Genomic DNA, 70,180 nt, shown 5'->3' with positions numbered 1-70,180 from the left:
TTTGATGGCGATTTTCATCCCAAAGGGTGACACCCCGAATGGGCTTTAAACCGGTGCCATCCAATAGGTGTCATTCTGGTTTCTTTTCCCCTTGGGGCCAACGTCGGTTTTGTCTGTCTGTCTGTCATCCGTCGCTTACTTAGCGCCAGGAGCCTGTCGGAACAGTGCTGGTTTCCGTGAGCCTGGCCATCGCGTGGGAATCCCAGAACCGGTCAGGGCGGGTCACAGGCGTCTGTTTGGGTGGTTGGTCTCGCGAGGACAGCCGTGTGGCCCTGGCCCCTCTGGCGCAAGCTCACGGGGGCTCGGCTTCAGGGGGGCTCGGCTTCAGGGGGGCTCGGCTTCAGGGGGGCTCGGCTTCAGGGGGGGCTCCGCGGTGCTTTCAAAGCTCTTGGCGAAGGGAGCTCTGCAAACCCGTCTGGCCTGCGAGCAGCTTTTACGGTGTTTCCTGGAAACTCCCAGCCAGCGAGCGCCTTCCTCTGCCCTGCCGGCCCCGTGGGGTCCAGTCGGGACCTAGTGAGCTTTCTCCCTGCCTCAGTCTGTCTTCCTGGTGCTCGGACGTCCTTGGACGGCTGGCAGAGGTCACAGCGGGAGCAGTCCCTGTGCAGGGAGACGTGGGGGTTGAGTCCCGCACCATCTCCACCGCCTGCGGCTCCTTGAGAGCAGATGCCGTCTCTGCCCCGCCAGCACCCAGCCTGGCAGGCACACCGGAGGGCGCTGGCACCTCCAGACCACCCACGGCTGGAACCTGGAAGATGCAGAGAACAGTCGAGCTGCACGTGGGGGAGACAGACAGGCTCTGATAGAGCTGTGGGAACGGCTCTGGGGGGGTGCAGGGAACCCCTCTTTCATTGGGGGGCTTCCCCAGCTGGGGCATTTCCAGGGGGTTTCTGGAATGTTGGGAGGGAGAAAGCTAACCCACTGGGAATGGGGTCTGCAAAGGAACCGGGGAGGGGAACTGGGGTGGGGGGACTGGGGGAGGGGAGCAAGCAGGGCAGGCAGGAGAGGAAGAAAAAGCAAGAAAGTGAGGCCCATGGGGGGAGAGAGAGAGAGAGAGACAGACAGCATGCTTGCAGCCCAAGGGAAGCCGCCCTTCTGCCTGAGCGAGCCCAGCGGCGCCTGGTCTCGTCCCAGAGAACACGAGCGGCAGGAGCGCAGAACTCGGGCCGATTTGTGGACAGTGCGTGCAGTGCGTGGGTCAGGGTTTCCCACTGAGCTGCCTGAGCTGCTCCTGGTGTCTGCGAGGTGTCCTGAGCAGCATGTGGGGAGGGCACCCTCTGGGGACCACGGCACTGTGAGGCTGGACTCTAGGTGGAGAGCATTCTCGGCATGTGGGGAGGGCACCCTCTGGGGATCACGGCACTGTGAGGCTGGACTCTACCATGGAGAGCATTCTGGGCATGTGGGGAGGGCACCCTCTGGGGACCACGGCACTGTGAGGCTGGACTCTACCGTGGAGAGCATTCTCGGCATGTGGGGAGGGCACCCTCTGGGGATCACGGCACTGTGAGGCTGGACTCTACCGTGGAGAGCATTCTCGGCATGTGGGGAGGGCACCCTCTGGGGACCACGGCACTGTGAGGCTGGACTCTACCATGGAGAGCTTTCTGGGCATGTGGGGAGGGCACCCTCTGGGGACCACGGCAACTGTGAGGCTGGACTCTACCGTGGGAGAGCATTCTCGGCATGTGGGGAGGGCACCCTCTGGGGATCACGGCCACTGTGAGGCTGGCTCTACCGTGGAGAGCATTCTCGGCATGTGGGGAGGGCACCCTCTGGGGAATCACGGCACTGTGAGGCTGGACTCTACCGTGGGAGAGCATTCTCGGCATGTGGGGAGGGCACCCTCTGGGGATCACGGCACTGTGAGGCTGGACTCTACAGTGGAGAGCATTCTCGGCATGTGGGGAGGGCACCCTCTGGGATCACGGCACTGTGAGGCTGGACTCTACCATGGAGAGCATTCTCGGCATGTGGGGAGGGCAACCCTCTGGGACCCACGGCCACTGTGAGGCTGGACTCTACCGTGGAGAGCATTCTCGGGCATGTGGGGGAGGGCACCCTCTGGGGATCACGGCACTGTGAGGCTGGACTCTACCGTGGAGAGCATTTTCGGCATGTGGGGAGGGCACCCTCTGGGGATCACGGCACTGTGAGGCTGGACTCTACCATGGAGAGCATTCTCGGCATGTGGGGAGGGCACCCTCTGGGGATCACGGCACTGTGAGGCTGGACTCTACCGTGGAGAGCATTCTCGGCATGTGGGGGAGGGCACCCTCTGGGGATCACGGCACTGTGAGGCTGGACTCTACCGTGGAGAGCATTCTCGGCATGTGGGGAGGGCACCCTCTGGGGACCACGGCACTGTGAGGCTGGACTCTAGGTGGAGAGCATTCTGGGCATGTGGGGAGGGCACCCTCTGGGGACCACGGCACTGTGAGGCTGGACTCTAGGTGGAGAGCATTCTCGGCATGTGGGGAGGGCACCCTCTGGGGATCACGGCACTGTGAGGCTGGACTCTAGGTGGAGAGCATTCTCGGCATGTGGGGAGGGCACCCTCTGGGGACCACGGCACTGTGAGGCTGGACTCTAGGTGGAGAGCATTCTCGGCATGTGGGGAGGGCACCCTCTGGGGATCACGGCACTGTGAGGCTGGACTCTACCATGGAGAGCATTCTCGGCATGTGGGGAGGGCACCCTCTGGGGATCACGGCACTGTGAGGCTGGACTCTACCATGGAGAGCATTCTCGGCATGTGGGGGAGGGCACCCTCTGGGGATCACGGCACTGTGAGGCTGTACTCTACCGTGGAGAGCATTCTCTGCATGTGGGGGAGGGCACCCTCTGGGGATCACGGCACTGTGAGGCTGTACTCTACCGTGGAGAGCATTCTCAGCGCGGGTGACAGGTCAGGCTCCCGGAGTGACCGGTTAGAACAGAGAGGGTTGCGAGCTGGACAGCCACCGTAGACTGAGCCAGGTCCGAGTGCGAATTGAACCCTTGTCTCCGTGACACGGAGTCCCTTCAGCCACTGTCATGCTGCGCCCTCTGAGGCCGGTCTCCGGACTTGGGTCACCCAGACCAAGGTCCTGCTCTTACTGCTTCCCAGCTGCTTGACCTTCGAGGACCATTAGATCCCTGAACCATTAGGAGCTTCTGTGTCCCCACTTGTAAATGGGGACAGAAGTGCTCACACCACGAGACGTGGAGTAGGAATGCGTGGGATGACGTGGGGAGAGCGTTCGGTGAACGGCAAGGGGCTGGGTGGGTGCGGGGTTCCGTGGGTGCAGGGAGGGAAGTCCATGGTTTGTGAAAACAGGGAAACGAGGGTGCATCCTATAACACTGGGGTGATGGAGGCGGGGGAGGGGCACGCCCTGCAGAAGCCTCAGGAACCCCTCTGTCAAGCAGCCGGCACCTCATTAGCCCTCTCCCTACAACGTTCCCACATCGGCTGTGGGCACAGGGGCTCCGGAAAGCTCATGGGAATGCACACAGCCCAAGGGCAGGCAGCAGAGGGGCCTTGGGGACCCGGATGTGAGGTCGTGGCAGGAGCTGGGCGAAGGGAGCAACGGCACAGGGCCCCATTGCCCTGTGTGGGCTGTGCAGTGTGCTCTGCAGGGCTTCTGTGAGGCTCAGGTTACCTCTGTCCCCGTCACTGTCCTGGTCCCTGAGGACTGGCCTGTTCTCATCCTCGGCCGTGGATGCATTTGATGGAGAGTCGAGCGGACAAAACGCTGGAGCTGAAAACTGGGAAGAGAGACGGAGGGAGGATCATCTTCAAATAGGCTGACAGAAAGGGGGTGTGGGCACATGCGCTGGCATTTGGAGGGACACTGGGGCTCATGACCTCGCATCAGGCAGGCTTCCGTGCGCACAGGCCACAGGCCAGGTGAGCGGCCTCCTCGGAAACCCGCAGGTCTTCCTCCGTGAACCCGGGTCTCAGCCGCTCAGCCGGGCACCGAGGCTCAGGGCCTGAGCGTGGGCTGCATGCCAGGCCTGGCCGCCACTTCTCCCCGCCACTGGCTCTCCCGTGACTCCGACGTGTCTGGCAGGACCCCCGGGAAGCTGCCGTGGGGACTCGCGGTGTTCGGCTCCCGAGCGGGGTCTGGCGTCCGGGCTCCGGGAGCTGAAGCCTCGAGGCAGATGAGGGTCCCGAGGGTCCCGGGTGGAGAAGCAGGAGAGCTCCAGGCTTGGTGGGCGGCAGGCGGGCAGGGGCGTGGCGCCCGCCCGGGAGGTGCGCACAGCGTCGGTGCAGGTTCTTCCAGAAAGGTGAGCGCGGAACTGCCCAGGGGGTGGCCGGGGCTGTGGGCACGCCCGCTCTTTGCCCAGTGCCCTGTCCACCTGTCCAGTCTGTTCACCTGAGGTGCGGAGCTGTGCTTGGCCCCCGCGGGTCCGGGACTTCGGAGTCATCCCGCCCTCCGCCCTGCGCTGTGTGTGATCACTGGTTGGCGCAGAGGAGCCTGTGCCGCGGGTCCCTCCCCGTCCCAGCCTTCTGTCGGGAACGCTCTCGGGGTGACTACATCAATATTTACTTCTAAAGCCCTGGTTCACAGCACATTTTCCCATTTAAATGAAATTGAAACAGCAGTAAAAGGAGGTGGGGGGAGGTCCCAATTCACTCCAGAAAAACAAATCAGGCGCAGTGTATTAATAATTTCCACACAGAATAGCTCTCTAGCTTCTGGTGAATTCTGTCAGCCAAACGCCAAGTCCCTTCCCACCCGCACCTTTGTGTGGGCCCCCCCCCCCCAGAGGCGCCGTTGCCATTTCTCTCTCAGTAAAGCAGGACCCCTCCCCGCTCTCCCGGCCCGTCTTGCTCCCGGTGATGGTACAGTCTCGGGGCGGGAGTGAGACCCCTCCAAGCCAGTCGGGGTCTCCAGAGATGGCACAGAGTCATGGCGTGTCACCCAGGGCTGGGCAGGGAGGAGGAAGTCCCCGTGCCAGCTGGGACGGGCGTCAGAAGCTCAAGGATAGGAGCCTGGAAGCTGCCTGAGCAAGCCCCCGAGACTCCTGACTGCCCGCCTCCCTTCTGCCCTCCTGCCGTCGCTGACCCCGCCACCCTGCCCTCGCTGGTGGGAGCAGCCCAGCCCCGCGGCCATGGCTCTTCCGCGGCTGTGTCTTCCCCCCAGAGTCCCGTGTCCCACTGTCCCTGCCGTGGCATCTGGCAGCTGGTGGGTCATTATTCCGCCGACACGGAGTGTTTGCTTGTGCCAGGCGTCCAGCTGGGCCCTGGGGAAATGCTGTGCCGAGGCAGCCGGCTCCTGCCCTCGTCCAGCCTAGTCCAGGGGGACCCGGGGAAGCGAGAGAGGTCGGCGGAGTGAGTGAGTCGTGGACATTCCGCAGCCCGGTCCGGGGGTAGCAGCTGAAGGAAGGAGGGACGGCATCGGAAGGGCGGGGCTGGCATTGAGCACCCACTGTGCGCGGAGTCCCCCCGTTCTCCTGGCAGCCCCCCGAAGTGGGAGACAGGGCCGTGTGGGGCCGTGTGGCCCTGGCCTCAGCACCCTGGGAGCCTGTTTCAGGCAGGACAGAGCAGCCGCTGGTCCCTTTGCCGGCAGACCCGCCTCTGACACCCTCCGTACACCTGCGGACTCGCTCCAGTGCGGGGTCCCAGACCCTCTGCTCTCCTCCAGGGCCTGCTGGGAGCTGCGAGGAGCCAGCAGGCCCCCTCCCCACAGGGTTTGGGACGCCTGCGAAAACTGGTCCTGTAGGGCGTCTGCCCTTCCCGGTGTGAGACTGGTCTTCAGACTCGAGCTGAGGGCCCACAGTGTGTGGAAAGATGTTAATGCAGGATAAACCTCGTCCCCTTCTCAACAGCAAATGGACCAGCTCTGAATTCCCACGCCCCCACCCCCACAGAGCTGCAGTGAATGACTCCGCTGCCATGCCTTCTGATCTCTGCCCTGGGCAACCCCGCCCCCTGCGGGCGGCCTGGCATCGGGAGGAGGGCGCGGACTCCGCAGCACCGGCCTGCAGCTGTGACCAGGAGCCGGAGCCCGCCGCGCAGGGCCGAGCACGCGAGCTGGGGACCAGCCCCGGAGGACGAGACGCCCAGAGCAGTGGCGGTTCTGTCCTCACCGCCGCACTCAGGCAGGACCTGCGTGACCTTTCTCTCCCCTCCCGCAGGTCACCGACGAGGAGCCCAGCTCCAACCACACGGTCATGATTCAGGAGGCGCTGCAGCAGGCGTCCGTGCAGCTGGCCGAGCAGCATCAGCTGGTGGTGTCCTCCGACGGCGTGGAGGGCATCGAGACGGTGACCGTCTACACGCAGGGCGGCGAGCCCTCGGAGTTCATCGTCTACGTGCAGGAGGCCGTGCAGCCCGTGGAGGGGCCGGCCGTGGGGCCGCCGGCCCAGGAGCCCTAGAGGACACGCCCTGTTGGACGGAGCCACGGGCAGGGCCGGGCTCTGCAGGCACCGGGGGCCCTGGGCAGGGAGGCCGCAGACCGGTGCTCAGTGCTGCCCTTCTCTGCGCTCCCTGCCAGTCTGCTGGCCACCGCGGCGGGGGAGGGCTCTCCTGGTCCTACTTTGGGTGGGAAGGCGATTGGCATCACCAGCAATACAGGACACCCACCCCAGCACAGACACACACCCCCTTTCCCGGTATGACCTGCCCTGGAAGACTTCTGCACCCATTCTTCAAACAGGGCTCGCACCGCTGCCCCTTGCCTTCGAGTGTCAGAGCCCCCCAGCTGCCAGCAGCATCCTCCCCGCCCACGTCCCCAGCTCCTGACCCCTGAGTGCCGAGGCTCCGTTTGGGACTGCAGCCTGGTGGAAGGGAGACGGCCATCAGAGAAAGGGACCTCCCGGGGGAGAGGGAGGAGGGGTCCAGGCTCATCCACAAAGCTCTGTCCTCCTCATATCGAGGAGGAGGGTGGAACCGGGGTCACTTCCGATCCCGTGAAGTGACCACAGTTTGATGACTCTCTGACATCACAGGTGGGGCCTCAGCTTACAGGCTTGGCATTCTTTTGCTTTTTTTAAAAAATGCACTTTTTACTATTTACCTCCTATTCTAAGGAGGCAAGGTGGGTAGAATAAAATCAATCTCTGCCTGAGTGTTGAGGTTGGATGGTTTACATTTCTGTCCTGAATCACGGCCTTGGAATGGGCCCCCCCAGACCCACCCCATGGGAGACCCAGGGCCCCTGGAGTGGGGACCGCGGCTCGCTCTCTCCCTCCAGAGCACACAGATGTGCGCTGGGGCCCAGGGTTGGAGGGTGGTGATCTTGCCCGTCATGTTCTGTGCCAGCGTCTGACGGGCACCAGCCTGAATTGGCAGCGCCCCTCCGTCCCGCTGTGTACACTTTGTACCGACAGCCAGGTCTCCGCGGCACAGTGGGGCTCAGGTAAGGCCCACACCTGTGTGGGCCCCTGCTCTGTGCACTGGCGACAGCTAGGCCAGTCCTGCACCCCGCCCAGCCCAGGGTCACCTGACATCATCACCCCCATCCGGCTCACTGAGGTCAAGATTCCTCTCCTCTAAGGAGGACCCTTTATTTTAATGAAATCTCGTGCAGGTGTATCAGCGGATGGACGGAGGCAGTGGTCACTGGTCTCAGGGCGGAGTCCACAGTCCCGTGCACTTGGCCTTCACTGTCACTGCCTCTTGCCGGACCGCAAGCAGAGCCTGCAGGCTGCTCTGGTGCGGAAGGAAAGGAAGGTCTTGCCCTCAGCCTGGGAGGGAAGGAAGGACACCTCCCCCTTGGGAGGGGTTGGGGAGAGCTTCCTGCCAGGTGGCTTGTGAGCAGGGCTTTGTAGACAAATAGGCTTTGTCCTGGCAGGATTGGGGGGGGGGATTCTGAAGAAGAGTAATGGTGGAGCTGACCCCTGCGGGCGGGGCGGGGCAGCGCAGCATGGGGACAGACAGTGAGCCGTGAGCACTCCACGGGCTGGTGGGTGGATCTAAGGGGAGAGGCACAGAGATCAACCAGAAGCCAGAACCTCTAGAACAGCGGTTCTCAACCTGTGGGTCACGACACCTCTGGGGTCGAACGACCCTTTCACAGGGGTTGCCTAAGACCGTAGGAGAACACATGACTTCCGATGGCCCTAGGAACCAAGACACCGCTCCTCCGTCCATCTCCAGGCGGGTCCGCCCACGTGCAGATGCGCCCACAGACGACATGAGGACCTGCATGAAAGGGTCGCGGCGTCAGGAAGGTGGAGAACCGCGGCTCTAGACAGAGATGAGAGATGATGGATACTGATTTTATTCCATAAGCCGTGGGGAGTTGGTGCCCATGTGATAGGGCCAGGGTGCAAAGGGCAGAGCAATGTTCCAGAAAGGTGATCTGGTCCATGTATCAGGTGGGCTTTGCTGAGGTGATGGGGCACCCAGATTGGAGGCAGAGAACATAGGCTCGAACCCAGCTCTGCCACTTCTTACCTGAGCCTCACCTTGGCGTGTTCCTATGCCCGAGTTCCAGTCCACTCGTTTCTGAGATGGGTCTGATGATACAAAGCAAAACCCTGGAGCCATTAGCAGAGGACCTGACCCACACCGTTAATGTTATTTGTATTCCTAGGCATGGGGGACACAAACATGAATGTCCCCCCAACTCTACCCTCAAAGTGGCCACATCTAGTGGGAGAGACAGGATGTGAATGCACAATAGGAAAAAGCTCACTAATGCGCTCAGAGTTCTGCTTGAGGCTGGGGGGAGGAGCCTGCCCTTCCTAGGGCCCCTGACCAGGGGCCTGGGGCAGGACACTGGATGTAGATGCCCAGCTGCTTAGCAGGAGCTCCCCAGTGCACACCTGTCCACACGGCTCGGTTGTGCTGCATCAGTCCTCGTGTTGGTTGTCTCAAAAGCTGGACATGATTATTTCCGAGATGCACAGCCAACGTGTGCCACCTCTGTGTGTCCTCAGTGACCCCGACAGCATTACAGCTTATTGTTGTTTATAAATCCCCGTGGAGAATGGTCACTGCACAGGGCTGGCATTCAGCGTGGACGTGCCAGGCATCTGCCGAGTCCCTGACGTCCTCAGGTACTTCAGGTTGAATATAGATATGAGGGAACAGTGTCTTTAAAGCTCAAAGTTCAGGCCATGAGGGCCTTGTGCTTGGGAGGTGGGGCAGGTTTTGGTCTGAAGGCTAATTCCACATTGGGGAGTTGTGCTGTTGGTTAGTTAACCCGTGTGAATATCAGTTCCATTGTTACAATGTGTCAGCGAGATAACCAGAGAGCACAGCAAAATTGTAAAGGAGCGCTTTATTCTCCCCGTGGGCTGCGGAGGGCACAGTCTCCCCTCAGATCAGCAGCCCCGAGTCTTCTTGCTTGTCAGATTTTAAAGACAGAAGCTCCATCCTCCCCTGTCCCCCAGAGGACCCGTACAATAGTGGGCGTGACAGCGATTACAGAAGTCAAAATTAGCATTATTCACCGGGCTCAGGAGTACTGCAAATGTCTGCAAATACTGGTGCTGGAAACTGCAGATGCCTCCAACACGTGGGGCAACTATAATCTCAGGCAAAATTCCTTCACTTCTAGGGGTAATTAACCTATTATTGGAAAAACCTCGAGAAGGGTCCACTGATGATAAAAATGGAGATGTTTAGTGCCTTAGCCAAAAGGCCTGCATGAGAATGTAGTCTAGTCGCCTAGCCTCGGGCCCAGGTCACCATCTATAAAACGGGGTAAATAGTTTCACCCCACTTGTCTAGTCTGTTTTGAGCATGCACTCTGATAGCGCTGTCAAAGCACCCAGACGTCCTATTGCACACAGTGGGAACACAGTATCTACTTTCCCTCCTGTTGATGGTGACAAATGGCAGCTTGAACAGGGACGCGTCATTGCTCCCCGGTGAGCAGTGAGGGTCCGGTCCAGCTGCCTCACCCTGCCTCCGCCGTCCTCAGTCCTCAGCCGTCCTCCCTCTCCCGGCCCGTCAGTGCCTGCTGTGCCCCTTCACTCACGGATGCTGCAGAGACGGACCGACTGCCGCCAGCAGCTAGGCCCTGGGCCGTGAACAAGGACCACACCAAGGACACCTGGTCGCCCAGCGGTGAGCGGGCAGAGGAGGGAACAGGCCACGGGGAGGCGACCGGCTGCAGGGGCACAGCGCACCGCACCCTCTGGTCCGGGTAGAGAGGGGAGTATGACTGAGGCTTGAACCAACGACCTGCCCCGGAAATGGCAGTTGTTGGCCCCAAGAACATATACCTGCCAGAAAGGACCCCTTGTAGGTAACGGCCAAGGAAACAGCCAAATTCATAACCACAGGCCATCAGCCACTGTTTGCAGAGGCCTGTCCACGCGTCAGGGAAAAGCCTTCACTGCGTCCCGCTGAGACAGAACCTTATAAAGGAGTTCCTAGAATCATATTTTGACCAATGGGCTGAGACTTACCCCATCCCCATCCAACCAGAACTGCACAGCTATTCATTTGCATATTCACCAACCAGAGCAGCTCCATAGTGACCAATCAGGATGCATCATTCTGACCAATCAAGACAGTGCCAGTTGGACCATCACCAGGCAGGCACTTGATGTGAGCGGGCCTTGGGTTATCTCGGAGGGGAGGAACCTTCAGTGTCGGTTACCGGCTGCGCTCACTGTTTGCAAGTTGTCTACCTGAATAAACTTGCGTGTGTCGCTGCGCCCCAGACTGGTGCTCCTGTTAGCGTTAGATCGGGGCAGTGGCCTCTTTGTTGACAGAAGCAGTAAAGACCAAGAACGCGTGTGGGCCAGCCCAGCACTGTGCTAAGCACTCCCAGACGTCCATGCCATCGCTGGCTTGCACACGAAGCCTCGCGCAAGTTCTGGGTCCTCCTCCTCTAACCGAGGGGAGCAGGCGAGGCAGGGGGTCTGCTGCCCCTAAGAGGCGAAGCAGGTGAGAAGCGGGCCTCGGAACTCGCGCTCCTACCCGTGACTGTCGCAGCTGGAACCTTGGGGGCCTGGGGTCTGGTGGGGAGAGAAGGCCCCGAGGAGGGAGGCAGAGCACCTGAGGGTGAGAGCTAAGATGAGCTGGGCAGGGAGGGAGAGGTGGGAGGAGAGAACTTTGCACTGAACGCCATTCCCAGTGTTCTGTGCCTCTGCAGACGGCCTCCCTCAGCCAGGGAGTCACCGAGCCCTGAGCCCCGCAGGGCTGCTCCTCGAGCTTTGGCTCACAGCAGTGCGCAGCTCACCCCACCCCAACTGTCTGTGATACAGGACCCCGCAGTTGTTTGCCTGGGGCAGGGCAGAGGGCTGGTTCTCCGAGGTTCTTTCCTGGGGAGGGGGATTGGCTTTTCTGAGCCACGTGGTGCAATCTGAGCAAGTAGTTCCCCCTGGGCCGGTTTACTCCGGTGTTTTTGATCCGCCTGTGGGCTCAGGACTTCACGCAGGGAGAGTGAAGGTTGGGCTGAGAGGCCGAGGGGGCTCCTCCTTCCTGTGTTAACATGTCCTGTGTGGCCGAGTGCCAGGCCCTGTGCTAGGTCTCTCATCCTCCCATCCACGTGGGCACCTCTACAGCCCTCACTGCCAGGATGGACGCCCTCATTTCATCCTGATGGGGAACACTGCACAGGGAGGGCCAGAGACTTGCTCAAGGTCACACAGGAAGAAGGAGCAGAGCTAGAATTTGAGCCCAGGCAAGATCTGCGCTCACGACCAAAGTGCTCCCTGCCAACTTTTCTCCCCCTTACACCCGAGAAAACAGGCTCCGTACGGGACCTGCACTGGGTGACATCTGAGGCCACAGAGTGCTGTGTCTGGGTCCTTATGCCATGCTGCCCCCCCCCCCCCATCTTCCAGCCCTGACACCAGCCGGGCAGAGCAAGGGCAGGGTGTGAGGACAAGGTCAAATTCTGGGGAGGTTGGAAACTGGATGCCAGTTTCCACTACATGGAGTGTGAGCCTAGGAGCCATGTGGCCCTGAGGCCAGAGCAGGTGTGAACTCAGCCAGTGGAAGATGGGAGGCCGGCCGGTTGGGGCCACCCAGAATCAGAGACAGCCCAGGTCCAGGTGGGAGATGGGGAGCAGCCTGGGGGGCTGGGGAGGAAGCCCGGGACAGCGCTCACTGGCTGATTCCTGAAGGCCCCAGATGCCCAGCCCTGTTCTGATGTGGACTGGCCTCCCAGGTTCCATCTGCTTACAAAGGGGGAGAAGCCCCGCCACACTTTGTGCTGCGAAGGTCCTGTCACCTCGCCTTGCACAGCGGACGAGGGAGGATGCTGCCCGGTGCTCGCTGCTCGCTGTGCCCTTGCTCTGCATCCAAGTGGGACAGGGCTGGGGGCTGCTCCCTCCCTGTAGATGGGGGTCCCCGGCAGTTCACGGACAGCCCCGAGGCCGTAGGTTCCCAGCTGACTGCTGTGCTCCGGCCCAGGAGACAGCGCTGGGTGAGGACCCTCCACGTGGCCATACAGAGGTCCCTGCTGTCTTCACTGCTCACGAGTGTTGCATTTTTGAGGAGACAGTGACTCATTTTTACAACCTGTGTCTACAGAGCCAATTTAGCAAATTAATTTTTCTTGTAATAAGTATTCAAAATTTATTAGCTGTTGTCACTGGCGATTTTCCCCTTGTTCTTTGGTTCCACCTTTCAAGACCGGAGGAAAAAGACTGTTTCAGTTCCAGTCCATTTCCCCACCTACCCCTTGTAACATCTCAGAGTGAACTGTCCGTCCTGACCTTGGATGACCAGGTTCGCGTCTGTCCCTCCCAGTCGGAGTGGTTGGAAGTCCTGGCAGGAAGTATGTGGGAAGAAAAATGGGAGGGGGACTTCATTTGCAGCACATCACCACGTCTTCTGAGTCAGTTACTGTCCAGTAACGTCCCTTCCCCTCACCGCGACGGGGACACGTTTGGGTTTCATTTAAAAAACTCTAATCTGTCACGGTCACCTGTCCTGCTGCAATTTAAGGCTTCGGCGGTTTGTGGTAGATAACAGTTGTTACACTTCCTGCGGGCGAGAGGTGACTGATGGTCTGTTACAGTAACGATCACAAAACACAAAAGGAAAAGGCAGGTCTGTGTAGACAGGGGGAGGCCGAGTCAGGCCCCGGTGCCCGGGCGTCCGCGGCCTCCCCCAGAGCTCCGCGTTGGGCCTTTCAGTTTCCCGCATCTTTTCTGACCTTCCCAGAACCAGGCTGGGGCGAAGGGGAGCTGTCCCAGGCAGCAGCCCACCCTGGGCCAGGACCGGTGGCCGAAGTACTTGTGATGGGTACTTCAGGTCACCTGTGTCCTCCCCAGACCCCTGGACAACAGATCGTGCAGGCCTGGAGGAGGGGTGCTTGGCTGGTTTCGGTCCCTGTCGACCACAGCGTGTTGACAGTGACCAGTGGAGCCCACCCCGTCTGAAGACTGTGGATGTGTCGGGAGCCACTGAACTGCTGTTGCGTCTGAGGTCAGAATCCTGGGCTGGAGTCATGGGTCCACCACTTGCTGGCTGGTCGACCACTATTCTCCCAAGCCTCAGTTTTTGCATCTGTAAACCGGAGCTCTTAATAGCACCTCCCTCACAGAGTTGCCGTGAGGCTAGAATAACGTGTCCTTTCCTGGCAGCACTCAGTTAGGGTTATTGTCATTAGGATCATCTTCATCGTTTCTATTCTAAAGAAACCCCGTTGAACGAATGAAGGGCAGAGGAGCCGGGAGGCTGGGCGGAGCTGTAGGCGACTCCCCAGAGCAGCCATCAGGATGGACGGGTGGCTGAAGTCCTCAGGGATGTGCCCACGCCCAGCGTCCCTCGGGGCGTGCCTTCTCCAGATGTGCCCACGCCAGGCCGCCCTCGGGGTGTGCCTTCTCCAGATGTGCCCACACTCAGCTGCCCTCAGGGCGTGCCTTCCCAGATGTGCCCACGCCCAGCGTCCCTCGGGGCGTGCCTTCCAGATGTGCCCACGCCCACCGTCAGAGTCTCTGCAGTGTCGCGCACCTGCTGGAGCTGTTTTCTTGGGCTGCAGTGGAATGGCACCAGCTCTCTGCCAGGCACTGTGGCACCACGTGCTGACCCCACTTCCTGGGTGTGGGTGGAGGTTTCCAGAAGCCCTGTTGCTCTGAGAGGAAGGAGCACGTTCACTTTGGGGCGACTGGGCCAGCAGGCGGTGGGGCGGATCTGCACCCAGGTGACCTGGCTCCAAAGCCCCGCCTTTCTGGCTCCTCCCACCGCAGGCTTCCTGGGGAGCAGTAGGCTGAAGCCTGGGGGATCTCTGCAACCCCTAAGCCAAGGACTGCGGGTCCAGAGTAGGTGAGGCGTGGCGCTGTGGTGACCACACGCCAGCAGGGGGAGCTAGGAGCCTCCTGGTGGCCCAGGCTGGTGCAGGCCTTGAGGTGTAGAGGGGGTGGTGGCCCTCGGCTTCTCTCACGGGTTCAGTGGACAAGGCAGCCTGGGGCGGTGGCAAGAAGCAGACTTCGAACTCGGGAGAACCTGTGTTCGTGCCTTGGTGTGATTGGCCGTGTGCCCTGGGATATGTCCTTTTCTATTTCTGTGCCTCGGTTATCTCCATCTGATAAATGGGGGTGATGAGACGCAAGTCGGTGGAGAAAGGGCCTGTGACCTGCCTAGTGCCTCACCCGATCAGCAGGCGAGCATCCTGCCGGGATGTGCGGAGTATTGCGAGGGAGCCGGGGCCTAGGGCGCCCTCCCCACCTCTAGCTCCGACTGTCTGAGGGACCGTGGAGTCCTCTCTGCTGTCTGGGCCTCTGTTTTCCTAGGCTACGGTGAGAGGGTCGGGCCGGGTCCTCTGAGGGCCCAGCCCCGGGAAGGGCGGCATCAGCGGTGGAGGAGCCGGGCGTCCGGGCCGGGTGGAGGGAGGCCCGTGGCTCCGTGGCCTCAGGCAGCTGCCCACCCTGAGCTTCAGTGAGCCCCTCTGCGCGTGAGCGTGGCCCCCTGCAGGCCGGACGCCAGGTGACCTGGCTGAGATTGCCAGCGGGCAGCCTGGGCACAGGGTGTCCTCGGGACTGGTCGCAGCAGGACAGTGTTCCGGGCTGTGGGCCGTGGGAGGGGAGGGTGGTCATGGGCCTGTGCCGCGCTGTGGGGTCCGCGAATGTTTCTTGCAAGAGCCCGTGGGTCCTTGAGGCCTGTGGGCTCTGGGCTGTCACAACTCTCCACCTGTCCCCTAGTCGCCTGGAAGCAGCCTAGACTGTCCACAAAGAGCAGGCTCTTCTCTTGCAGCATCGCTCACAAAGCGGGCGGCCGACGGCCTCCTGCGTCAGCTCCCTGAGTCCCGGCTGGACACGGTCCCGGGCCAGGTGCATGGGTCTGCCCCGGGCGCGCGTCTTACTGCGACTTCCAGAAACCAAGCACTTCTACACTCGTGATCGAATTTTCACAAATATGCCATTTTAGAGAAGAATCAGCTGGGGTACTGGTTGAAGACTGCAGCCCCAGATGGAGGGGAAGGAAGGGATGGGCTTGTCACTGTCGGATCCTGCCTCCAGTTCCTCCCGCGACCCTGAGGTGCCCCCTCCTGCCTGGACGCTTGCTCTGGGTCGGGCTTGGGGGGAGAGTGAGCCGCCCTGCCTGCCGACCTCTCTCTGTGCTGATGGGGAAGCGCCCGGTCAGATCAGCTTTATGGCTCCTAGTTCCCGTGATGCTGCTCGGAGGAAAACGAGACATCACTGTAGAGGGAAAGACCCTTTAATTAAATTACCGGGAAATTAGGAGGATTGAGTGATTGAAAGCAGAGGGGGATGCGGAGGCCGGGCCGCTCTCTGTGGATTAATGAAGAAGCCGCTGGGCTCCCTGCTCCCTGCTCCCCACGACGGGGACCTTGGACACCGGAGGCCTGGCCCCAGGAACATCGAGCAGAGCAGACCCGTGGTGAGGGTTCTCAGCTCCACAGCGGCCACGCCGCTCGGCCGCCCCTCCTCCCGCTCCGAGGGCCCTCCTGTGAGGGTCCTGCCGACACTGATGGATGTTTGCAGAAGGGCCCGTCTTAATTAAGTTGGATGATCTTTCTGGAGCTTGCAAAAGCAATTAACGTTTTCTGCCTCAGCCAGAGGTGGGGGTTCGGTTGGTTCAGCTGCCCCTCCTGCTGAGGCTGAGAAATGTCCTGAAATAAAGGCTCTGTTGCTCACCCCCGGCTCCCTTGGTGTGACCCCCAGCCCGCCGCTGATCCGCCCACCCCCGGCTCCCTCGGTGTGACCCCCAGCCCACCGCTGATCCGTCCACCCCCGGCTCCCTCGGTGTGACCCCCAGCCCACCACTGATCTGTCCACTTCCAGCTCCCTCGGTGTGACCCCCAGCCCGCCGCTGATCTGTCCACTTCCAGCTCCCTCGGTGTGATCCCCAGCCCACCGCTGATCCGCCCACCCCCGGCTCCCTCGGTGTGACCCCCAGCCCACCGCTGATCCGCCCACCCCCGGCTCCCTCGGTGTGACCCCCAGCCCGCCGCTGATCCGCCCACCCCCGGCTCCCTCGGTGTGACCCCCAGCCCACCGCTGATCCGCCCACCCCCGGCTCCCTCGGTATGACCCCCAGCCCGCCGCTGATCCGCCCACCCCCGGCTCCCTCGGTGTCACCCCCAGCCCGCCGCTGATCTGTCTACTTCCAGCTCCCATCACAGTGAAGCGAGAACTTTGACAAAGCCTTTGGGACTCTGTTAGAACAAGGATGTGCTCCTCATGGCCGTGCACCCTCCTCTCCTCCAAGTCCTTCCTCCTCAGGACACCTTCCTGAGTGTTCCCAGCAGGACATCCTGTCCACGTCTGGGCCAGCACAGCCTCGCATGGAGCACGTGCTGCTGTCCCCTCTGGAGGAGACACAGCTTCCCCAGGATGTGGTGGCCTCCCTGCACCCAAGCACTGGCTGTGACAACACCGAGTGATAAACAAGGGGCTTCCAAGGGCTGTGGGGCACCAGTGAGGGAGCCCCACCCAGCTTCGAGGCTGAGCTCCTCGGACTGCCGGGCATTCTGAAGCCCAGTCCTCCCAGCTGTCCAGGCCTTAGCCAGAGGAAGGACGTGGCTTGTCCCAAGGCCCAGAGGCCAGTGGGGGCATGGCCTGGGGGACAAGACCCCTGCGGAAGACACAGGAAGGAGTCGGACAGGAGAGGTCGGGAAGGGAGAAGGGAAGGCGTGGGGGAGGGGAGCACATGAGCTCCGTGCCTGGGGGTGCAGTTGGCCTGCATGCTGGCCTCTCGCCGGGGTGGTGACCCGGGCCTCGTGAGTGGGGGCAGCCCTCAGACGCCACGTGGAGGGGCCCTGCCTGTGGCTCCCCTCCGAGGGCCGGCCCGGCTCATGGCTGAGGAGGGTGAGGGATGAGATGACACCGTCTGGGCCTGGCTCACGGCTGAGGAGGGTGAGGGATGGGACGACACCGTCTGGGCCTGGCTCACGGCTGAGGAGGGTGAGGGATGGGATGACGCCATCTGGGCCTGGCTCACGGCTGAGGAGGGTGAGGGATGGGACGACACCGTCTGGGCCCGGCCTCCATTCGCTGCGGCTGCGCTGAGGCTCCAGCCCCACTTGAGGGGCTTCCCTGGGCGCTGCAGCCACTGCACCAGTGTGGGGGGGGGGCCCGAGTCCCGTGTCCCCTCCTCCCCGTGGGGACTGCGTGGCCACCACCACGGTAATGTGTTGGGCCACTGTGAGGACTGACGCAGGGCAGGGATGGGAGAGCTGTCCTGAGACCCTTTGCAGCCGAGGACAAGGAAGGGCCTGCAATGGATGAGGACAGACTGCACCAGGACCTCGGTGGGGCAGGACGGGGACAGTCAGCCAGGGTCTCTTACAAGACTGGGACATCCCTGAGGCCAGTCACAGGTGGGACTCGCACCGATAGGCTGCTGCGGGGCAGGGGCCACGGGGACTGAGGCCTGCGTCCCGGACATCGAGGGGCAGCGTGAGGCAGGGGACAGTGGGAGGGAGGATAGGTCACCACACTGAGCCCGTCGGATCTGGGGAAGGAAAGGCCTGTCGGAGAACGTCAGCATCTGTCACGGGCTCGTCAGACGCCGCGCGATGTGGCAGCCAGGCGCGTCTGGTCCCAGGCGGGGAGAGGGCCGGCGGTCCCCAGAGGGCCTGTGACGGACGGGGAGCAGGTGCCCAGCTGGCTCCGGCCCCTTCACTTAGCTGCAGCGTGAACTGTCAATGGGTGGCGAGTGTGCACACACGCACGCTGGCTGTCACTCTGTCCTGTGATGGTAACAGTGCATTTGGTCAGGGTGCAGGCCACTGAGGTGACTGTCATTTTGCCGTAATATTTGCTGAAGACACGGGCACGTCCGCACTGGGCGCTCAGCCGCCCGTGGAGCCCTCTCCCCCCACCCCGCACCTCTTCTCCGTCTGCCCCTCGTTCCAGCCATTCTTCTAGCTGAAGGGAGCGTCCCGCCACCCCCCTCTCTGGTGTGCCTGTCCCCCTGTGCCCCAGCCGCTTCACCTGAGCCTGGGACGAGCCCCGCCCCCCCTCCCCCCCGGGCCAGGAACTGGGTTTATAGTTCCTGATGCGCCATCAGGGAAGTAGAACAGAGAAAGGCAGGAGGGTCACAAAATAACGAAGGACATACAAATAGGGGTGGGGGTGCCCACTGTTCTGGAGGCAAAAATCCCAGAAAGTCTCCAGCATTTACAGCTGCTTCTGACGGAAGCTGGGGGCCAGCAGTCCCCACGTGCCGGTTGCCTCTCTAGTAAAACCTCCCTCTGCGGGCGCGGACGCCCTCCAGACGGCAGGCAGCCGGGTACCGAGGCTGCTCGTCCCTTGGGCCCTGGGTCTTCGCACCCGCCGCTGCCTCCCCGGGGGCTCCATTGCCCCCTCTTCCTCCTAAAATCCCACCTGCCTCGGGGGTCTCTGTCGGACCCCGCCTGCTCCACGAGGTCTTCCTCGTTGCCCCAATGGGGTATGTTTTTTGGGGTTCCCAGAGCCACCATTCCATTTTCATTTCTTAAAAAAATATTTTTAAATTTATTTTTTAATTACAGTTGACATACTATTAGTTTCAAGTGTGTAAAATAGTGATTAGACTTTTATGTACCCTGTGCAATGATCCCCCGCATGAGCCGAGTACCCACCGGGCACCCTCCATAATCATCAATGTTATTGACGGTGTTCCCTCTGCTGCACTGTACCTCCCGTGACTGTCTTATAATCGGCAATTTGTGCTTCTTAATCTTGTCACCCAGCTCCCAACCCCACCCCACCTGGCGACCGTCAGTTTGTTCTCTATACTCTGAGCTTGTTTGTTTGTTTACTTTGTTTTTTAGATCCCACATATAAGTGGAATCACAGGGTATTTATCTTCCTTTGTCTGGCTTATTTCACTGAGCATTATACCCTCCAGGTCCATCCATGCTCTCACCAGCGGTGAGATTCCCTTCCACTGTAGGGCCAAGTACTATTGCACTGTACACCTGTGCCTTTCTTTCTTCTTCTTCTTTTTTTTTAATCCTCACCCGAGGACATTCTTCCATTTTTTGTTCAGATAGAGTGGGAGGGAGAGAGAGAGAGAAACATCGATGTGAAGGGACACATCGAGTGGCTGCCACCCGCACGACCAACCAGGGCTGGGGACAAACTGCAACCGAGGTACGTGCCCTTAGCGGGAACCAAACCCGGGTCTCTCTGGACCGCTGGCTGACTCTCTGACCGCTGAGCCAGACCGGCCGGGGCCACAGAGCATTTCTTCATCCACTCATCAAGTGAGGGGCACTCGGGTGCTGCCCCGTCTTGGCTTTGTAAGCAACGCTGCAGTGAACATAGGAATGCGTGCATCTTTGGTAACTAGTGTTGGGATTTCTCCGGGTAAACACCCAGAAGTGGAATTGCTGGGTCACAGTGGTTCTATGTTTAATGTTCGAGGAGCCTCCGTACTGTTTGCCACGTGGCGGCACCAGCTTCAGCCCCCCAGCAGTACACAGGGGTTCCTTTTCTCCTACCCAGCTTGTGGATGTGTTGGTGACTTTGAGCTTCACAGAGAAGGCATCCCGGGTCCTCAGAGCAGTGCCCGCCTCCGCTTCATGTCCCGGCTGGTAGAGTAGATGCCTGAAGAGACCAGGAGTGACACCCAAGGGCACGTGCTCCGGAAATGCCCCCAGGAGGACGGACCAGACTAGAGGTAGGTGCACAGCCGAGGGCCAGCGCCCTGGGGACGGGAGGGCTCCTCTGCCCACAGCTCATCATCCACCTCTGCTGTTTTCCTCGGCTCGAAGGACTCTGGTACTTATTCGGCCTCACTCAGTAAAGCGTCCCAGTTTTGTCCTTCTCGCCATCCACCTGCTCCCCCCAGGTCGGCGTGTAGTGCTTGAGGTCTCCACGACCTTGTGGAGACAGGGCAGGGGGTCTGCATGTGGCGAGGATGGCTGAGTTGAACCCCAGCCGCCTCTGCAGGCAGGTGGGTACCCCTGGGTTTGGCCAGAGGTGGCCGGTAGTCTTAATGTTCTCGGGGTCACCTATACCTCTCTGGATGTTCACATTTCCCTGTGGCCCCCTGACCTCACACCCCCAAAGGCCAGAGAGATAAGCTTCTGTTTCCCTCTTCCTCTCCAGGGGGAACAACTCTCTGTCCCTCTCTCCCGAGTGCAGAGCAAGAGGCCAGCATAGCCCATGACTGAGGCCGCAGGGGAGGGTGCAGGCTGCCCAGCCCTGGTCCCAGCCCAGCCTGACACTGCAGGGGAGCGAAGGGAGCGAGAGTCCTGGAGCTGGCCAGGCCTCCGTCCGTCCGTCCTGCTGGGCCCCTCGGCCAGGCCCCGTGCCAGCACCGTGCCTGTCTCTGCTCCTGTGTGACCCGGACAGGCGGGTGCGCGGGACTTCAGGGCCCTGAAGGTGCAGGGTGGTTGCCTGTGCGAAGGGCCGGGCCCCCGGTAGGAGCTGAGTCACCCGCCATAATTTTCTCTGGATTTCACTTCCTCAGCTAAAAGTGGGGAAGAATTGCCCTGAAAGATGACCGTGAAATTTAATTGGGATGATAAATTGAAATTGAAATCGTGATTTTGAAGAGATTATCTGCACTCCCATATTCTTTATAGCGTTATTCACGAGAGCTAAGATGTGGAAACAATGTAACATTGACAGGCAAATGGATAAAGAGGTCTCCCAGCCGGGTAGGTGTGGCTCAGCGAACTGAGCTTCGTCCCGGGGACTGAGAGGTCCCCTTTCAATTCCCCATCAGGGCACATGTCCAGGTTGTGGGCTCGTTCCCCAGGAGGGGGTGTGCAGGAGGCAGCCGATCGATGTATCTCTCTCACATTGATGTTTCTCTCTCTCCCTCTCTCTCTAAAAATATCAATAAAAATGTAATTTTAAAAAACAAAGAGGTCCCCAGCTAAGCTCGGACAGCAGATGATGGCCATGCCTGCCACACCCCACTCCTAGGGTGGCCTTCATGGTGGACCATGTTTGGGGCAGCTGTAGCCCAGGCAGTAGGCTACTTGGTGTCTCTCCTGGCTAGTCTGTGATCACATTCTCAGAAATTCAGCTCGTACCTGTCTACTTCCTGTCACCTCCCCACTCTGAGTAAGCTTCCCTTACCTCTCTCCTGGATGACCATAGCCCCTAACTGCTGTCCCTTCCCCTGAACTTGACCCCTCCCATCCAGTCTCCCAACAGTGCCCCAGGTCGTCTTACAGACGCACACGGGGCCATCTCAGTTCCTGCCAGCTTCCTGTGATGTTCACGACTGAATCGAACCTTCTTCCAGTGGGTCCCGCCCTGCTGCACCCCCTTTCTTCCATCTCATCTCTAATGCTCACTAGCCTCTAGCCACAGTCGCCTCCTTCCTGTTTCTGGAACTTTCCAAGCTCTTCCGTGCCTCTGGAATCCCCTCTGCCTGGAGTGCCCTCCCTCCTCCTCCTCTTCACAAGATGACTTCATTCCCAGGTGAGGGGTTGGGGGTTGGAAGATGGACGATTTGGCCCTAGCCAGTTTGGCTCAGTGGTTAGAGCATCGGCCTGCGGACCAGAGAGTCCCAGGTTCGGTTCCTGCTAAGGGCATGTACCTTGGTTGCAGTTTATTCCTGGCCCTGGTTGGGTCGTGCGGGTGGCAACAACTCGATGTGTCCCTTTCACTTCGATGTTTCTCTCTCTCTCTCTCTCTCTCTCTCTCTCTCTCTCTCCCTCCCTCCCTTCCTCCCTCCCTCCCTCCTACTCTATCTGAACAAAATATGGAAAAATGTCCTCGGGTGAGGATTAGAAAAAGAAAGGAAAAAAAAAGGAAGATGGACGATTTGTAACCTTGTGTTAATGCATTCTCAGAAACCTGGCCCACCCAGGTGCATTAAGTGCTTTATTTGCATGTGAAGGAGGGTTTGTTATCTTTTGGCTTCGAAGTCTCTTCCCATAAAAAGTGAGAGACAAAGCTATGGTGTATGGTCTGCAGAAATACCATCTCAAGGAAATAATGTACATAAATCCACTTGTAACCTGGGGGTACCAATCTGCAAATAAATGGAACTGCGTCCAAAGATCTGGAGCATTTGCTCCCTTGCAAAGCTCCCCCTCACTCTAAGCAGCATGTGCTTGTAGTTTCATTGTGTTGCACCTATCCCAGCAGGCCGAGAGATGGCACTCGGGGTCTGTGCTCACCCCGAAAGGCCTGCCCTGACCACCTGTTTGAATAGCCTCCCCCCAGGCTGGTTGACATCATCACATCAGCCAGTTTACTTTTGTCACAGCGTGGGTCCCACCTGATGTCCTCGCATCATTGACGCTGGTGAGCGACCTCCACCGGCCTGTGAGCTCCATGAGGGCAGGGACTTGGTGTGGGTCACCTCCGCATCCATCCACAGTCCCTGGCCCCATGCCTGGCACTGCGGTCCTTCAGTTGATGTTTGATGACGAGTGAGTGAGTCCCCTAGGGCCAAGCGAGGCACACAAGGCTGACGGCATGGCTTTCCCTGGATGAGGTTGGATGAGGGCGGGGGTGACACTGTGGGCACCTTGAAGGCCTCCTGGGCCATGTCTACTACCTGCCCAGAGCTGCACCCAGGGTGTTGTTACAGGATACCTGGAGGCTCTCCCACCGGAAGTCCCCAGCACACTAGCACTCTTCGTTTAAAAAAAGGAAGAAAAGGTATTTGTGTGCAAGGCCACTCGTCTTGTAGCACCTGCACATAAATCTCCTAATGGATGGTGCGCTGACGCCTTCCAGGAGCCAAAGTCAGTGTGTCTCCATACATCCAAGCTGGCCTCGGCGCTGGCACCGGCAAACGGAGGGCCTTTGCTTTTGCGTGGGGCCTGGCTGGTGCCTGGGTGGGGCAGGCAAGGTGGGAGGACTCCAGGAACCCCCGGGTGGGCCAGACCTGTCCCCCTTCTCGGTTCCTCACACCTACCTCCCAGACACCACCTTGGCTGGAGGGACCATGTGGCAAAGCCCCACCTCATCCTTCAGAGCCCAGCTCAGACGCTTCCTGCCCTTGAAACACTTCCTGGAGTGGCCCGTTCACTTCCTGTATCCATATGTATCCATGTGTATCCATATGTATCCATGTGTATCCATGTGTCTCCATATGTATCCATGTGTCTCCATATGTATCCATGTGTCTCCATATGTGTCCATGTGTCTCCATATGTATCCATGTGTATCCATGTGTCTCCATGTGTATCCATGTGTCTCCATATGTATCCATGTGTCTCCGTATGTGTCCATGTGTCTCCATATGTATCCATGTGTCTCCATGTGTCTCCATGTGTATCCATATGTATCCATATGTATCCATGTGTCTCCATATGTATCCATGTGTCTCCATATGTGTCCATGTGTCTCCATGTGTCTCTACTGATCTCTGTTCTGGGTCCAGCTCTTTTTAACATTAACTAGTTTAGTCACTGCAGTTCCCTCCCAGTCTTCTCATCCCTGCTCCCCGCTGCCTTAGCAGGGGAGGCTTTTTCCCTCCCCGGAAGTGGGGTGGGGTGAGAGGGTGGAGCCTGTGGCTTTCCCGGTCCACTGTCATCCGAGAGCAAACACCCTCCTTGAGAGCGGGCGGCATTGGCAGGCTGCGGAGAGTGTCCCTTCCTCTGGGACGACCTAAGGTCTCACCTAGGAGCAGTGGGATTGGAGCTAAACTGCGGGAGGTCAATAGGACGTCGGCAGGTCAAAGCGGGGAGAAAACTTCCGAAATGAGGCACATCAGGGACAGGAGACCAAGCCTCAGGTGGCGAGGACCGTCCTGCTGCGGGCAAACGGCGCTGACTCCGCGGAGCTGAGTGGCTCAGAGACTGAGGGACGAGGCTCTAAAGCCACGAGAGCCACTGTGCTTGCGGTGGTGTCTTAACTTGGATGTCATCATTGCCCCGTAGGGAGAAAAATTATGTTTAAATAGAATTTCTCCCCAAGAAAAGAGATTAAACCACGAGGAATACAGTTTCATCGAGCAGGGTTGAGCTTTGGGGAGCCACGGTGACTTGTAACCTCTAAGAGTTTTCACCTCCTGAGACCTGGGGCCCCGCCCTGTGAGGAGGGGGCGGGAGCTACAGGGCAGATCTGCTTGCAGGCTGCCCATCGGGCTGCCCATCAGAGTCCCAGGGAGTTCTCAGCACCTCTCTGACCTGGCCTCCCCGCAGACCATTTACACGAGAATCGAGAATCCTTGAGGGGCTGGGCCGGGATGACGAGGGTTTTAGGAAGGTCTGCAGGTGCCTGAACTGTGCAGCCAGGACTGGGAACTCGGGGCCGGAGCCAGGCTCAGGCACGAGAAGCCAGGCCCGGCCCCTCACGCCTCCCTCTCTGCTCCTGGTTCTCAGCCTCCTCCTCAGACGCCCCTTCTCGTGCCGGTCCCTGGAAACAGGACTCCAGCGACCACCTCCCAGGCCAAAGCCAGCCCAGTGCTTGTTTCTGTAAATCCAGGTTTATCGGAACAGACAGACATTTGGCGACGCGTTGTCTGTGGCTACACTGGGCGACAGCGCAGAGCCGAGTGGCTCCCACGAAGCAGACTGTTTCCTGTCCGACTCCTCGTGGGGAAGGCCGCTGCCCCCGCTTAAAGGGCCTGTGTTTTGCCCTGGCCGGTTTGGCTCAGCGGTAGAGCATCAGCCCATGGACCAATGAGTCCCGGGTTCGATTCCAGCCAAGGGCACATACCTAGGCTGCGGTTTGTCCCCCGCCCTGGTTGGGGTCGTGCGGGAGGCAACCAGTCCATGTGCCCCTCTCATGTTGATGTTTCTCTCTCTCTCTCTCCCTTTCTCTCCTTCTCTGTCTACCAGAAGATAAATGGAGACATATCCTTCGGTGAGGATAAAACAATATAAAAAATAAATAAAGTGCTTGTGTTTCCCAGGGCTAGAGCCCGTTTTATTTGCTCTCCTTGCGTTCTCTGGCAATAATCTCACCCATTCTGGGTCTCAGTTGCGATCTGGGTGTACAAGGCTCTCACACTCCTAGGCTGCAGGAGAGTGTTTGGGGACATAAACCAAGTATCCCCCAACCTCCATATTTTCTTCTTGTCTGTTCTCCCCCCCACCCCCCAGCAGCAGCACTCGCTGCCCCAGAGGGTGGATGACAGGAGAAGAGAAAGGACTTGCGGATTTCCAAAGCCTGGGCTTGGAATTAAGAGAGGGGACTTTGGCATTTTGCAAACCTGGGCCTAAGGGACCTGTGCGCCCCAAAGACCGGGCATGTGAGAACAGAGTAAGAGCAGGCTTTGCTCCTTCAGCAGGGCCAGGGCCCGAAGCATGATGCTCACACATATCAAGAACACCCCCTCCCCCCTCCCCACCCCCAGGCCAGGTCCCGGACCCAGAGGTCAGGGAGGCCCCTGGCAGGTGTGGAGAACCCAGGAGTGTGGAGCGGCTGTGTTACCCTCATTCACACCCTAAGATGGAGGCTACTGCCATCCAGGCCGCGTCCTTCCTGCAGATATGACTTCTCTGTGCCCTCGTTTAGCTCTGGGTCCCGGGAATTCCTGCGGGTGCTGGTGCCCTGCCCCGAGGCACTTCAACGAGCGTGGGGCCTGTGCCAGGCAGCGGGCTGTGCTGGCTTTTCCTGAAATCTGCAGCTGGGGTCTCCTGCTCCCTCTTGCTCGCCGCCCTGTGTTTGCAGCCCTTCCGCCAGATTGGATTCTGGAAGCTCAGCCCTTTCCTGCTTTTAGGACAACAGACTCACATGGTTATCAGGTCCTTCAGCAACCTGTCTGCTTTCATCCCTTCCTACCTCTGCAGCCTGACGTGACACCACCCTCCCTGCCGTTCTACGCGTCGGACACCCCGGACTTCTCACAGTCCTCCAGTGTGCCTGCTCCGCCCACCACAGGGCCTTTGCGTGTGCCGCTCCGTCTGCCTGCAGTGCTCGCTCGCTCCAAGTCAGCGCCTGCCGTGCTCGCGCCTGAGCGCAGCTGTTCTTCACAGACGCCCTCCCCGGCCTCACGCTCCAGGTGCACACGCTCGCTGGCTGCTTCCTTCCCCGCGCTGCTCAGAGACGCAGGTCCCTTCGTCTGCGATGGTCACTTTACGCGCCTCCCCGTTTGGTACAGATAGTGGCTCACTGAGCTAGCTCAGTTCCTTGAGTAAGTGCTCCACACACTTGTGGAAAGAAGGAAAGAAGGAGAGAAAGGAGAAAGGGGAAGAGGAAGGAAGGAAGGCTGGCTGGCTGGCTAAGTGGCTCACCGATGTCACAGTGAGTCGGGTTGAACTGGAGCGTACCCCTGGTCTTCCGCCTCCACACACCCGTGCTTTCCTCGCAGCAACAGCTGCCTCCTGCCTCCCGCGCTGTGGTCTCTGGCCAGGCCCTCCCTGCCTCAGGCCCTGCGTCTCCACTGCGGCTGCTCCAGATGGCACCCGAGAGCGTCACGGATCCTGTCTGCACTCTGCGTTTCCCTTTGGATCGCGTGTTTATTGCAGATGACACCTGATTTAATCGTTTTCATCAACAAATTGAATGTATTCCCCCAGGCAGTTTTAACGAAAAGGATGCAATTTTCTGAACATCTAATAATCGAGGGAAGGCTGAATGGGACCTTGAGCCTGGGAGAGTGACCCCCCCTCTCCACACCCAGGTGCGCGGCGGTGACGTTGCTGTTCGGTCCCAGCTCTGCTGGCCTGGGGCGCTCAGGCTCCCCCGCTCCTTGGGTTACTATCGAATTTGCGGCAGGGTCCCGGCGGCCCCGCTCTGCCCAGCCTCGCCGTCTAGCCGGTCACTGACGCGTTCAGCTGTGTGCACAGTCAGATCGGAGTTCGGGGGGCTGTGGCCCCTCTCTCACCCTCTGCCCTGGAGGGGAAGGTAGTCTACAGAGACGATCGGACTGCCCAGCTCTGAGCCTGCCGCCTGCCCGTACTGTGACCTTGAGCAGGTGCTGTACTCTCTGAACTTGCGATCCCGCATCTGGGAAGGGGCTGACACGGTCTGCCTCGGAGTGGTTGTGGTGACTGCATGGGTACTGCTGCGGGCCGAGTGCCCGTCCTCCCGAAGGCACACCCCGAAACCCAGCTCCCACAGTGACGCGGTGAGGAGGTGGGGCTTTGGGAGGTGATTGGGTCACAGGACGGATCCCTCGTGAATGGGGGGCTCAGTGCCTTGTGAAAGGGACGACAGTTCCTTTGTCCCTCCCACCACGTGAGGACGCAGCTAGAGGACAGCCGTCTGAGTCAGGAGGCGGGCTGCCCCCGGCCAGGGCCTCTGTCCGCCTCTTGAGCTCAGCTTCCCGGGGCTGGGCTGTGAGAAGTACGCTCCTGCGGGCGGTAAGCCCGTCTGTGCTGTTGGCCGCAGTCTGAACGGAGAGACCCCGAGGGTGAGGGGCGCCTGGCCCAAAGCACGCGTGCTGTGCACTCCCTCCGCGTCATTGTCAAGGAGGCACCATGTGTCGGGCACGTGGTCACTCACCAGGTGACCTGGGCGACCGTGGGCATCCAGCTCGTGCCTCAGCTTTCTCGTCTGCACGAGGTGCTTCATCCCTGCGTCTCTCCTTCGGTAAAGTGGTGAGATGATCCGCTCAGGAAGCAGCCGTGCAGCCGTTTTGAGGTCCGCGCCCCAGAAGCACCCGCTCTTCTCAGCGACTTTCTGTGGCTACCTGATCATTTTGGCTGATCCAGAAAAGCGTCTTCCACAGCCCTTTGAATGGCATCCCTGAGGCCATAAAATCACACATTCTATTGTAATTCCACTCAAGGGACCTGACTGATTGCCCCGAGTGTCCCAGACACATTAGTGTGCTTCTCGGTCATTGGAACAGAAATCAGTCAGTGGCCCCTGGAGCATTAAGTAGGGATAAGAGGTGGAGAAATCACGCTTCCACTTCATAGAGGACTTCATCGTGTCCCCCAACAAGCGGCAGTCAGGGGACATCTGCCGTGGCGTGACTCCAGAAGGCCACAGAGGTGGCCCTGCCTGAGCGTGACCATCGGCAGAGTTCATGTGTCAGAGTTCATGTCAGGGGGTCGCCGTTCGGCTGCCGGTCACTCCCTCTGCCCCGCGCAGAAGCTGCTTGATTTCTGGGAGTTTCCCAGGGGCTCCCAGGCTCTCGGGGACAATCCTCAGGGGTCCCTCTGCCTCAGCTCGAGTGGACATGGCCCCGTGGGTCAGCCCTGAGAACTGCTGTGGGAACAGGAGCTTCCGCTGTGGGCAGGTGCGCGGCGCCGTCCAGAGCCCACGTGGTCCCACGCGTCCCCAGAGCCGCGGCGTCCGGGTGGGTTTCCCCGCGCCGGGCTGGCTGGAGCCACCGCCTGGCACGTGCCGTCCCATTGAGCTCTCACACGTTCACAGCAACCCGAGGAAGTAGCTGTGTCTATTACTCCTGTTTACAAAGAGGGAAACGGAGCCCGGAGAGGCGAAGGGACTTGTCATCATCCCTCAGTCTGGATTCCAGCCCGGCTGCCTCCGACTCCAGGCTCCTGGCTTCTGTTTCCTGCATCACACCACTGGTTCGGCCAGGGCCTTCCGCCTCCTGCCGGCGCACCGAGCGCACCTGTTGGCATGATGCCAGGCCTGTGTGCACGCTCCCGTGACCAGGTGTGTTGTCACCCAGCCCCGTTAGCTCGTCCCCCTGGAAGACACGGAGGATGAGATCCTGCTTGATTCTACTTCTTTCTTTAAAATCCTCACCTGAGGATACTTTTTCCATGTATCTTTAGTCAGAGTGGGAGGGAAAGAGAGAGAGAGAGAAACAGAGACCGAGACATTGACTGGTTGCCTCCAGCATGACCCTGACCAGGAACCAAACCACAACCAAGGTACGTGCCCTTGACCGGAATTGAACCCGAGACCGGTCTGTGGGCCAACGCTCTAACCACGGACCAGGGCCGATTCCACTTCTACAAAAACGCTGGTACCAGGGCCAGCTCCGGGCAGTCACCGTCGGTGCTGAGATCGGCTGCGGAGCTCAGTTGGTTTGGAGTCTGCAGCTAAGGTGTGAGACGGAGAGGGACTGGGCTCCTTCCGTAAACAGCGCCTGGCTTCTGTCTCTGCTTCTCCGGGGAAGGTTACTCTTCAGCCCTCTCTCGACAGGGCCAGGGGAACATCGAGGTCTTGCCTTTGAGAGGTCATTCCAGGCTTGGAGGAATCCGTTTTTGCTGTGTATTAATTAATTTGCTCATTAATTCATTTCACACATGGGTACTAGGGCCCCAAACTTGCTATGATGGGAGGACAGAGGTTAATTAAGCATTATTCTTGTCCTTTCCTGGTTATATTTCTGGATCACTTCGTTTTCACCGTGATCTTAGTCTAGCTCTATCTGCTGCTGAGCTAGGTGACAGGTCAGAGGTCGCCCAGAGAGCCAGTGACACGTAGGGTCTGAGTCCAGATGCTCCACCACAATTCCCAGGTTCCTGTACCTCACGTCTGTGTGTGTTTTGCTTCTACGCCAGAACTGTTCTCATTTTTAGATTAAAAAAAAAAATGAACTGATGATTTCATTTTGGAGAACAGCAGCAGCTATTATCCCTAATTTATCCCCCCCCCCCCAATCCGTTTCCCATGGCTGATTTCCTGAGGCCGGGTGGGGGCCGGGGGCCGACTCAGAGACGGACAGGATGAAATCTGCTCACACTGTCCTGGAGCCCGGTGGGGGGGGGGGTGGGGGGGGGGGCAGGGGCACGCACAGCACTGTGGGAGCACAGAGGGGCTCGGTGGAGGACGGGCAGTCCGCTGAGCTCCGGAGGGAGGCAGGTGGGCTAGGCCGGGGCGGAGGAGCTGAGGTTGGGGAACAGCAGATACGGGGTGCGGAAGTTCGAGAGAAGGCGCCCGATCGAGGAACTAACTCCAGTTCACCTTGATCTGCCTGGAGCAGAGCCCCGGGCGGGGAAAGGAGGTTGCAAAGGGCCTCCTGTCCCTTCAGGAAAAGAAGACGCTTTCAAGGGCTTTAAACAGAGGAGGGTCAAAATGGGCTGTTTTAGAAAAATCACCCTGGTGACAGTACGGAGAGGGCTCGAAGGTGAGTGTGAGGGAGGAAGGGGAAGGAGCTAGTTCAAGGTGAGCAGCACCTGTGTGTCAGGCCGCCTGAGGCCCTCCCCGTTGTCCCCTCCCCTGACCAGCGGCATTTGCAGACATCACCTGAGACCCTGGTACTCGTCAGTGTCCTGTGAGGGCGTCTTCCCCTCCTTCAACACCCGGGGCTGCTCCCTACAGGCCCTGGGGCACTGGGAAGGCCCGAGTACCACCACCTGCGGGGCAGGCGCTCCCCTGCGGGGTGCTAGGGGCGGGCTTAACAGACCGGTAGGTCTCTGGATGAGGGCTGTGGGCTGGGGGGGGGGACCTTTGTGAGCAGGGAGTCACCATGTCTAACCCACAGCTCGTGTTCAATTTATATACATTTTCTTCTTTCCCGGGGGCCCTCGATTCATCCATGCTTGATTAATTGAAGTCATTAGCGATCAATACTGGTTCATGTTTATTAAGTGCTGTGCTGTGTGGACATGCCGAAAAGTCATGTTCCTGCCGGGCTTGCCTTGGGGCGTTGTTGGTTCCATAGGGTGTTACTACAGTCCAGGGTCCTCGTCAGGTATGTTTGGGGGAATGTGGGGATCCGACTCCATGACCAGTGACGGTGAAAACCGTGCTCTGACTCACTGCACCAGGTAGGTTTGAGGGGGTCGGAGGGGTCTCTGCTGGACGGGAGGCCTGCTCCCCAGCCCGTGCTCCGTCACCCCACCCTGTACAGAGGGAACTACTCTAGGCTGGTGTTTCAGCCAGGGGTGTCGAGATTGGCATCATGACAGCAAACCCATTGCAGACCAGGTGCTTCTCTCTCCAGTTCTGGATGGCAGCCCCTGAGGGAAGGGACAGGCATCTCTGACGATTTGCAAGGCCTGGGGTATCTCTGGACGTAGAATGGTCCTGTCACACCAACGTCCCACTCACTGAGATCCCTTGGACACTCTATATGGCCCTTGTCAGGGATCATTCGCCCTGGGACCATCCCCACAGCCGGCACGATTTTCCCCGGTTCAGTCCTCCAACTCCCTGTTCTCTCCTAACTCTCCATGAACACAGGCTCTGAGGTCCCTGTGTCACAGGCTCCAGTCCCCCTTGGTTATGCAGTTTGTGACAGAGCCCAGGTCAGACGGCTGTCTTTGGGAGGCAGAGGGAAAGGGAACCCAGGCCTTGGACTGCTGGCCAGAGCCCTCCGTGGGAAGCACAGAGAAAGGACAAAGGGCAACAGTCTGAGTCGATCATATATCCCTAAAATTGCTGCTATAATAGCCTTGTGCTCTGATTATCAAAAGCTTGAGTTAGCCATTGATTTCAGGCTGAGAGATCAATGTGGAACAAGATTGCAGCGCTGGATTGCGAAGCAGCCATTCGGACCCCGCACGCACGCAGCAGCCACGGCTGCCTGTCCCTCGGCTTTGCCACCTTATCATAATTGTGCATCTGCGGGTCTGTCTGCGCCGCCGAACTCCTGGGTCAGAGGCCATGACGGCTGGTCCTCACGGCGGTGGCGCAGGGTGGGTGCTTGATTTAGGATGCTCACAGCGTACCCTGCTCTATAATGAAAACACAGAGGCGCAGAGCCTTTATATTACTTGGCCACAAAATTAATAAAGTGGCAGAATGGAGGTCTGACCCCAAGTCATCTGACTGCAAAGCGTAAGTAAGTCTGCGAGCCAGAGAGCCCGTCTGCGCGTGCTGGGCTCACCGCCACCAGTACTGCGCTTCCTCCTGGCTTTCCTCAGAGGACAGAGAGCCATCATCTACCGAGCGATGATCCGCCAGCAAAAAACACATGCCCAGACTTGGGGTTTACCAGACATTAGCTTTTCTTTTTTTTATCCTCACCTGAGGACATTTTTCTATTTTTTGCTCAGATAGAGTGAGAGGGAGAGAAAGAGAGAGAAACATCGACATGAAAGGGACACATCGAGTGGCTGCCACCCGCACAACCCAACCAGGGCCGGGGACAAACTGCAACCGAGGTACGTGCCCTTAGCGGGAACCGAACCCGGGTTTCTCTGAACCGCAGGCTGACACTCTAACTGCTGAGCCAAACTGGCCAGGGCAGCAGACATTAGCTTTGAATCAACACTAATTTCTGAGGACCCAAAGTGCTGCCGTGGATCACCCGAGTGGGGGTTCATTGTGGTCGGGGGATAAATGAAGTATTAGCTCATATCCACCTCCGTTTCAGGGCCCCACCTTGTGGTGATATCCCCAGTTTTCCAGTAATATTTCAGTGGAGTTCAACATCACCATCGAAGTCTCGAAAGGCATGTAGGAGGTGATGCCATCACTGTCCCGCTGAGCTCACCAGTTGGACCAATGCAAAGTCAGAGGGGTACTGGAGAGCGACTGGAACATCGTGGATTTAACCAGGTGGGGCTCTGATGGCAGTTGCTCTTCCCAATGTAGTATTTACACTGGAGCAAATCAACACGACCCCTTGGTCTTGGTATGTGGCTACTGACCTGCCCGTTGGCCCGTTTCTCCAGGTCCATTTGCAAGAACCACGGGACACTTGCTTTTGCCGGGCAAGCCAACGGTGCTCCCTCTGCAGCTCATCACAGGGCTACACCATCTCTCCTGCTCTCTGTCTCGACGTAACACACAGAGCTCTTGATGGTCTTGAGATTTCACCAGTCTCATTTGGCACCTGGATGGCATCCTGCCGACTGGACCTGGCTGGCTCGCAGTAGTGAGAGTGTTCAGTGCTCTAGAAAGACCCAAGTGAATTAAAGAGGAGAAGGTAAACCCTACAGGAATTAAGATCCTTCCACCTCACAGAAGTTTCTGGGTGTTTCATGGTCTTGAGAATGTTGAAGTAGCACCTCCTAGGTGAAAGGCATGTTGCTGAATCTCATACTGCCTTTCATGAAACAACAACAACAACAACACAATGAAAGGAGGTCTTTCTGAATGTTAATAACACATATGGGTGTGCTCCTTGACTCGCATATGCACTGTCATCTGCAAGCTGCCGGTTTCATTTGGGGCCAGAGCAAGAGAAGGCTCTGCACAAGGTCAGGCTGGAGCGCACGTCCCTCCTGACTTGGCTCTCCCAGCCCGGCGATCCCGCGATGCTGGCAGCGTCGTGGAAGGAGGGAGCCTGTGTGACGACTCTGGACAACGTCTGCAGAAGGATCCCGGTGCAGCCCTCTAAGACTGGAACAGATCTAATCCCTCTTTGCAAGGAATGATTAGCCTCTTGATAAACACTCTGCCTTGCTCCAGGGCCTTGGCAGAGACTCATTGCCTAACCATGAGCCATCAGGAGACCATGTGGGCTGAGCTTCGGTCATAACTGTTTCCAACCCGCCTGGCCATGGGCTGGGCGTGCACAGCAGCAATCAATCAGGGGTGGAATGGACCACGAGAGACTGAGCTTGGGCAGGTTCCGAGGGGGCGAATAAGCTGCATGAGCAGATGGCTCGGAATCCTTTCACACCCGCTCCCGTTGGCTCAGCACCACGGACCAGTATTACCAAGACTGACTGGGCTGCCGTTACTGCAGAGTGCCCCACTTTCCACATGTGAGAGCGGCCGTAAGCCCCTGGAATTGCACTGTTCCCTGGGGACCAGCCAGCCACCCAGTAGTGTGAGGATGTTGGACCTCCTCCACTGTGAACAGACGAAGTTCCATCCTCTCTGGAACAGACACACATCCTGGGTCTAGAGCTGCCTGCCTACCATCATGCCATTCTGCACAGCATTATTTCTGGCCAAGGAGCACACTTCACAGCAAAGCAAGCACAACAATGGGCTCGTGGCCATGCAGTGAGGAGGCACTGCTACCCCCATCATCAATAATGGAGAGGTGTCCGGTCTAAGTGAAATGTGGCGTGGCCTCCCAAAGCTGTAGTCACAGTTGGGAGACAGCACCTTGAAAGTTGGGGTTCTGTATTATAGGGTGAAGTGCATATATACTTTTTTGACTCAGTGATACATTTATGGTCCCATCTTTTCCTTGGCCTGAGTACACAAATCCAGACGTCAGGGCATGAACTTGAAAGTGGTACCTCTAGCCCTGGCCGGTTTGGCTCAGCGGTTAGAGTGTCGGCCTGCGGTCCCGAGAGACCCGGGTTCGGTTCCCGCTAAGGGCACGTACCTCGGTTGCAGTTTGTCCCCGGCCCTGGTTGGTCGTGCGGGTGGCAGCCACTCGATGTGTCCATTTCATGTCGATGTTTCTCTCTCTCTCTCTTCCTCTCCCTCCCTCCCACTCTATCTGTACAAAGGATGGAAAAATGTCCTCGGGTGAGGATAAAAAAAAAAAAAAAAAGTGGTACCTCTATGTTTAATAATCTGCTGCAGAGGTTTTGCTTTTCTGTAGGTGCAAACCAATGAATTCTCAAAATAATTAAGATGATGATAGGTGTGAAGCCAGCAGAAGAGGGTGAGGCTGTGGATGTGATGGGGAGGGTTCAGGCTCCTTCGGACCAAGGCGGCAGGGCGGACTTTTGGAAGAGATGCTGTTTGAGATGAGGTTCAGTCATCTGACAACGTGGGTTGAGGGGAATCCAGGGCAGTGGCCCAAAGGCAGGCACAAGCTTAGCACGTTGGAATGGAAGGGGAGGGATGTTTCTGAAACATGAGCAAGGTGAGGGAGAGGCGCTGGGGAAAGGAGGTGGCACGACACTGGATTTCGTTCTGGAGGCCCTGGGAGGCTGTGGAAGGCTTTCACACCACACCGTGTTACAATCTGATTTGTGTTTTCCAGAAAGGTCACGCTGCTGCTGTGTGGAGAGGGATCTGTGATGGGGCAGATGGAGATGCAGACAGACCAGGTCGGGGCAGTTCACCCAGCAGCAAAGACCATGTTTCCAGCTAATCTCTGAGATCCGTCACAATCCCATTATCCCACAATGGTATGAAATTTTACCAAATAAACCCACTTTGCATCTTGTGATTTTGAGTCAGGTTTTCCACACTGCACCCGGTGGAGGCTAACAAATTAATAGAATAGTGCACCCAGGAGGAGAGGGGCACAGACAACCTGCCAACAGCCTGGCATACTGGCACATCCAAATAGACTGGCATGGAAACTTGAGTGGGAGCCATAAGATGGATGTTTGAGCCTTAAATGCATTTGAGCTGAGTTTTGCATGATAAACACAAGTGAGCCAGTCTGAGAAGGGAAGGGAAGTTTAGGCAGATGGATCAGCATTTGCAGCGACAAGGACAGTTCAAATAATGGCCAGTCATTCAGTTTGGCTGGAGCATCACTAAGGATGTGCAGGGACGGGACCAGGGAAGAAAATGGAAGCAGTTAGAATGTGTGTCAGGTAAGACTATGGCTTTTCTTCTGTCTGAGAGACCACTTTGAATCCGGGCTTATAGCCCAAGTATCCTTGGGTGATGCATTAGTTAGGACCTTTGTTTGCAAGAAATGAAACTTTAACAGTTTAACTAAATAGGACTATTTGTCATTAAATTTCAGGGACATGTAATGCATTTCAAAGAAGGGTATAGCTGGGCCTCTGGTGTGAGCCCAAATCAGGGTTTCTAGACTGTAAAAATCTAGAAGGTTTCCCAGTCTTCATCTCTGCCTCTCTGTGTTTTGAGTAATTCTCACTGAGACTGGTTTACTAGCGTCTCAGTCCTCAAGCCCACAGAAAACCTCCTAGTTCCTCATCTCCTCTGTTCACAAGACCAGCAGACTAAAGCAGAAATAGCTGGATCAGATCCAAATTCCCAGGAAAAGCATTATCATTGGCCTATTTTGAGGAAACTCTTTACTCCAATCACCTGTTGCCAGGAAGGTCAGGCCAGGTGGTAAAACATGGCTCTGGGAGCCACCTGTACATCATGAGATGATTTACATAAAATTTTGAGCAGTATTCCTGGCACGTGGTGATGGCTCCATGAATGTAACTTCAGTGAAGTAAGAGATGTGGGCAGGGGCCAGTACGGGAAGGATCATGGTAAAGAGCATTAGGTGTGGTAGTGTCAGGCAATGAAACAATGCCTCGCACGCTGTCTGGAACAGAGGAGAGGATCAGTGGATGGCATATGCTGTTATTATTGCATCAAAATTCTCCGCTTATGCTTTTGTACTCCCTGCAAGCCTGTTAGTTTCTTGGCTACTGAGAAGGTTTGAGTCAAGTCTGTGTTTTCAGCACCGCGGACAGCTCCCGCCCCCATAGCTTAACCAATGCTATCAGCCACCAGCTAGGGTCTTCTACCCAAAGCAAGCGCCTCTTGTCTCCTGCTGTCCACTGTGCCCTCAAACACTACATTTTAGACCACTGGACACTGTCTTTATCCTCCTTACCACTGACGCATGTCAACAGGTCCCAGCATGCCTTGCAACCAGCAATGCCTGACTTATCTCACTGAGGAGACACATTTGCTAGCTAGCACATTTCTTTTTTTTTATCCTCACCCGAGGACATTTTTCCATTTTTTGTTCAGTTAGAGTGGGAGGGAGAGAGAGGGAGAGAGAGAGACACACACATCAATGTGAAAGGGACACATCGAGTGGTTGCCACCCACACGACCCAACCAGGGCCGGGGACAAACTGCAACCAAGGTACGTGCCCTTAGTGGGAACCGAACCCGCATCTCTCTGGACCTCAGGCCGACGCTCTCACCGCTGAGCCAAACCGGCCAGGGCACCAGCTAGCACACTTGCTGCTTTAATTAGGCTGGTTTTGACAAGCTCCAAAACTTTGCTTCTGATTTTTATCTCTGGGATGATTTAAAGCACCATAAGGCTGTGAATTGTCGTGGGCAGGGTCACATAACCACCAGCATCCATCTGCTTCCTCAGAAAACGAACTATCCCCAGCTCGGAACAGAGTGTACAAGGCAGACAATAAAAAGAGATTGCCCTAGGTTAATTTTTTTTTTTTTTTTTATAGCAAACAGTTTTTTGTTTTTTTTTTTTTAATTAGCTCTTGTGTTCTTGGCAGTATACTTAAGTCACTGTTTTGACCTTCCTTTCATTTTCAACCAATGAGAAAATTTAACATGCTGTTTGTTTTGGGGTTATTGCTTTCTGAGAAGGTGAATGTGTTTGGTGCCTGAGATTTGACAAAGAAAGTCTCATGTGAATTATCTCATTTAACACAAGCCTATGAAGCAATGCACATCGCTTTTATTGGTCCCATTTAACAGAAAAGAAACCTGAAGCTTGACATGTAGGTTAAATGCATATAGCAAGATAAATTAAGCCTAATAAAATCAGTGTTTATTGACCATTCACTTTACAGCCGTGAGCAGTGGGAAGATACCAAGTATAATGAAGAAATCACTTGTAACTGCTCTACAGGATCCTTTTTCTTGCAAACATGTTGCTCTCATGTATTGAGTTTTGATCGGGGTAGTTGCCTCAATAGATCACCTCCTTATACGTATTAAGACCACGTGGAGGAGCCCATAGTGGGGTCAGCCATTTTCAAGGTGAAGTCATCAAAGCTGTTGAATGTGTTTTCTCTAACTCCTCTGCTAGTCGGACTCAGAACAGGCGTGTTCCCAGGCTGGTCTCAGATGAGCTTAATGATGTGAGTCAGTGGCTGCCACATGGGGACAGGTGCTGTTCAAGGGCCGGGGCTCAGCGGATACATTAGGTGGGATGCTAATCAAAGCCACCTAAGGAGAGAGAAGTGACTGGCTACAGCAACCACGAGGTGTGGATGGAACTCAGTTAGGACAGGATCAGGGAATCGTGACTGCTCTTGGCCCATTGGTCCCCCCTCAGCTCCCTCTGTGTTACCTTCGTTCCGATACAGCTTCACTGTCCCTGCACTGGCTGCAAGAGACTCCAGGTTACGTTCCATCGGTTTAGCAGCCCCAGAAGCAAGGCACAGACCTTTCTCAGTGTTTCCGGCAAAAGTCCCAGGATTGACTTCACTGAGCACATTTTGGATGACCTTGAAGGAAGTCATCAAGAGGTGACTTGAAAGCTGGACTTGGGCAGTCAGAGGCTCCCCTGCCCTGCCCTGTCCGTGGAATTCATGCTGTGCATGCTGTTCCCACAGCAGAATCCGCTCTCAAGGACACAGTCTGAAAGCAGGGTGCACTGGGACCCTCGGGGCAGTGGGCCTGATCAAACCCACGAAGGCCTCTACGTACACTATGAAGATTCTGGCCGAGATCCACAGAGATCTACTCTTTTGACCCAAGAAACCTGCCACCTACCAAGCAGAGTGGTCTCTCTCCCTTAGGTCTCTCCTTCCCCTCTACGTACTGGGGCGGTTTTGAAGCCAACAGGTTTGAATCATGTGATCAAACTGAAGCAATCACTGTTGCTAGGGCGAAGGAGTTTACACAGTGGTCTGGCTAGGAGACATGCCACCCACCCATTTGCCTGGAAGGTCAGTCCCAAGCGAGTCACGGGGGCTGAGAAGGGCAGAGTGGGAGGAAGGCTTCTTTCATCAGAAGGGCGGAGTCGGCCAATCCGCAGCCGGTTCCCACGTCTCCGTCCTTAGCCGACCAAGCACACACACGGCTGCAGGGCGGAGATTCATTGCCACTAGCAAGCTCAGGACGCCACTGGCTTGACAAGTCCTGTTTGATGCTGGGCTGGTAAAGAAGGGCCTCATTTCCATCTGACAGTTTGTATGATGAAGTCCAGCTCACGGGTTTATGATTGACAGGTTTTTTATGTATTTTGGAGGAGGTAGAGCACCCCGAGGCCCGCGGTTTGCCATCTCTGCAGACATTTCTGTTAACCTCACAAAGCGCGAGAGCTTGGCTTCGACATTTCCTCACTGGCCGCGTCCGTTTCTGCACAGGTGACTTCACCCCGATCTCTCTGGGCTGTTTCTCCTTACATGTGGAGTTATTTCTTTGGACAAGGCCAGTGCGGAAACATGAATATTGTTTGGTGACTGGTGTAACTGCTGGGAGAATCACTTCCTCTCTGATGTGAAGCTAGCTTCTCATCTCTCGGGACAACCAGTGCAGCTCCCCTTTTCTGGGTTTGGGGGCGCGCACCCCCATGCAGGGTCAGACGTGGGTGCTGAGAATCAGGTCGCTAACTGGCAGAGATGAGCACAGCAGTGATGGGCTTGGAACAAGTTATTCTAGGAGTCATCCTTAATGCTTTTATCATTTAAAAAATAATGGTTGGAATGTAAAGACTCTAGGTCTTTTATTCACTGCACTGGGGGGAAATCTCATTCAGTTCTTAAATATCTCAGTATGTTCCTCTGTGATAACACCCCACACACCACCCTGGGAATATTCGTGTGTTTTTCTTTCTTTCACACCGGTCCTAATTATAAACTCGAGGGCACTCATCCATTCAGCTGTGAATAAGGGGAGCATTGGAACTTACGCGTGGACAAAAGTCACTTGGGTGATGGAACGGCCTGGGTGCTTTGTTGAGTTGGGAGGGAGATGGGGTCAGGATGCAGACTGTGGGAGGAGTGGGGTTTGGAGCGAAGTCCCACAAATGGGGCAGGTCGTGTGCAACTTCATCTGCCCAACATTGGCTGGGCGCCTGTGATGGGTGCTGGTACACAGAGAGCACCCAGTCATGGTAGCGTCCCTGGTGGGGCTCATGCACCGTCAGGTCTGGGGACAGACTCGGGAACACGTACCTGTCACAGAGAGCAGCACGCAGACTTTGGCCCCTGCTGGACGGCCTGTTCTCAGCTTCTTCCTCAGGGGTCTGCCATCCTAGTGAGCAAATGAAGATGGACAAGGACATTTGGTATCCCTAGATTAGACTTTCTTTTATCTTTTTTTTTTCTCACCTGAGGATATTTTTCTATTGCTTTTTAGATAGAGTAGAAAGGAAGGAGGGAGAGAGAGGGAGAAAGGGAGAGAGAGAGAGAGAAAGACATTTACGCGAAAGAGACACATTGATTGGTTGCCTTCCTGAACAATCCCAGCCAGGGCTGGAAATCAAATCTGCAACCCAGGCACGTGCCTGGGAATCAAACCAGCGACACGTCGGTCCACGGGCCGATGCTATAACCGCTGAGCCAAACCAGCCAGGGCTAGATTAGACTTTCGATGGCTAAAGATGTTATATGTCCTATAATACATGGCACCCCCACAGAATAATGACACGCCCCACCACAACGCCGATGGTGAAAAGAAGTGGCTTGTGGGTACCATGAGGACATGCTTCTGTGGACCCATGTGCTCCTGATGCCCAGCACTGAGCTGGTATGTCGTAGTCCCCCGTAAATATCCTTATATGAGTGAAATCAGGTCAGATGGAAAAGGCCACCTGGGGTGGACGAGGAGGACAGGTGGCCATGGAAGGGGAGGAGGCATACATATTTCTGAAACTCATGCCAAGTACCCGGGATGCTAGCCTAGGCAGCAAGACTCTTCAAGATACCACTTACCTGAGGCCAGGAGGTTCCTGCAAGTGTTTCTGCCCAGGCTGGACTGGCTGGGGCTTGGGAGGGGCTCTGCCTGTGCTGAAGCCTTCAGCGTCTGAACCCAAGCAGCACTGGAGGTGAGAGGGGGGCACGTTACGTCTGTCAACTTCTTGGTCCCCTCCGGCACTTGGGGCAACGTCCTTAGAGATCAAGAACAAAGGCATTCAACACTGAGTCTGTCTGCGTGTTTCCTTCCACCGAGTGTCTGCAGATTGTCGCCATGGTGAAGGCAGTGTTCTGGGCTCTTAGGACACAGCAGAGGGCGAAAATGACAAACCTTCAGGAGCTCCCATTCCACTTGGGAGACAAAGGACAGGCACCTGAGTGAACACATGCGGGCGCAGTGATGGGTACACATGGGGCAGGGAACAGGGAGTCGGGGGCTGTTCTACGCATGCTGTAGGGGAGCTCTCACTAGTGGGGAGGAGGGGCCAGGGGACCACCTGGGAGAGCTCGCTGGGCACAGGCAGCAGCGCCTCCCTGGGGAACTGCGTCAGGAGGTGGGTGTGGAGGAGGTGTGCTGGGGACCCATCGGAAGGGTGGCAGGAGGCCAGCGTCTGTGGGACCCTGTAGCCGTTGCCGGGACTGGGCTTTTCCCTGGAGTCAGCCGGGAAGTCCTCAGAAGGTTCTGAGCAGGGGGCTGAACTGAGCAGGCTGGTCGGGAAGCCTTGCTTCAGTGACCTGCCACCGGCGGCTCGGGACATCGGTGCCCGGTCATTTCTCCCAGGCCTGCGGGCCGACTGGCTGGCCTTTCGCCGGCTTCGCCTGCATTCGCTCAGCCAGAGGACGGGGCTCAGCTCGGACATCTGGGGACATCGGGCCCTCCCCTTCCAGGTGGTCTCGCGTCCTCAGGGAGGCGCAGCTGCTGGGCTCCCCGCGGAGATGGGGCAGCTTTCCTGGGGAACACGCTCCGGGTTCTCTGGCCTCGCGTGCGCTGACCCGCGTCACCGTCCCAGTCAACACGGGCTGTGCCTGGGCGCGGGTCTCTGAAGACGCGCTTTGCTGGGGCAGTTCATGTCGCAAGCTCGCTCTGGCTGCTCTCTTGAGAAGAGACTTGGGGAAGGAGGCTGCCTGGGGAGCCCCATGGATCTAGGCAAAGGCGGTGGTTCCCTGGTGCATGGTGACGGCAGCGGAGTGGAGAGAGGTGGTCTCCTTCCCGTTCTGTTGTGTAGGTGGAGCCTAACTGGTTTGCTGATGGGATGGTGCCTGAGGTGTGGGGCGGGGTTAAGGATGACCCCGAGTACGGAGGGGGTGGCCAGGTACTTGGAGGACAGGCTGTGGGAGGGGAGAATGTTGGCCAGTTGTCTAGTGGGAGTTATTTGGAACTTGTGAAGTTTACATCAAGTTGATATCTATTAGACCTTAGTTGGATATACTATTAAGGAGTTTGGGAGAGGAGTCGGTGGACACATTTGGGAATTGTCAGCCTGTGATGATGGTGTTTACCCCTGGACCTGGAGGGAATTACCAAGGGAGTGGATGGGTAGAGCAGAGAACAGGTGTGAGGCCTGAGACCCTTACACCAAATGGTTCCCCAGCATTTCAAGGTCGGGGAGAGGAGGACGGGCTAGTGCCTAGGAAAGGGTTCGAGAGGGGCAGAGGCCACTGAAGAAAGCATGCTGGGGGTGGAGACTGAGCACAGGTCCCAGAGGCTGCCGATGAGACCGAGCGAGACTGCTGACCGCGAGCTCGGGGTGGCGCTGAGGAGGACGGTGGACACACTGCTTTCTGTCCTGCAAGGTGCTTTATAAGCTCTGAAAACGAGGCCACCCCACTAACACCAGGCGGAAATGTCTCACTCGTGCGTAAATCTTCCAGCCAAGTCGGAGGGAAGCTGCCAGCCGGCCAGGAAACGCGTTGCTCGCCCCTCGGCTAAACGTATTTTCTGTCTCCACAGAAATCCTCAGTCTTTACACTTTGTAGCCTAGTGGCAATAAATTCGGCTCCAAGAAGAACATTTCTTTGCATGAGCGCCTCTGGTTTGCTGACTTTGCAGAACAGCAAAACCGGGACATTGTTCCCCTGTTTCCATTTGCCAAGCTGTTGTTTTTCACTTTCCAATGTGACTGTCGACCCCACCTGCCTTGCATCCTTTGCTCCCTCATTTTCCTGCACTCCCCCCCCGCCCCGGTTTAACAGGGCTCCCCTGGCCAGATAGAATATGCAGTTCACATCCTCTCAATCTGTTGAGGCATTTTCCCGGAGCATTTCCCAGCCGGTCCTGATTGCAAATTGGTTGTTGGAAGCTCCTTGGCCTCCCGTTGATGACATCACTGACGGATGGCCCGCTCTATGCAGAACAGCGCGGCGTGTGTGAACTCACACGCTCCACACCATGCTTAATGGACTGGAAGGACCGTGCAGAGGCCCTGCCGTGAAGACCATCTCATCTGCCTCCTTCTCTGAGGCTCTCAGAAGGGCTGGCGGTGGGCACAGGTGGCCAAGGGCCTGGGAGGCTGACCCAAGTCCCGGCGCTTCCACAACTTCCCGGGATCCCAAGGGCATCTCAGGGTTAGGGGGTGGCCCCTGGGGTACCTGATAGGGTTAGTGTCCCCATCTGGAGGGATGGAGGTGACCTGTTCCATGGGGGATGCTGTGCTGTTGGCAGAACTGCCCATCGCTCCACCACAGTCCGACCGGGAAAGTTGGGAGTAACAGAGGGCGGGACCCACTGTGCGTGCTGTCCAATGAAAGGCCCAGGATCGCAGGCGGGCGTGGAAAAGCTTTGGTTTAAGCCTCATAAGGTCACAGTTGTGTTAGTGGGAGGCATTGAAACTCCTGTAGACCCGGTGAGAGTTTTGTCAGGAAATTAGTCTACGTTTTTTAGGGTTTTTAAAAAATTTATTTTAGATAATTGACACATCAGATATGAACTCTCCTGATGCAAGCAGAACAAATATGAACCCTATGGGTGAAGAACGGAATTTCCTGGCTCCTGTAATAAGGAAACTCTAGGTGGGCTCATTCAAGTGTGGTTTGAACCAGAGGCCTGGACAATCGCAGCGGAACTGTCTTTCCTTCCTCATCCCTCAGCTCCTTCTCCTCTCTGTTCTCGGACAGGTTCTCTCCTCGTGGTTACAATGTAGCTGCAACAGCCCCAACTCCATATCCCTGTAATGCTAAGTCAGGGGAAAGTGTTTCTTCCCAAGACATTGCTTGTCGCATCACAGTCTCTGCACTGGGTGAGGAGGGGGCCGTGGTCTGTGGGCCTGGTCCTGGGCTCCGTTTCGGGAGCTGATCTGTGCTCCCACACCCCTGTGTGTTAAGGGTGCGGTGATCTGCCAGAGGGAAATTGGGTGCTGTTAGCACAAGCAGGACAAAGGAATTCTGGTGGTCAAAACACACCTGCTGTTCACTGAACCTGGAGAGGAAACAAACTGAAACCCAAGTGAAAGGGCCCCTCCCCCTTCTAGCCAGAGGCAGAGATGTGGCACAGGAGGGAGGCTCCCACCAGGTGCTTAGTGAGTACTTGTGGGAGGGAGGGAGGGAGGGAAGGGAGGGAGGAAGGGAGGGAGGAGGGAGGGAGGGAGGGAGGAAGAGAGGGAAGGAGGAAAGGAGGAAAGGGGGGAGGGAGGAGGGAGGAGGGAGGAGGGAGGGTGGGAGGGCAGAGGGAGGCAGACAGGCCTAGACTGACCCGTGTGCCCGAGGCTGTGCAGTGTACATGTCCCCGTGTGGGTTCAGGAATGCCCAGGGATGGACAGTGCTCTCTGGTTGGGAGGGAGGGTTGGAAGGAGTGTGCTGAGGGAGGAGGGCAGTCTGGGAGGGGGATGGTGTAGGGGTGGGGATGGGAGCTGGGGTCTGGAGAGGGGCGTGGTAAGGAAATGGAGGGGCTGGCTACTTCCGGAGCTGCCAGGGCCCGGCCAGGCTGTGCCCTCCTTCTGGACTGTGGGTGCTCAGAGGCAGGAGCTGCATTCTCAGTCTGGGCCCCTTGTTCATTTGTGCCTCTGGAATTCACGGTACCTTCCGGAGCATCAGTCTCTTCATCTGTGAAATGGAAGAGCTGTCTCCTGCCCCTGGTCGTCATGACGACCACGTGTCCCGTGAACTCCAGTGCTCTGTGAGCGGAGGGTCACGGCAGCGTGTCACTGGGTCGCCAGTCACGTGGCGTCTCTTAGTCGCTGCTTGAGTTTTGTTCTGTATTTTGCAGTTTGATTTGTGTGACTTCCTCTGGGTCGCCCCATGTGTCACTCAGGAGGAGGGGCCAGCCCCGGTGCGATCCAGAGAGCAGTGATTTGTGGCTGTGGCTATTTCTTTTACATCGGGTGCCGTTCCGTCTGCTCTGCCCCTTCAGGGAATGAAATGGAAACACGGAGCCTCCCCTCCTGGCTCCTGGTGCTTCTCCCGGGTCCTGTCCCCCTCGGAGGGAACGAGTTTTCTGAGCCCTGGACTCAGATTTTCCCGGGGGCTCCCAGGGCCGCATGCTAAGTGGTGCTTGTGGCCCTGCGGACACTAAGGGGGGCTCCTGTGTGGCCTGCCTCACAGCCTGGACCTGCAGGGTCTCTGTCTCAGTCCCTCCCGCCTCCCTTCCTGTGCCCCTGACTCCTGGGGTGCTCATGTCCTCTCGTGTCCTCACTCTCACCGGCCCCCGAGCGCCTCACCCTCCAGGGGCCGGGCCACTCGTGCACCGGTACCAGATTCCGAGGGGAGACTGGGCTGTGTGTCTGGTCTGTCCAGGGCGTTTTCCCAAAGGGAATGCTACAGACCGCGGTTCTTCGATATGCCACCCGGCAACGTGGTTCCAGGATCAGACACATTCGGTAGACTCTGCTTATGATGGTCTCTTCTGCATACTTTGTAAATTCTTTGTTTGTTCTGTTTTGTTAATCCTCACCTGAGGATATTTTTCCACTGATTTTTAGAGAGGGGGGAGCATCAAATGTGAGAGACACATCGATTGGTTGCCTCTGCACAAGCCCTGACTGGGGACAGGGATCAAACCTGCAGCCCAGGTATGTGCCCTTGACTGGGAATCAAACCTTCGACCCTCTGGTGCGTGGGCGGACGCTCTAACCACTGAGCCGCAACAGCCAGGGCACTGTTTTGTGAATTGTTCATTGTTATATTAACGGCTCTGAGAATTCCGGTTTGTATCCAAGGGCTCATTATTTCTTAAAAAAAAAAAAAAAAGTCTTTTCTTGCCCCATTATCATTTCCCCCCCTTCTGGGATTCTCACTGTGCCCGTGAGGTGGCCCCCAGGTCTCGGAGGAGGTCCTTGCTGCTGGCCCATCAGATGTCTCCGTGGCTCAGTTCCAAGCACTTCTGTTGGTCTAGTTTTAAGGTCACTGGCTCTTTCTTATGTCACTTTTGATTTGCTGTTAAGTCCATCCAATTATTTATTTCAGTTTCCAATTTTAGAATATCCCCTCAGTTCTTTTATATACGTTTCATTTCTTCGCTGAGTCTCGTCAAGTGTTCACTCCTTTGGACTCCAGACGAGGGCAGCACAATGGGCAGTAGACGGGGGAACCCAGGTCCCCTTACCACCTGCAGGCTCTCCCTGCCGGGTCCCAGACCGGCGGCTCCAGGTTCTCCCTCCCTGCTCTGCAGCCGGCGATGCCCAGGCCCCCTCGCCCACTGACACAGGCCCCGGGCATCCGTCTGGGTTCCTGATCTCTTCAGTGTTCTGAGGGCTCAAAACGAAATGCTGACCCCAGATGACCCCTCGTGAGGACTTACTAGCAAAGGCAGGACCACCCCTCCCCCTCAGCCTTCTCCCTCTGCCACCCGCCTGTCACCATCTAGTGACCCGCCCTTTTTGGCCTCCTCAGGAACAAACTCCCTCCCCTCAGGGGTTCCGCTCTCAGGGAAAGAAAATCACACTGTACCATGTCCCCCGAAATGACTACATCAGAAGGTCTGAGACAGCGGAAGCCTATGGTTAGGGGTTTTGCCAAATCTCAGGAAAACAGACAGCAGCCTGCCACAGAGCACGAGACTGTGGTGGGTACTCATTGCCCCAGAATTCAAGATCTGGTCCAACTATTCACCCTCTTGTTAGCCCCTTGGAGGATGGGGAGAACAATCCAAAGTTTCAGGAGGGGCAAGACCCCAGGAGGCTGCGCATGGTCACCAAAAAAAAAAGGCTTTAGAAGACATTAACTACAGGAAATGTTCTTCATATTCCGTCAGAGTGGTCTGGACAAAGATTCAAAATGGTAAGCAAAATAAAAAGGAATCCAGGGAAGCTTTAAAAGTAGACTCTGACATTTTAAAACAATATTCTGGTGTGGATCCAACAGCAAAGGGAGCCTCGTCTGCTTCCCACAGGACTCGGAGAAACAGATGCAGTTCACCCCAGACTGGCCGTTCACCCTCCCCTCCGAGCTCGGCCCCTGCGGCCTCCGCCTGCCCTGCCTGGGGGGCGGGCTCAGCCAGGTGTGCCCTCAGGGTGAGATGCGGGCCAGGGGCAGGCTCAGCCAGGCCCATTTGTCTGAGAGGCAGAAGAGGCCGGGGACACCTGGACATTTGCTGAAAACCTGTCACCACTGCGTCTTCTTTCTGTGGAGACTGCCCCTCTTCATGTCCCGAAGGTGCGTCCTGGTCACAGGAGCCTCAGCCGCTGGGCAGGGCTCTTCTGCACCGACAGCCCCTCCGGATGCTGTGTCGCTAACCCTCCGGCCCGACTCCTGCCTCTGCCCGGCTGTGCCCTGCCCTCGGCCGCGGTCAGCTTCGATCGGGAACGGGAGCCCTCTGCTCGCATCGGAAGGGGGGCTGCCTCCTCCTGCCGTGCTGGGCATTTGCAGGGCCAGCCCGTGACTGGCTCTCGGGTCGCGCTGGCAGGATGTGCCGGTGGGCCCAGCGACTGCGATACGGGGCGGAGCCCTGAGACGGGCAGGAGAATCGGCACGTGACCTGCAGGGACGGGAGCAGTTAAAAGCATGAGCTGGGAGGTCACACTGCCTGAGTGATTTGGGGTAGGTCACTTAGTCTAAATCTCATAGCTCCTGTGGTACATGTACACAATGGAGTACTATGCAGCTGTAAGAAAGAAAGATCTCTTATCCTTTGAGACGACATGGAGGGACCTGGAGAGTATCATCCTAAGCAAAACAAGCCAAGCAGAGAAAGACAAATATCACATTATCTCACTTATTTGTGGACTATAATGAACATAACAGTCTGAGGAACGGGGTAGTCCCAGAGACGTGGAAGTGGGGTACAGACTGACAATCCCCAGGAGAGGGGGTGGCGGGGGAGAGATAAACCACAGAACTTGCATGTGTGCATGACCAATGGACATGGACAACAAAGCTGGGGAGAGGGCGGGGAGGGAGGGGGGGAATCAGTGAGGGGGAAAAGGAGAAACATCTGTGACAAAAATAAATTAATTAAAAAAATAAATAATAAAAATAAAAAAATAAATCTCAGCTCCCTTTGCAGAGTGGGGATGGCGGGCAGTGTCAGCTTCCGGGGCTGTGGGAGCCGCTGGGGAGCACATGCGGTGACGTACGCAGCCCAGTGCCTGGCACACGCCACACTCAGCCGTGTCCCGTCTTATGGTGGCCCGTTGGTGAGCCCTGGCACGCGGCCCTGGGACAGAGGCGCCGCACAACCGAGGGGCCTCCCTGGACTCGGTGCTGTCCGCTCACTCGCTCTGGTGCGTCCCTGGGAGCTGAGCTGCCCAGCGGGCGGAGCAGCCCTGGCTCGGGGCTGAAGCAGGAAAAGGAAGCGAGTCCGCCCTGGGGACCCGATGAGCACACGGGAGACGTCTCTAACTCCACAGCGAAAATAACACATGCGACACTCTGAGAGCCAACCAGCCTCAGCTGCATCTCGCAGCCCCGACTGACGGGACTGTGCCCGCCGTTTTCCACGCGGGAGACGCAGTCTGGTCTCCGAAAATGCTTTCCTACAAAGACCTATGGACTCCAAAGGCATGATGTCAGGCTGCCCGATGGGTGGGGTCTGTCGCACGAGAGACAGTGGGGTTTGTCAGGGAGCCAGGTGGCCCGCTGGTCCCCAGGCGGTCAGCAGTCCTCCTCGGACCCAGCAGACCAGCAGAGGCGGCGTCATAGGACACTGGGTTCCCGTCAGAATTCATGTGTCCTGTGCTGTGCTGTGGTTTGATGCCGTCAAGGCCCGTGGTGTGGGGAATGAGGACCAGCCACAGGTCTCTCCACGGGTCGCTGTTAGCCTGTGAGGAGGGCACAGGTCCCGGCCATGCTGGCTCGTCCTCTGAGGATCTGGGGGGTGTGCCTCTTCGTCTTAGTGCCAAGAGTGAGGCTTGAGTCTTGATCTGGTTTTACCTTATGTTGTAAGGACCTGCTGTGGACCAGGAATGAGGCTAGGTCAGTGGGTACAGCAGCAGGTAAGGACAGCCTCCAGTGTGGGGTGGACACAGACACCGGGTACTGAGTCACAGAGGCCGTGACAGCCCAAGAACATCATGTTTGGACTCGGCTTCAGGGAGCTCAGATCGACCCTCTGGCAGGTGCGTGAGTCGTTAGTGACGGCGTGTCGAACGATGCCCATGTTTCCTGAATCCCCAGCCTGTTTTTACTTCCTTCCTTCATGTTCATTGATAAATTAAGCTATCTTGGAAGTGGTCTTAGATCTTGCCAGGGACAAAGCAAGCTACGAATGCGAAGGGAGCACGCAGAGCCTCGGGGCAGGGCGTCCGAGGAGAGGAGCTGGGATCTCGCCCGCTCCGTCCCCCCGGAGGGATAAAGGAGGATGATGCAATGCGTGCTGCTCGGTCCCCAGCCCGACTGCCGGGTCGCGGCTGCACGCTAACCGGGACAGGAACGTGGCCATCGTGTTTATTACTGATGACTCACAACCGAGTGCATGCCTGGTGTGCGATAGCTGCCCCATCGATACGTGTTGAATATTTAAGGCAGCAAGAGTGTTACTTGGGGCACTGTAACTTATGCAGCACTTTCTCACCAACAGTCATCCTGTGAGGTCTGTGTCAGAGTGACGTTTGCTGCGGTAACATACAGACCCCGAGACACAGAGCGGCTCAGATGCAACGGAAGCTTGTTCTCCTGTGTGAGGATGTTCTGGTCGGGGGGTGGCTTTCCTTCATGTGTTGACTCAGGCTCTACACCCCCTAGGGTCTCGGTGTCGTCTGCCTCAAAGCAAAGCTTTGGCCGGGGCATGGACCCGTGGCTCTGCTCCCACTCGGTTGGTGAGAATCAGTCTCACGGTTCCCCTACGTGCACAGAAGGGCTGGGAAAGGGAGGACGGACCAGGAGGGGCAGCTGGTTTCCCGTGACAGGTGGAGCAAATTCTGGTGCGGAGCTAGACGTCTCGGCCACAGGTTTCAGGGCCTGAGGCTCCCATTTATGTGCTAGAAGAAGAAAGGAAGAAAGTTGGGAATCCCGGCAGAGAGGGTGCGATCCCTGTCATGACAGGCGAGGACCAGCAGGGCTCTGACATAGGATCGTCTGGTTTCTGGCCACAGGGAGCATACCCCACTGCTTATGCAAAAGCTAAAGACAACCGTTATCACTTGTGCCTAAAAACACACGGTCACGTCATTTCCCTCTGCGAGGCCAAGTCCCGAACGGCCGCGTTCTCTCTACCTGGAGGTCAAGCCGGGACACCCCATCCAGCTTGTCAGAGTCTAGACACCCCAGCGCCCAATCGTCGCTCAAGCTTGAACTCTCACTGTGTCCGCTCACGCCTCCGAACACCTCGCGCCCCTTTCTGCGGTTCCACTCCGTGGGTCCCCTCTGCCCCGACGGCACCTTCCTTCCCTCCCCTGCCTGCTCTCACTGTGTGCGGGCAGTGCTGCGTCTCCAGGAGGGCTGCTCTGGCGTTCCAGGTCAGGATGAAGCACCCCCACGTCCCCCGTTCCTCATCTGGCTGTCTCCTCGGGTCTCCTGATAGGCTGTGAACTTCACGGGGCGAGGAGCTGCCTTATTAAAAATAGTTCGGATGGCCCTCCACATGCACCATCTGCTTCCTATCCGGGCCGATCGCGTGGGCATCGCGCCACACAAGCTGGTCAATCACTTCTGCTGGTCTGTGCTGGGACGTCGGCTGATCAGGTGAGACAGTGGATCAGCTGCTTGGCCAAGTGGACAGGACACTGCCTTCCGTTCTGGGGGGTCTGCTGCGACTGCGGACACACGCAGGCTGTGTCCCAGCTTTGTGGCCTCAGACTTCACTGTGCTTGCAGAGCGTGTGGGCACCCGGTTAAAGTGCAGACCCTGAGGCGGCGGTGCCCGGGGCGGGACCTGCCCTGCGCATTTCCAAGGAGCCCCGCGGTGGTGCGTGCCACGCTGTGCAAGGACCTTACATTTTGTAAAGAATTTGCTTCGAGATTATTCAAAAGTTGTCCTTGGAAGGTGACCCAATCTTTTATGGTCCTGATGGTCTTGAATCCCAGCTGCCTTGATTAGAGATGTCCAGGCTGGGTTGCGAGGAGGAAATCCACGTGGCTTTTGTTTTGTGACTCCTCTGCAGGGCTCCCACAGTAGAGGGGCAGCCTCACCGCGGTTATAATGGGGGTCGAGAAGTACTGACTGTATTCTGTGTCCGGTACATCACATACATGAGCTCACGCAGCCCTCACAGCAACCGTCTGGGTTACTACCCCCACTTCCTCAATGAGAAGCCGACGCTTAGGGAGCGTGAGGAAGTTCCTGAGACATGGCCACTGTCGGAGCAGAGGTTTGGATGCGCTGTGTCTGGTTCTGAAGAGCCGGGTGCTTACCCCTCTCTCCTGCCTCGGCCATCCCACCTCCTCTGCTGACGTTCAGCCTAACCCGTCCCCCGTGCCCTCTCTCACCCCCACCCCCACAACGAACACAGCCTCCGACAGATGCTGCGATGCTCTCCGCAGACGCTTGGCGCTGTGGTAGAACAAATACCTGGGTAAATAATTCTTCTCCGCCAGATGCCAGGCGCCTGCCCCTCCCTCTCTGGATGCCTTGATTACAGACTGTGAGCCCTTGGACAGCCCCCCGCAGACTGGATGGACCTTTCCCGCTTCCCTCATCAAGCTGCAGACGCCCCGTGGTCATGTGACCCAGAGTTAATTGCCTCGTGCGGTGATGTTCCCCTCCTGGAACAGCCCCCAGCAGTAAATCACTCCTGGAGTCCTGATTTCATTAGGTTGTTTTCTACCTGGGCTGATGTCGTCCAACATTAGAGCATCACTCCCGGGGAGGGAAGATTAGTTTTTTCATCCATTTCACTTACGGTCCCGGGTAGGAAACCGTAAGACACCGTGAGGGGTTTCGTTACTTGTCTTGCTGATTACTCCTCAGCCTGTTATGATCTCATGTTTTTTGTTTTTTTCCCCCTTTATTGATTTTTAGAGAGAAAGGAAGGGAGAGAGAGATAGAAACATCAATGAGAGAGAACATCGATTCGCCGCCTCCTACATGCCCCCCACTGGGGATCGGGCCCACAACCTGGGCATGTGCCCTGACTGGAATCCAGCCGGCCACTCCTGGTGCCTGGGTCCACGCTCAGCCACTGAGCCGCACGGGCCGGGCCAGCCTGCTATGATTTAAATTGAGAAGATGACAACAGTGAGCTCTCACAAGGTAGTGTTACTAACGAAAGCATCAGCAAAGCCCTTAGGTTCTGCTGTGTATTATCATTGGCAAGGTACTGCCACATACGTTTTTGTGATTTTAGGTTATTATTGTCACGCAATAGTCCAGAGGAGTTACCTGGGCAGATGCCAGTCAGACGGCCACGCAGATGCAGGTCCCGGGCTTCCCCCCCACCCCAGGCGCTGAGCCCGTCCAGGCCCCAGGCGGACCGATGACGTGGCAGGATGAGGTGGGAGGGGGGCTGGGTCTGACCTCCCGCTCCGCTTGCTGTCGGGAGAGCGCAGGCACCCCATGGGACCTCCCTAAACTCGGCTTCCTCTTCCCTCCATGGGGAAACCGCAACCTCTCTGTCTGGACGAGGGAGATACAAGAAACACGCGTGGGCCGGGTGGGCCGCAGTGGCGGTAAAAATGGCAGCCGGGATCCTGTCGGTCTCCACGTTCCTGTCCCCGAATGTGGACGCCCACACGCAGGCCGTGACCTCAGACCACCTCCGCTTCATATCTGAACGAACATCTGTTCTTCCAAACCACAGTCCTTTCCCTGGTGCTCCCAGGCCCCCACGACAGCTGCCAGTGCCCCTCTGGGTGGGCGAGGCCGGCGCCCAGCTCTCGGGCCGTCCCGTGTACTTCCCCGCACTCTGCTCGGGCGTTCCCCTCGCCGTTCCCTCGTGGGTCCGGCCACGTGGTTCCCCACGCAGCAGCTCACCGGTGACGCGCCCCCCCCACCCGCTCTGCCTTCCGAAAGACTCAGCTGTGCACACACATCAAGTGTCTGCTCTGTGCAGCCTTCCTTGGCTCCCTCCTCAACGGGACCTCAGTGTCCCTCTTCCCTCCCTTTGCTCTTGGGGCAGGTGGCTCAGGTACTGAAAGGACTACAGGGCTGGGTACTGTGCGCGCTGGACCCCGAGCGCACACGCGGGTGTCCGACCAGAGGGTGCACGGTGCAGCTGGACAGGAGAAATGTATCGATATGGGGCACGCTCTCGAGCCGAGATCGACTGTCCTGGCCAGGACCCCCTGCAGCCAGTGCCGTCCTGTCGGGCTGTCTCCCTGAGACTTGGAAACGGGGGGCTCGTGAGCTGGAGAGGCCAGGACAGCGTCAGCAGAGGAGGGAGGAGGAGGTCGGAAGACTCGGAGACGTGGAGGCAAGGCCTGGATTTATTATGTGAGACCAGAGAGCACGCTGCGTGATCCCGGTCCCTGCGAGGGTGCCCAGGACACGCTCCCCACTCAGCCGATGGGGAGTGCACTGCCGGGGCGGGGCACGGAGTCTCTGACAAGCTCCTTGTGATTTGAGGGCCACGTGCACCGTGGCAGCTGACGTCCTGGAACCGCGCACCATCAGTTCCGGCGTCGCGGGAGCCAGGTGCCGGTGCTCCATCAGTCTCAGCAGGACACGGTCACTATACGGGGGCAGCAGAGCCAGAGGGACCCCAGGGTGCCTGGGACCCCAGGGGGGCCTAGGGGCAGGTGAGGTGAGCAGACTAGCCTACGAGGATGTCGCTTGACGAGTATAACTGGAAAGAGCAGGCGCTGGTGAAGAGAGGGCTGAAGCTAGCCACCACGGCGGACGAGTTGCGACCTGTCACTGGTTTCTAGATCCAAGGCAGCTCAGACTTGTCCATCGTTTGAAGGGGAGATGGACCCCTTTATGAAGCGGACCTACACATGGCAGTAAGCAAATGTAGTCATAATGTCGTCAGTGGTCCCGCAAGGAACTTGTCACCATTACCTGAGGGGCCCTGTGCTGCGGGAAGGGACCAGCCTGAGAGTTTCCGTTCCCTGTCACCTGCTGACAGGAGGCACAGGTGGGCCTGTAGGAGGTGGGTCGGCGTGAGAGGTGGCCCCGATCCAGCGTGAACCAGTGCCACACTGCAGCATGCCCGCGGCTCTGTGACAGCTGGGGGCCTGCTCCCAGCAGCACCCGTGGTCACTGACGCCGATGGCGGGAGGAGCTGAGGTCAGGATTCCTGGTCTCAGGGCAGCATCAGGGGCTGGACAGGAGCCTGGGAAGAGAATCGTGGAGACTTTCATGAGCGTTCAGGCGGGAGGTGTCTCTCTCCAATGCCCACCTGAGGGCACCCATGCGGAGAAGGACTCCACAGCCAGGGGAGCAGGAGGGCTCCAGGACAGCCGGGGCCTGACCCGGAACCCGTGTCATCCTCTGACACGGTGTGCGTCATCTGTGGTCTGTCCAGGACACAGGCCGCCTCACGTCAGAGACGTGCGTCCGCTTGGTTCTCCCCTGTAACTGGTATTAACCTAGAGCAGACCCGGGCACATAGACGTTCAGTAGACACTTGTCCAGGCAAGAAATGCGATGTGCATGAGCCCTCTCCTGACACACCTCAGTTATTTTCTTAGGACGGCTTCCTACACGTACACCTACCAGACAGGGGATTATTTCAACATTTAACTGAAAAGATTTATTTCAAGTACTGATACACATTTACCAAGCTGTTACAAATGTTAAGAACTTCCATATTGCACAACTATTTCTGTACTGTGAGTTATACTTCCCCCCAGATTCTAACTCATCACCTCTTTCCTCCGAAGCCCACACGTGTAAAGATTGTCCAGTTGGATAGGCGGGAAAATGCCCCCGAATCTTGTTGTTATTTTGTAAGTTGAACATTCATTAGCTATTTGCTTTTCTCCTGTCAGTGTTATTCATTCCCAACGAAGGAGGCACCCAATTTGGATGAAGTCTTTAAGTAAAAAGAGTAAACACTCCTTTATTAGGTGCACCTGTTCATTTTCACGGCCGTCCAATACCTTTCGTGGGCATTTCTGTCCCACGGGTGTTCACTCAGGCGTAGGTAGCAGACCCTTAGAACCCCAGCTTGTGGTTTCTTCTGTTGCTTCGAGGCTGAGAAAGGCTGTCCTGTTTGTATAAATAAATACTCCCGTGTTTGCATCTAGTTTCCTTATACGTACAAATCATTAGACAGGAGTTGTTTGGCTGTTTGGTGCTGAGAGTCTAGAGCTGATGTGTTTGCTAAGCAGGAGCCATCCTTACACTGTATCCTGGATCATCGGCCCCTCCCTGTGTGTCGCTACCCTCCCTTCATCATGCGGTAACTCTTGTTTATGGGAACGTCTGTTATTTTCTTTCCTACTTTGAAAACTGTGTTCCCTATTCAGTGAAGAAAGTCTTGCTGGTTTTCCAAAGTTCTCCTAATATAACTGACCGGTGCACTAAGCGATGGTTGTGCAGTTATCCCCCGAGTGCTGACTGCGCGTCTGTAGCCCACGCCCTCCTGACGCGGAGCACTCTGGGGCACTGTGAGGTGAAGAGCCGCTGCCAGCGTCACTGGGTGGCATCAGCAGCGATGCTCAGTGAAAAGGGCAGGTTCCCAACTCTTCCGCCGGATTCTGGTTCAGGGAGGCGAGCGAGGCTGGCGACGTGTGGTTCCAGATACCCGGGTCGACTCGGGTCTAGGTGGGCCCGTCACACCACAGAGTGAGGGATGCTGGGTAGAGGGAGACCAGGCCCACTGGAGACCCATGGCCGAGTCTGGTCGGGGCTCTGCCACTCACGAGCCATCTGACCCGTGACCCGTCTCTGACATCTCTTCTGTATTCGGGAAGTACTTGCTGAGTCAGTGACCTCACGTCCGCTTCCTCGTCTTTCTGCTCGCCGTTAGAAAGAGCCACCCACCATGAAGGCGATGGGTGTTCAATGGCGCAGGGCAGAAAATGCACCCTGACCCATGTCGGCGGCTCCGCGAGGTAATCCCTGTTCGCGGCCAGCAGCTTCCGCGGGTGTGCGGATGTTCGGAGCAACAGACAATAGAAGGGCTTCGACGCGCATCAGAGCCAAAGAAGCTGAGCTCAGACCTGGGGATGGCGGGGGAAGGAGCTCTGTTCCACAGACACATGAATGACCTCGGGCGACAGTGCAGTTAGGCCGCAGACACCGTCGCCCCAAAAGCATCACGACTTGTTCAGTGTGGCATTCTTCCTGGTGGAGTTGATGTAGGAATTACGTCATCGTCCCCACCGCAGGTCGCGTCCATGGCTTTTGCAGGCCAAGGTTTTCTTTCTCTGTAAAAATGTCACCTCGTCAACACATTAGGGTTTGCAGGGTAACTGGTTAGGCAATAACACCGCTTCCACCGGTAGCAGTAACACACAACCTGGAAATCCGAGCGAAGACAGGCACGGTTCAGGGTCGAGAGAGAATGTCCACCTGGCATTGGGAAGCAGCCAAGAGCGTCCGCAGACCGTGTTACCTTGAGCTTCCCGGAGTGCGGATCTTCTGAGAATGTGAAGTATAAATATTTGAAAATGTTGTTATGATACAAAACGCGTCTGGCGGACGCTCCGGGTGTTGTGGAAAGCGGATTAATATGTATAAAGGCTGCTCCCTTCATGACTTTACATTCCTCCTCTATTCATGATCCAAGCATCGCTGTTCCGACTTGATTATCTGACATGTGATTGGGAGGAAATTTACAAGTCGTCGAGCCTCCGCCAACAGCTAGGAGACACGCGTGCTCTGTTCCCGGTCCCTCTCTATTCAGTCTCTCGCTCTCTCTGTTGTTCCGAAGCTGTTCCTTCAGCCCCCAGTGTCTCAGAAGTAATCGTCTATATACGTGTGTTTCAGTCTCCTCGTGTCCCCCCTGCTCACCTCCGTGGCCACCTCGGACCTCCTCCCTGGCCTCCGCTCCTGGAAGACAGTTGTAACGAAACCCCTGTCTCGTTCCCGTCCCGTCTGTCTGACCACAGAATCCTCGACTACAGGACTCCCGGGGGCCACTGTGGAGGGTTAAAGGTGGCGTATAAATGAAGATGATTGGCCACCCCTAGGTGATAACAGGTCACACGTGCATTCGTGGCAAAAGTGGGCCTTGACCTTCGCACCGTGGACAACTTCCCCAGCACGTGGATGTTGGGAGGGCAGGGGCCAGTCACGAGGACCTGCGGGAGGGGGACCCTTCTGCCTGTCCAGCCCTGGCTCTGGGTCCATCGTGCAGGGGGACCCAACAAATCAAGTCACGTTTCTGGGCCCGTAAAGGTCCATGCCTACGAAGTTGGGGACAGTCATCTCTGCTGCGGCTTTTATGAGTATCCAAGGAGGTGACGGAGGTGGTGGTTTCATGCCCGAATGCCAGAGGATTCATGCTGTCACCACAAAGTGCAGCTTCCTGGAAGCTTGAGCAGCCCCTTGCTCCAGGTGTCTGAGGAGCTGCCCTTTTCTTTTTTTTTTTTTATCCTCACCCGAGGACATTTTTCCATTTTTTGTTCAGATAGAGCGGGAGGGAGAGAGAGGAAGAGAGAGAGAGAGAAACATCGATATGAAGGGACACATCGAGTGGCTGCCACCCGCACAACCAACCAGGGCCGGGGACAAACTGCAACCGAGGTACGTGCCCTTAGCGGGAACCGAACCCCGGTCTCTCCGGACCGCAGGCCGACGCTCTAACCGCTGAGCCAAACTGGCCAGGGCGAGGAGCTGTCCTTTTCAATGCAAATTTTTTATTGTAAGCATTTTAGATGGAGGTTTTCCTAAAATGGGTTACACACTTTGTTGATCTTTTAAGCAGATACAATAAACATAATTTGATCATCTAGATGACTCACTGGCATTAAGAAAATGAACTTTTATAAGACAATTCCCAGGGACTTACTGAGGCCTGCCGGGACATCGGTCTCCCCACTGACCAGCTCTCAGTGCCTCTGGATTTGGTGACTTCTGTCCCCTCTTGATGAATTTGTTCAGCCTTGCCTCGTGCTCTTTTTTTAACCCTCACCCGAGGACATTTTTGTATTATCTTCAGATAGAGCGGGAGGGAGAGAGGGAGGAAGAGAGAGAGAGAAACATCGATGTGAGAGAGACACATCGACTGGTCACCAACCACATGACCCCAACCAGCGCCAGGGACAAACCGCAACCAAGGCACATGCCCTTAGCGGGAACTGAACCTGGGTCTCTCTGGTCCACGGGCTGATGCTCTAACCGCTGAACCAAGCCGGCCAGGGCTGGGCTGGTACCCTTAACTGAGAAGTCTCTTCCTTCCAATCAGACCTCTCCTAGGAGTGTCTCCCTCCTCTTCATGCTCTTCCTACCGCGCTAGGGGTCAGGTAAAGAGATGATCAGGTTTCTGTGGAATATCAAATCATGGCCCCGGGACTAACATTGACGTTATCGGGGACCCCACCACGTGCTGGGTTTCCCTTCCTTACAACATCCCACTGAGCAGGTCAACATCTTGACATCATCCCGACTCCCCTCTTTATCTCGATCCATCTGTTGACTCTACTCTCGAAAGGAACCCAGAAGCTGACCACTTCCTGTTCCCACAGCTCCCGTCTGGTCCCAGTGATCGCAGCCTCCCTCCTGCTTGTTGCTGGGTCCGCTTCTGGGGATGCTCACAGGAAGGCTCCCTGTACCGAGCCAGGGACCCCGGAGACAGCGGGCTTGGGGCAAAGAGCTGAGTTCTGCGGTGGATAGAGTTTCAGGCAGCTCTGCGACGTCCGTGTGGTGGTTTCAGGGAGAAAGCGGTGAGCACGTGTCTGAGTGACGAGGGCATGAGCTGGAGGCAGGGTTGTGGGACCCACTGGCATTTGGAGGGCAGCGAGCTCCCATCATGGAAGGAGACTGTGCCCACACCTCCGAGGCAGCGGGAAGGGCTGCGGTACAGGTCGGGGACAGCGACGCACATGCTGGCTCGGGCGGGGCGGAGGATGGGCTCAGGGAAGGCTCCCACAAGTGGTGGGTCCAGAGAAGAAATCACAAGAACATTCGTCGCTGGCCTTGGGGTTGTGTGTGCAGAGAAGGGAGTGAGTATTTTCATCAGGAGTCAGAAGAGAAATGCACAAGGTTGAAACGTATAAGATTGCATTTTCAGACAGGAAAGCCAGATAAGCACCCCCACTGTCATAATCCACGCGGGGGAGACCTGGAGGGGCTGGTGTCCTGACCGCTGCAGGGTGGACCATGTGCCGCTGTGGCACACACACAGCCGGCCGGTGCTGCTGCTGAGGAAGGCGCAGTGCAAGGGGCTGGAGGCAGCGACGACGGGCACACGTGCCGAAGGCTGGCCAGTGCCCGCTCCCTTCCAGGGGTGAGTCACCATTGTCACCGTAACCGTTTTACCACTGGGGACACAGACGCGGACGGACGACAGGAACACGGTCCAGCTCGCACAGCTGGCTGGCGGTGGAGGGCAGGAGGCGCTGAACACAGCAGCCCAGCTCCAGCTTCTTTTTCTTTCTTTCTTTTTTTTAAATTCTCACCTGAGGATATTTTTCTATTTATCTTCAGATTGGGTGGGGGGGGGGAGGGAGAGAGAGAGAGAGAGAGAGAGAGAGAGAGAGAGAGAGAGAGACCTCGATGCGAGAGGGACACATCAACTGCTTGCCTCCTGCACGACCCCGACCAGGGCCAGGGAAACGGCCACCGCGGTACGTGCCCTGGACCGGAATCGAACCCACAATTCACTGGTCTGCGGGCCGACGCATTACCACTGAGCCAAACCTGCCAGGGCCAGACTCTGGCTTCTTAACCACAGTTGCTGGGTCTCTCTGAGGAAAGACCTTAGTGTCAGACCCCCCTGGACGGTCACACCTGCTGTTTCCTAACGTGTGAGATTTGCCAAGGAACTTAACCTTGTTGAACCCATTTCCCCGTGTCTAAGGGGTATCAGTGCTGCCGGGGAGGGTCGCCGGGTGACCTAAATGGGACAGCATGCCAGGGGTCAAGCCCAGGAAGGTATTACGTCAATATTAGCAGACGTGAAGTCAGGGGTCATGGGGTATTGCTTTGCCTTCGATCTCACTTAAAAATACGAACTGTGAGAATTTTTATTTTTTTAAACAAGACTGTTAAGCCCATTAATGGCCCATGAAATGATATTTTTCTATGGTAGCGACCACATGTAAACGGCATTGAGTGGAAGCTTCTTGGGTGATTATAGGGAGGACCCTAATTAGCAAGAGCTAAGTTAATGAGGCAGCCAGGCGGCGGGGTGGAGGGTGTGTGCGCATCCACGCGGTGGAAACAACTCACCGAATGGTTAGGGGTGACCATCGCTGTTCTTCGGGGAGAATCGCAGCAGGCGGTGTTGATTTCAGCCATCAGTTAAAAAACTATCCTAATTGTAGTACGTTGATTGCGGGAAGAAAATCTTTAATAAAAAAAAAAACAAAAACAAAGCAAGGAGAACCAAGGATAATAAGTTCAGCCCCGGAAAACTCTTTTTGGGAGACACAGAAACCACGCGGATGGGGTCCTTGCTCTGCCTGATTCGTGCCTGGGCAGATCCTGATAACACGGATGCGCGGGCTGAGCTCTGAGCTGTGCTAAGCGGATGGGTTCACTGCCGGCCCCCCAGGGCTGGAAGGCCCCGTCCACCAACAGGGGAGGCGGCCTTCGTGGGAGCTGGCTGAGACCCAGGCTCCGCAGCCGGGCTCTGCCCTGCACGCCCGGGGCTCCCAACACCCGAGGGATTGTGGTGGCTCAGGCTTGACCGGCATCCCGGTCAAAGAAGGGGGCTGGGTGTGATGGACAAGCAAGGGAGATGGTCAGAGTCGACGGACAGGGCGAAGGCCAGCAGGCGAGGGAGCGTGGCAAGTTCAGAGAAGCGGACGAGGTTCCCGGCGAGGTCCAGCGTTCGGAGAGGAGGGTGACTGGCTGTCTGGGCCCGGGTGACACACACAAGTATCTCTGGGCCGTTGTCCCTGGTTCCCAGCAAAGAGCTCCTAAGACTCAGGATTTGCTGAACCGTAGGAGCGGCTTTCGTTGTCCACAGAGAACCTTTTCGACCATAGCTGAGTTTATGCCAACGAGGTGGCTCCTCGATAGCTTTTGGGTGGAGACCGGTCCCCAGAAACACCGATCCTGTGGGTAGAGGGTTGGAACTTCCAGCCCCACCCCTGACCTCGGGGGGGGGGCAAGAGGGCTGGGGATGGAGTTCAATCACCAATAACCATGATGTACTCATCATGCCCACATATGAGCCTCGATAAAACCTCTGAAGGATGAGGTTGGGGAGCTTCCGGGTCTGCGGCACACTGATGTGCCGACGGGGTGGCCCGGAGAGGGCAGAGACCAGGGCCCTCCGACCGCCACGCCTCGCTCTCGGCCCCACTCATCGCTCATCGGTGTTGCCAGCCGCATCCCTCACGGTAAACCCGTACAGGTAAGTGCAGCATCTTCTGGTTCCGTGAGCCCCCGTGAGCCGAGGAGAGGACTCCGGGAGTCCCGAATGTGTAGTCGGCCGGGCCAGGGGCGGGAAGCCTGCGTCCCATTTGTGACTGGTGTTGAGGCGGGGCAGCTTATGGGCCCGAGCCTCCACCTGTGGGGTCCGTGCTGACTCTGGTGCGGGGTGTCAGAGCTGAAGTCTCTGGAACCAGACGTCCAGCCCCACCGGTGAGCGCGATGGGACTGAAGCCCGGAGTGACGGGGGGCCTGCCACGTGCAGGGCCCCTGAAGGCTGATGCGAGGGAGCCTTTCGGTTCCCTCGGCAGCACAGCGAGGGGCCCACGGCGTCCTGGGCGTTTCGGTTCCCTCGGCAGCACAGCGAGGGCCCGCGGCGTCCTGGGCGTTTCGGTTCCCTCGGCAGCACAGCGAGGGCCCGCGGCGTCCTGGGCGGTTCTGTTCCCTTGGCAGCACAGCGAGGGGCCCTCGGCGTCCTGGGCGTTTAGGTTCCCTCAGCAGCACAGCGAGGGCCCGCGGCGTCCTGGGCGTGTCGGTCTGCCCAGTGAAACGGCGGCCGCACCGTGTGCAAGGCTGACTACAGCAACGCGGTTTGTGTGCAGAGCAAAGCTCGGACCTAACTAAGCCCCAGCTCACCAGGCTCCTGGTTCCCGTCCAAAGGCCGAATGATTTCTTACCGGCATTATTAAACATTGATGGCATATGGAAGCCACAGTGGACTTAGTATATATCTTGTCCATCCGTCTTATTTCGACTCGCATTGATTCTTGCTTCATTTCTCACAAATTTGAACAGCTCCTAGTTTCCACAACGTGCCAAGTACGTTCCTATCTCCTGGCCTTTTGTGTTTGTGCATGTGTGTGCATGCCAGTGTGTACATGCATGCACGTGTGTGCATGTGTATGTATATATCTGGGGTGCACGTCCGTGTTTGTGCATGTATGTGTGTTTGCAATCTGTGCATGTACATGCACGTGTCCATGCATATGCTTGTGTGCATGTGTCCATGTCCATGTGTGTGGATGTGTATGTATATGGTACGCATGCCCATACCTGTGCATGTGTGTATGTGTTTGTATGTCTATGCCTGAGTATGTACATGTCTGTGTGGGCACTTGTGTGCTTTTCAGTGTGTACATGTGTGCATATGTATGTGTGCATCCAGTGTGCATTTCCATGTGTTTTCCTGTGTGTATGCGTGTGTGTATTCAGAGTAGCAGAATGGGGACATGTTTATACCTCTGGCCTTTCATCCATGGGCCCTTTTTCTCTAAATTATTCAGTCTTTGATTATTTAACTGTACAGGTGTACCAGAACATCACAAAGAGACATTTTATCTGAGTTCTGGCCGAGACATCAAAGACTAATGCAGTCAGTGCCAAGAACACCCCTGGCACATGAAGGCTGGCATCTGACCGGTCACCATTGCAGCCATGCACTCCGACCTCTGAAGAGGAGGGTAGAGAGGGAGGGTTTCTCTGGAGGGAGCGTAGGCGTGCTGTTCACCCTGCACCCCAAATCCTTTCTACCTCTACACTTGCTCCTTCCCTCGGGCTAAATCTGAGGGCCCTCACAGGGACGATTAGAGAGCTGGCCTCGTGTCCCCGTGACACCGGGGATGGTGGTGAGGACTAAATGGAGTCATACGCAGCTGTGCCTGGACGCAGCAGGTATACTCCTTTCCCAGGCTGCTTTAGGAATTGCCGCCAGCTGGGCGGCTCAGAGCCACAGACAGTCGGGGTCTCGCGGTCCTGGAGGCTGGGAGTCCAATGTCCAGGCGTCCACAGAGCCGCGATCCCTCTGCAGCACGTGGGGAAGGACCCTCGGGCCGCGTGTGGCTTCTAGGGGCTCCTGGCCATCCTTGGTGTTCCTTGGCCCCCAGCCCCATCCCCAGTCTCGGCTCTGTCACCATGTGGCCTTAGTCCCTGTGTCTCCACAGTTCTTTCTTTATACGGACACCATCCAACTTGAATATGGCCTCCTGGTCACTTGATTACATCTGCAGAGCCCCTCTTTCCAAATAAGTTCACGTTAAGAGAAACCAGGGGTCAGGAGGTCTTCGAATCTTTTCGGGAGACACCATTAAACCCACCATGGTGTGTGCTCAGTAGAGGTAGTTATTTCTGTTATAATAATGGTATTTCCCATGTGAGCCAGAGAGACAGTGTTAGCTTTCACAGAGGAAAGAGCTATTTTCCAATATTAAAATCACAGGGGAAAACACAGGCCCTCCCTTTTTATGTCAGTTACACAGCTCAGGCTGAACTCATCTGAAAGGTCGCCCATCAGTCACACACGATGCAAAGCAGTTGTGCAGTGTCGGGGAGAGTCCGTGAGCTCTGGAAGGGCTGAGCTCAGTTCACGGCGTGGGCAGCCCTCCCCGCCCCGACAACACTCTGGCCCATGCTACCATGTCTGTACGTTGCCACCTCCAACCCCATGCTCCATTCCGAGTCACCTGGACCCGTGGGTGACCTCGACACCATCCGCATTCTCTGAGTGCTCACTTAGGCAACAACAGCAAATATCCCTCAGACCAAGGTTCTCAGCCTCAGCACTGTGGACCATTTGGACTAGATAATTCCTTGTGGGGAATTATCTTGTGCGTGACAGCAGTTTTAACAGCACCCCTGCCCGCTGCCCACTAGATGCCCCCAGCCCTGCCCAGGTGTGACTCAGAAAACATCTCCCGACACGCCCTGGACTGCAAAGGCTCTCTCCGCAGAGACAGTCGGTCAGAGGAGGAACCACCAGGGAGCAGACAGTGACCACCCGTGGAGAGGCGGGGGAAGCAGTGGGCATCACGGATGCTGTTTGATGACTCCCCAAACTTAACACCACCCTTTGAGGACACACACCTTCAGAACCGCAGGCCAGGCTCTACGGCATCTGCTGTGAAGAACTTGAGTTCGTGCACGTTTAAGAAATCGTTTTACCCACTCATTCATTCTCCCTGCACTCTATCCACTAAATATTCACCGGGTACCTTCCGTGTGCAGGGACAAACTGGCAAACGCAGACTTCATTCAAACTGTCCACGTGTTCTTTTTGTCCCAAAGAGTGTTTTATGTATTTGTCATCATTTAAAATTGGAGGGTTTATGTAAAAATTAAATTATCTGATTGCTTTGGGGGCATTTATCACATAGGATGAGGGAAAGATATGAAAGGGACTTAATTAATGGGGGAAGTTCCTAAAGAAGGAGCAAGCTTAGGAGGGAGTCGTGACCTAGATTGTGTGTGTGCGTGTGTGTGTGTCCACGTGCGTATATGTGCTTGTATGTAAGTGACTTTATATCTCTCAGTCACGTGAACATGTGAAGCTTTATGGGGCATCTCACTCTGAGGGCTGATTTATAGCACTGAGATGTGATTCAGACTTCCACGGATCCGACGTGGCCAAGGAGCACGGGATGTGATTCAGCCTCCCACAGATCCGACGTGGCCAAGGAGCACTGAGATGTGATTCAGCCTTCCACAGATCCGACGTGGCCAAGGAGCGCGGGATGTGATTCAGCCTTCCACAGATCCGACGTGGCCAAGGAGCGCGGGATGTGATTCAGCCTTCCACAGATCCAACGTGGCCAAGGAGCGTGGGATGTGATTCAGCCTTCCACAGATCCGACGTGGCCAAGGAGCACTGAGATGTGATTCAGCCTTCCACAGATCCGACGTGGCCAAGGAGCACTGAGATGTGATTCAGCCTTCCACAGATCCGACGTGGCCAAGGAGCGCGGGATGTGATTCAGCCTTCCGCAGATCCGACGTGGCCAAGGAGCACAGGTTCTGATTCAGCCTTCCGCAGATCCGACGTGGCCAAGGAGCGCGGATGTAAAGTCTCTGATTATGCTCTCCCAGCTTTGCACGATCTGCCCAGGATAGAAGCTCCGGTCATCAGAACAGCCAGTGTGATGGGTTCCGGGATGTCAGTGTCCAACGGAACAGCTGAGCTGAGCGGAGCTGGACAGTCCCGGCTTGGAGGATGACTCGGATGCTGTCCTTGGTGAGCATGGCTCCCTTGGGGAGAACTGCTGACCTGTAGCTTCCCCTGGGGTTTCTGCTCTTCGCCTGGACAAGAGGGTACTTACTGTGCAGCGTCTCTTGGGCAGCGGGGTAGGGTGAGGGAGCAGCTTAGCTTATACTTCCCCTGGGAAGCGGAACACGTCAACGGCTCCGTGTGGGTTCTGCGTGCGTGCCAGCCGGCCACAGAGCACGGTTCTCCTTCTTTCCCTTTTCACGTTTCCGCCGAGTGGGTGGGTCTTCTGTGTGACCTTTCCGGATAGTGCTTGCAGCAGCCGACGGCAGAGGTCGAACGGGAGGGAACCCTACCCTCTTTGTGGCTGGGGTCAGCCAGAGCAGTGACCAGAGCCGAGGCCTGTGAGTCGGAACAGACTGGATTGGAACCTAGTTCACCTGGTGCAGGCACGCAGCCCCTCCTGCCTCTGGTTCTCGTTTTCATAACGAAGCGTCCCCCTGCCTCCTAGGTTGCTGAGAGGAGTCTAATAAGGTAAAGAAGACGGTAAATTTTGGCCCTAAAACCCTGTCACCGAGCTCACAACCTGCTGTCTAAATTCCCCATTGGCCTCATTTTCATTGTTTTGCACGTAGCGCATGTTGCTTTAGGTACACTGCGTGCTAGGTCCCCCTGTGGGGACGGACAGTCAGAAGGTGAGCAGAGGTGATTGTTCCTGGAGCTTCCACGAAGGTGCAGAGACGAGGGCACAGGCTGCCGAAGGGCAGACAGCCCGGGCTCGGGAGCCACTCGTCCTGCCGGCGAGGGTGGAAGGGTTCACCGCGGGCACAGTGTGTGCTGAGCCTCGGAGGAGGGCCGTGTGCTTGCGGAGAGGACAGACAGGTGGGGAGGGCACTCTCAGGGCGTGAGCACCGGCTCGGCGGCTGCGGGGTCCGTGCCCTTGGCCTCGCCCGCGGCTCAGGTGTCCGTCTGCCACGGGGGCGGGGAGCAGTCGGGCAGGAGACGCGGGCTGCTCCCCCTGGTTTGAGCTGTGGTGGTTCCTCTGTTTGGCCCCCACAACCTTGATGCTAGTTGGCACTTATTACAGAATCTTCGACACCTGTTCAGCAGATGGCATCCCTGACTCGTCCACGGTCAGTGTGCAATGGAGCCTCGTTGCGGGAAGTAACCTCCCGCCTTGAGTTCTAACCGCTCTTCTATAGCTGAGACCGGCACCTGGAAAACCTTCCGTTTAACGGGAAGAAAGGGCCTCACCTGGCTCTTTTGTTTTCTCTGCAACCTCGAGGGTGTAGCTGATGCCATACATCCCCAGGCTGAGCAAGGGCGGTTCACCTGGGCGCCCTACGGGGAGATCAGGAACCTGCCACCCAGCATGGGGGCTGGGTTTTACTTTCATCTATTCATTGAAATCGATACATGACTCACATATAACATTGCATTCGTTTTAGGTGCACCACATAATAATTTCATACACGTACATGTTACGAAGTGATTATGACAATAAGTTTAGTTAACGATACTGTACTGTCTTCTTGAAGTTGCTAAGACAGTAGATCTTAAATGTTCGTGTCACAAGAGAAACGTTGTACCAGGTCCTGGCTCCCACTCACCTCTCCATTCTCATTCCCCCATCCTGTCCCCTCCCAGGGCAGACTCTCCGGGCTTTCTCTCACCCTCGCCTGTGGGGCGACAGGCGGCCTCTTCCTCTTGCCTGGACAGTTCACACCCATCCTCGGGCCTGTCTCACTTTCTCTGGGAAGCTTCCCCCATCACCCGAGGCCGAGTGCCCTCCTACACGTCTCAGCAGCACTTACCTCCATTCTGCAGGGCAGCGGTCTCCCCGATGCCTCTCTCCTGGACCAGAGCTGAGCGCCCCGAGGGCAGGGTGATGCCTGGCCCCTGGTTTGTCCCTGGGCTGAACACAGCGCAAAGGTTGGAGCTCGGTGTGCGCTTGTCGAACGCACGGATGCGTGAATCTGGGCCCTCGGGCTGCCACCTCCGGCAAGGAGTCACAGGATGGCTTCTGGACCTTCTCACCCATAGGCTGCCCTCTGCTTCCAGAGGAGCTGGCCCCGCGAACAGTCGACTCTCGTTCTGAAACACCAGGATGGGGTGGACGGGGCGCACGGGGTGCACAGGGCGCGAGGCCGGGAGCGGTTGAGTCTGCAGCTCCCAAAGTCTCTGGAAACACCAGGAGCCACAGGTGCTCGTTCCCAACGAGAAAACAGCCAAGAGCCCGCGAGCGGCGAACTGTCCTAAACGCTGCCCGCCTGGCCTGAGGGCTGTGGGCAGGGGCTGCGACTGCTGAGCGGAGCGGCCCTCCTTCTCCGCCGGCGCCACCCAGGTCCAGCAGACCCTGTTCTTCATTCTCGGTGCTCCCAGTTTCTACGGCAACAGTAAGGCATGTCTTTGAAATTCACTTTCTCTCACAAAGCTAATTTAATATTCGGAGAGAACAACTGGCAAGGACCACAGAAAAGACCCATCTGGCCCTGGCCAGTTTGGCTCAGCGGTTAGAGCATCGGCCTGTGGTCCAGAGAGACCCAGGTTCGGTTCCCGCTAAGGGCATGTATCTCGGTTGCAGTTTGTCCCCGGCTCTGTTGGGTCGTGCGGGAGGCAGCCACTCGATGTGTCCCTTTCACATCGATGTTTCTCTCTCTCTCTTCCTCTCTCTCCCTCCCACTCTATCTGAACAAAAAATGGAAAAATGTCCTCAGGTGAGGATAAAAAAAGAAAAAAGACCCGTCTGGCTCCTGATGTCACTAACTGTCTTTGGGAAAGGAGCTCAGCGTCACTGAAGCGAGCCCTGCCCTGGCGGGGGTACAGATGGAATCGTCCAGAAGTCAGCCCAGGTCACAGGGCCAGGAGGCTGCTGTTTGCTCGGGGCCAGCGGTGGCCCCTTGGCCTTCTCCTGGCACTTCCGTGTGACGTGGCTCTTCTGAGCGGGCACACGTGGCCGCGCGCCTTGAGGCTGCGTCTCCGCGGACAGCTCGGGCTCAGAATAGACTCTCCTATGGTCGGGATCGAGCTGTACAAGAATCCAGAAGAGACGAGACTCCGGTGGCTCACGGTGGGCACACCATCTCTTCCCCCGCGGGGTCAGAGGTTCAAGTGTGCTTCTTCTAGTTGTGACCGGCAGGGTGTACTTTCCTGAGTGGGCATCTTCCTGTCCGGCTGCCTGCAGACAGGGGTCATGAATTCTTTCAGGGCCCTCGGGCGATGGGAAGTCGGGGGCAGGGAGAGAAATGGGCCCTAGCAAGAAGAAACATGGGTCTATCTCAGGAATACCATGCTAAGCGGAGTAAGTCCCACAGGAAGAGTTAAGAACCGTCTGATTTCACGCGGACGTGGCGTATAAAACCGAAAGCAGCAGGTGAGCACTCCAGAACACAGACAGAAACACACGGCACTGTAAGATGGGCTGACCTTCTTTTGTTAGACATGCCTTTCAAACGGACAGATTGGGCAACATTCCCCTTGTCTCTTTAACGATTATGAAGTAGCGTGTTTAGCTTATAAAACTATTTTCATCCACATCCCATTTGATCCTCGCAATGCAGTCAACCAGGGTAATGTGTGGGCACCATTCGGTGCGCCCGGTGGGCCAGGCCTTGTGGGGGGGGGGGCAGCACGGACAGGCCCCGGCCCCAGGGGCTCAGCACCGGCTGCACCGTGATTAGAACCCAGTGCCTGCTCTATGAGGGACTGCAGGCAGCTGGGGACTCAGGACAGGCATCCAAAATCAGACTCAGGAACACGTGCACGCACATGTGTGGATCAGTGGTCTGGGCAGCAGAGACTTTCATCCGAATCCTGAACAGACGTGGAGGTCTGTGAAGTGGAGGGCTGGGGGGAAGGGGGAACGGCCGCGGCAACAGCTCAGGGACTGTCTGGAGGCTGCGTGCTGGCCAGGGGGGAGGTACAGGGGTGGGAGGTACAGTGGTGGGAGGTACAGGGGTGGGAGGTACAGGGGTGGGAGGTACAGGGGTGGGGGGTACAGGGGTGGGGGGTACAGGGGTAGGAGGTACAGGGGTGGGAGGTACAGGGGTGGGGGTACAGGGGTGGGAGGTACAGGGGTGGGAGGTACAGGGGTGGGGGGTACAGGGGTAGGAGGTACAGGGGTAGGAGGTACAGGGGTGGGAGGTACAGGGGTGTGGGGTACAGGGGTGGGAGGTACAGGGGTGGGAGGTACAGGGGTGGGGGGTACAGGGGTGGGAGGTACAGGGGTGGGAGGTACAGGGGTGGGGGGTACAGGGGTGGGAGGTACAGGGGTGGGAGGTACAGGGGTGGGAGGTACAGGGGTGGGGGGTACAGGGGTGGGAGGTACAGGGGTGGGGGGGTACAGGGGTGGGAGGTACAGGGGTGGGGGGTACAGGGGTGGGAGGTACAGGGGTGGGGAGATGAGGGTGGAGGCTTGGCCAGAGCCCGGTCAAATATGTCCTTGTTAGGCATGTTAAGGGTTTCCATTTCTCCGAGGGCAGGGGGAGGGTGTGCAGGCTCTGAGGCCGGGGTACGGCAGGGGCTGTGAGGAAGGGTGTTGGGGGGTGCACTGGAGATGGAGGAACCTACAGATGCTCAGTGTGCACGCCCGTGTGGATTCTGTCCCTCTGCAGCTCCAGCTCCTGGTGTCTTCTGCCCTCTGGGATGCCTGTGTTCTCTGCACAGACACCAGCCCCTTCTCTTCCTCGTTGACGTCACTGAAGGCGTCTGGGTTGAGAAGGCCCCCTTCCCCGACGGTGGGATGTTTCACTGCAAAGAGAAGCTGCCAGTGTGCACAGACAGCTTCTCCGCAGGAGGGCTCCCGAGGACGCACACACTCATCCGCATACAGATGCTGGGTATGTATGTTTATCCTATGTAAAAACGTGTGTACCTACTACATACGCGTGTATGTATGTGTGTGTGTGTGTGTGTGTGTATCCTACTGATTCTGTTTCTCCAGCTGAACCCTGAATGCTCCTATGCCAACAAACCACATA

General features: G+C 57.2%; 1 long non-coding RNA gene across 2 annotated transcripts; it reads left to right on the top strand.

The window, feature by feature from the left end:
- Window positions 1-12,948: 12,948 nt before the first annotated feature.
- LOC118631786 lies at window positions 12,949-26,130 on the top strand. 2 transcript variants are annotated; one of them, XR_004959899.1, is made up of 3 exons: window positions 12,949-13,326; window positions 19,797-19,971; window positions 26,006-26,130. It is a non-coding gene; the product is annotated as an uncharacterized LOC118631786 (long non-coding RNA). The 2 variants fall into 2 exon arrangements; XR_004959900.1 differs by lacking the exon at window positions 26,006-26,130 and adding an exon at window positions 20,403-20,494.
- Window positions 26,131-70,180: the final 44,050 nt, after the last annotated feature.

This window comes from Molossus molossus, unplaced genomic scaffold (genome assembly GCF_014108415.1).
Source record: "Molossus molossus isolate mMolMol1 unplaced genomic scaffold, mMolMol1.p scaffold_m16_p_16, whole genome shotgun sequence".
Lineage (NCBI taxonomy): Eukaryota > Metazoa > Chordata > Mammalia > Chiroptera > Molossidae > Molossus > Molossus molossus.
This window is presented reverse-complemented; position numbering and strand designations above follow the sequence as displayed.